General features: G+C 44.6%; 3 protein-coding genes across 6 annotated transcripts in view; 2 read left to right on the plus strand and 1 right to left on the minus strand.

Annotated features, from left to right (window-relative positions):
* Positions 1–3931: 3931 nt before the first annotated feature.
* LOC110517304 (bone morphogenetic protein 7) lies at positions 3932–56949 on the plus strand. Its single transcript, XM_036987918.2, has 7 exons — positions 3932–4691; positions 45701–45893; positions 51674–51822; positions 53554–53760; positions 54766–54842; positions 55349–55459; positions 55661–56949. Exons 1-7 carry the CDS (start codon positions 4292–4294, stop codon positions 55808–55810), a joined length of 1287 nt encoding a protein of 428 aa, XP_036843813.1. The 5' UTR covers positions 3932–4291; the 3' UTR covers positions 55811–56949.
* A 3753-nt stretch (positions 56950–60702) lies between these two features.
* On the plus strand, positions 60703–69499 carry LOC110532004 (interferon regulatory factor 4). 4 transcript variants are annotated; one of them, XM_021615575.3, is made up of 9 exons: positions 60775–60971; positions 61060–61233; positions 63841–64030; positions 64148–64233; positions 64740–64791; positions 64876–64974; positions 67578–67964; positions 68130–68248; positions 68562–69499. In XM_021615575.3, the coding sequence occupies exons 2-9, from the start codon at positions 61060–61062 to the stop codon at positions 68616–68618; spliced, it is 1164 nt and encodes a 387-aa protein (XP_021471250.2). In that variant the 5' UTR covers positions 60775–60971; the 3' UTR covers positions 68619–69499. The 4 variants fall into 4 exon arrangements, with proteins under 4 accessions (XP_021471249.2, XP_021471251.2, XP_021471250.2 ...); XM_090184238.1 differs by having other exon boundaries at positions 60779–60971; positions 64912–64974; XM_021615574.3 differs by having other exon boundaries at positions 60703–61233.
* A 1140-nt stretch (positions 69500–70639) lies between these two features.
* The window catches only part of LOC110532003 (uncharacterized), a 37357-nt gene continuing 35907 nt past the window's right edge, over positions 70640–72089 (minus strand). The window contains 3 exon segments of the mRNA XM_036987919.2: positions 70640–70832; positions 70834–71253; positions 71498–72089. The exon segment at positions 71498–72089 is cut by the window's right edge and continues 1163 nt beyond it. Coding sequence (XP_036843814.2) covers positions 70776–70832; positions 70834–71253; positions 71498–72089 — 1069 coding nt within the window. The 3' untranslated portion in view covers positions 70640–70775.

The following is a 72089-nucleotide window of genomic DNA, read 5'->3' on the forward strand; positions in this document are numbered from 1 at the left end:
TGGCTGTGTGCTTAGGGTCGTTGTCCTGTTGGAATGTGAACCTTCTCCCCAGTGGACCTTAGCACTCTGGAGCATGTTTTCATCAAGGATCTCTTTGCTCTGTTCATCTTTCCCTCGATCCTGGCTAGTCTCCCAGTCCCTGCCGCTGAAAAACATCCCTTCAGCATGATGCTGCCACCACCATGCTTCACCGTAGGGATGGTGCCAGGTTTCCTCCAGACGTGACGCTTGACATTCAGGCCAAAGAGTTCAATCTTGGTTTCATCAGACCAGAGAATCTTGTTTCTCATTGTCTGAGAGTCCTTTAGGTGCCTTTTGGAAAAACTCAAAGCGGGCTGTCTTGTGCCTTTTACTGAGAAGTGGCTTCCAAAAAGGCCTGATTGGTGGAGTGCTGCAGAGATGGTTGTCCTTCTGAAACGTTCTCCCATCTCCACAGAGGAATACTGGAGCTCTCTCAGTGACCATCGGGTTGTTGGTCACTTTACAGACCAAGGCCCTTCTCCCCCAATTGCTCACTTTGACCGGGTGGCCAGCTCTAGGTGTCACACCCTGACCTTAGAGAGCCGTTTTATTTCTCTATTTGGTTAGGTCAGGGTGTGATGTGGGGGGGGGGGGAATTCTATTTTTAGTTTTCTATGTTTCTTTATTTCTATGTTTTGACCGGGTATCAGGGACAGCTGTCCATCGTTGTCTCTGATTGGGAATCATACTTAGGTAGCCCTTCTTCCCTCCTTTCAGTGTGGGTAGTTAACTTTGTTTGTGGCACTTAGCCCTGTAAGCTTCACGGTCGTTTCTTTCGTTTGTTGTTTTGTTGGCGACATTTTAAAAATAAAGAAAATGTACGCTGACCACGCTGCACTTTGGTCCACTTCTTTTGACACCCGTGACACTAGGAAGAGTCTTGGTGGTTCCAAACTTCTTCCATTTAAGAATGATGGAGGCCACTGTGTTCTTGGGGACCTTCAATGCTGCAGAAATGTTTTGGTACCCTTCCCCAGATCTGTGCCTCGACACAATAATGTCTTGTTTTTGCTCTGACATGCACTGTCAACTGTGGGATCTTATATAGACAGGTGTGTTCCTGAATTTACCACAAGTGGACTCCAATCAAGTTGTAGGAACATCTCAAGGATGATCCATTGAAATAGGATGCACCTGAGATCAGTTTTGTGTCTCATAGCGAAGGGTCTGAATACTTATGCAGGTATTTCTGTCTTTATCTTTGTCATTATGGGGTGTTGTGTGTTGATTGATGAGGAAAAACATACATTGAATAAATTTTAGTACAAGGCTGTAACAATACAAAAAGTCAAGGGGTCTGAATACTTTCATAGCGCACCGTAAAGGGCTTGCAGGTACGGCACATTATAAATATACGTGTTTAATGTCTTAATGTACAGCTCAGTTGTTCAGAATGCTAATGATACTAGGCCGGCACGTCACTCTCAATTTACGCCACTGATTGGTCTACTCGCCCCGGGCCCCCTGTGTGTGTGTCTTCTCCCAATAATGAACTTCACACAGCTGCACTGACTGACTGCATGGTAGTATAGCGGGAGGAGGATGACTTTGAGGCCCTGAAGGATAGGAGTAGTTGTCTATGTTTATGTGTGGGTGTGTGGCGTGTGCGTGTGTTGTGTGTTGGTGTGTGTCTGTGTACACATGGTGTGTGTACATGTGTGTGACAATGTGTGGTTTTGTGTGTGTATTACTTATACATAATGCGTGTGTATGTGACAGTGAAAGGGCGGAGAGCTCAAACCCTTTTTGTTCTGCTTTAGTTCCCCTGGTCAAAGGCCCCTCAGTGCAGCTCACCCAGCCTGGCCTCAGTCTGTGCCCCCTGTTTACTGTGACTGTCACCAGAGCTATGGAGGCCCAAACAAAGGGGGGTCTGTTCCTATTATCCTGCCCCAGAGTGGCAGCCCCTCTCTGGGTACTGACTGAGGCCAGGGCTCAGGGGCTGGAGGGCTGAGGGGCTACGGACCGAGGGGGCCCCAGCTTGCAGTATAAAGTGAGAGATTATGGTTCTAACTGAAAACAAGTCCCTTTCATGTTCTCTGTCGGAAACCGCCGTAATGTAAACACCTGCGGCCATTAGCTGATTCTATCTGAGGGACCGGATAGCAGTGTTTATACGTTACAGGCTACTGCTGAAAGGCCATTCAATAGCAATAGAGTGACTTGCGGATACACACAAGGAATGAGTGCTGGCAGGCATGGAGCGAGCGCAGGGCAGGTTCTCAGACAAACCACATTGCATTGTCATTGGAAAAAGGGGAGTGGGGCTGTTATGAAATGGAGAACAAGCACATTTTAATGGGCAGGGAGGTGGGCTCGGCCTATAACTACCTCTAGCCATGCTCTCTCCCTTTTCTCCCTCTCTTTCCTACCGGCAATTACAGCGTTGACCGGGGGACTGTCGGCCCCGTTCTACCTCGCTGTGCCATTGAAGTCTAATTTGACTCTAATAAAATTACCTGGCAAGCTGTGGCCCTAAAACATCTCAACCTTACAGAGCCATTAAAATGAGTCTCTCTGTGAAGCTAAAAGTTTACCGTTCCACTGTGAGGAGGAGCCCTTTCAACATGAAGTGGTCATTAATGGTGGAAGGGCCATCTGAAAGCCCCTCTCCCAGTCAAGGCATGAGTGGAGTGCACGAGAGGGTCAGGAACGTTCCATTAAAGTGTGGTGTTTAAGAGGTGCTGTGGCCAGGGGGGCACATGGAAGGGGTGAAACAGCTGCCAAACATCTGCACCCCGTCCCCTTCAACCCTGTGTCTGAGCACCGCACAGCGCTGTCTGTCGTTACCTACTTCCTGCCTGCCTCTACACTGGCTAGGGCAACAGGGAGCAGGGGGCACTCATAGCTAAACACTCAGAAGGCATGGGCATGTGTGTGACTGGGCAGGCAGACTGTAGGATATACATGTATTTCCCCTGCACCACTTGTCTCATCCTACCTCACAGAGGTTGTCTGACTGAATGTTTTGATAGTGAAGCTGTAATGTTCTGGTCCTGGTAGAGTGCACCTACAATATGAGCACATTGTATGGCATGTTATGATCTCTCTCACAGAATCAGGCAACACAGAACACCTTTGCCAACATCGCCCACACAGTTTCTCTAGGAGCAAATAATTACCCCTCCATAAAACAGAGACAATAGTATCAGGTGCTTGTCATAGATAATTGGTGGTATTAACGGGATACCTCAGGATTTTGGCAATGAAACCATTCATCTATTTCCCCAGAGTCAGATGAACTTGTGGATAACATTTACACGTCTCTGCATCCAGTATGAAGGAAGATAGAGGTAGTTTTGCGAGCCAATGCTAACGAGTTACCATCCTCACATGCTAGCAGTTACCAAAGACTTCCAGTGATTGCGCTAACGCAAGTTAGCAAATGCGCAAACGCTAGTCAACTGCCTTCAAACTGCACGCAGAAACATAACAATGGTATCGACTAGTACTAGTTCATCTGACTCTGGGGGAGTAGAATAAGGGCTTCATTGTCAAAATCCTGAAATATCCTTTAAACCGTTCCCAGGGAACAAAAGAAAGAGAGCATGACACTGATGGAGGGTCTTTTTCAAAGCCATCAAGGTCTTTTGTCACACTGTGCTTCTGTTGTGAGGGTAAGTATGTCCCCATCCAATTATTTAACAAAATACAAACACCTTGAGAGATCCCTTGCACCTTCACCCACCTCTTGCAAGCCAATGAGCCCCCCTCTCTCGCTCGCTCGCATGCACACACACACACACACACACACACACACACACACACACACACACACACACACACACACACACACACACACACACACACACACACACACACACACAGAGAGAGAGAGGGGGAGATGGAGAGAGAGAGAAGGAACATTGTCTGGGCTAAAGCAATTAAAGCGCTCCCTCTCTCTGCTCCTCCCAGCGCATAAACCACCTCCTCAAAGTTTGCTCGCTGAGCTCGGCTCATCGCACTTGCTGCAACACGTCTTGTCAACCTCGCACTTTACGCGTGAACCAGGGAGACAGTGATAGTGAAAGGGGTCGGAGTAGCTGGATGTAAAGGGCACAGGATCGACATTTAAAATTGTGCAGATCCGTGAATTTAAGGCAAGCCAATAAAAGTGGACGTTGAAGTGAAATTGATGTTGCAATCGGGAACTCTTCCCTCAACATGAGGGGCCGTCAATGATACGGGTATTGAACAAACCTGTTGCGAAGTTCAATGTCCTTGTTCTAAGTCTTGGGTGAGAGCACTCAGCGCAATTACGCACGGCATCATTATGGTTTTATTTTTGGATAGACGTGTCCCTGCTTTGTTCCTACTTTGGGGCTACTGCGTTTTTGCGGACACGGTCTTTTCGAACTTTACCCTGGACAACGAGGTCCACTCCAGTTTCATCCACCGGCGGCTGAAGAGCCAGGAGCGCCGGGAGATGCAGCGGGAAATCCTCTCGATCCTCGGGCTACCGCACCGGCCACGGCCGCATCTCCACGGGAAGCACAACGCGGCACCGATGTTCATGCTGGACCTGTACAATGCCATGTCCACAGAGGGGAAAGAGGATGGGTACTCCTACCCATACAAACCCATCTTCACCACCCAGGGGCCGCCGATAGCCACTCTTCAGGACAACAACTTCCTAAACGACGCAGACATGGTTATGAGCTTTGTCAATTTAGGTATGTCACCCATCATCTGTGCTTTTTATGTTGTTCCCCTGCAGTATCAGATTTTCAGTCTTAATCTTAACCATCTGCAGTTTTGCACTTATTGGTGGATATCTCCTTTCAATATATATTGAAAACAGGTAAGCCATGCCTTGACAATTATAAGTAACAAGTTGCTTATATCTTATTAAACATTCATAACATGAGTGAAACTTGAGATACACTACACGATCAAAAGTAGATCCCGTGGAAGATCTCATTCCAAAATCATGGGCATTAATATGTAGTTGGTCCCCCCTTTGCTGCTATAACAGGAAGGCTTTCCTCTAGATGTTGGAACATTGCTGTGGGGACTTACTTCCTTTCAGCCACAAGAGCATTCGTGAGGTCGGGCACTGATGTTGGACAATTTGTCCTGGGTCACAGTCGGCGCTAAAATTCATCCCAAATGTGTTCAATGGGGTTGAGATCAGGGCTCTGTGCAGACCAGTCCAGTTCTTCCACACCAATCTCAACAAACCATTTCTGTATGGACCTCACTTTGTGCATGGGGGCATTGTCATGCTGAAACAGGAAAGGGCCTTCCCCAAACTGTTGCCACAAATTTGGAAGCACAGAATCGTCTTGCATATGCTATAGCGTTAAGATTTATCTTCACTGGGAACTAAGGGGCCGAGCCTGAACCATGAAAACAGACCCAGAACATTAATCCTCCTCCACCAAACTTCACAGTTGGCACTATGCATTGGGGCATGTAGTGTTCTTCTGACACTCGCCAAACCCATATTCGTCCTTCATACTGCCAGATGGTGAGGCGTGATTCATTACTCCAGAGAACGCATTTCCACTGCTCCAGAATTGAATGGCGTTGAGCTTTACACCACTCCAGCCGACTCTTGGCATTGCGCATGATTATCTTAGGATTGTGTGCGGCTGCTCGGCCATGGAAACCCATTTCATGAAGCTGCCGACTATCAGTTATTGTGCTGAAAGTTGCTTCCAGAGGCAGTTTGGAACTTGGTAGTGAGTGGTGATACCGAGGACAGACCATTTTTACAAACTGCGCGCTTCATTACTCTGTGAGCTTGTTTGCCCTACCAATTTGTGGCTGAGCCATTGTTGCTCCTAGACGTTTCCACTTCACAATAACAGCACTTACAGTTGACCGGGGCAGCTCTAACAGGGCAGAAATTTGACAAACTGATTTATTGGAATGGTGGCATCGTATGACGGTGCCATGTTGAATGTTACTGAGCTCTCCAGTAAGGCCTTCTAATGCCAATGTTTGTCTATAGAGATTGCATGGCTGTGTGCTCAATTTTATACACCTGTCAACAATGGGTGTGGCTAAAATAGTCAAATCCACTAATTTGAAGGGGTGTCCACATACTTTTGTATATATAGTGTATGTGCAAATCATTCAACTGTTGGTAGTATTGATTTACAGACCAAGTGACATTGTTTATGTTCCCAGGTCCATGTTTAGGTTATATCTAATTGCTTAACACGGGGTCTTAAGACTTATTACCCTACAGATTCTTGGTCTAAAAAGTAAAAAATGTAATGCATTTTCTATTTTTATTGAACCAACCATTCTGTTTCACTTGCACATTGGACTTCACGGGTCTTTGTCCTGCAGAAACACTTTATAGTGCTATGGCATACACGGCACGAGAAAAGCCATCAAATGTAGATACAAGTTGTAGAATAGGTAGTCCATCTTTACAGTGTGTTGCAATTGAGATAATGATCCAGTCTAGGAATCCATGAGCATCACATTCCAGTGTCTAGTCTCCATCTGGCTCAGTCAAACAGCTGTGTTAATGTTCAGGTGCTCAACCCTGCAGATGCTGTAACTTGCAGACACTTTGTCCACCGTTGTTATCCTGAGCATGAGCAAGTGTCAACCACAGGATCGGTGCAGAGTGAATCTCGTTCTCCTCGGTTTTGCATTTCCGACAAAATAACATCAAAATAACATTCCCAAGGGTCCATATACTGCAGTCTGCATTCTAACATCAGAGTTGGGCAAGCACAGTTGTTTTTCTAACACATGCTGTGAATGAAAGACCTTACAGACAATGGGTCTGATAGCCCATGTATTTCCCCTCTAAGCATTTGCTAAATGTTTTCTCCCTGCTGTTGGCTGTGGATTTAGTGTGTCCCAGGTTTCATAACCGCGTTCCTTATCTAATCAGTGAGTCTTAGTGAAATCCCCCTGAGACGCTGCTCTGTCTTCTGATTACCATTACTGTCAGCAGCAACAGCCAGCGAAGCTTCACTGCCTGCCCATCACCGTAACATTAGCAAAGCAACGCCAGGGGATTTACGGAAAGACAAACACACCATCCTAACTCAAGGTGGCCAACAAATGATGCAATCACAGCAACTACATGAATGACTAAGGGTCAAGATGAGTATTTGCGATTCGTTTGAAGGGGATCGGGACACTGCTGCAGGGGGATCTGGCTAGAGAACTTCTATAGTGTACAACGTCGGCAGTTACAGTGCCTTGCGAAAGTATTCGGCCCCCTTGAACTTTGCGACCTTTTGCCACATTTCAGGCTTCAAACATAAAGATAAAACTGTATTTTTTTGTGAAGAATCAACAACAAGTGGGACACAATCATGAAGTGGAACGACATTTATTGGATATTTCAAACTTTTTTAACAAATCAAAAACTGAAAAATTGGGCGTGCTAAATTATTCAGCCCCCTTAAGTTAATACTTTGTAGCGCCACCTTTTGCTGCGATTACAGCTGTAAGTCGATTGAGGTATGTCTCTATCAGTTTTGCACATCGAGAGACTGAATTTTTTTCCCATTCCTCCTTGCAAAACAGCTCGAGCTCAGTGAGGTTGGATGGAGAGCATTTGTGAACAGCAGTTTTCAGTTCTTTCCACAGATTCTCGAATGGATTCAGGTCTGGACTTTGACTTGGCCATTCTAACACCTGGATATGTTTATTTTTGAACCATTCCATTGTAGATTTTGCTTTATGTTTTGGATCATTGTCTTGTTGGAAGACAAATCTCCGTCCCAGTCTCAGGTCTTTTGCAGACTCCATCAGGTTTTCTTCCAGAATGGTCCTGTATTTGGCTCCATCCATCTTCCCATCAATTTTAACCATCTTCCCTGTCCCTGCTGAAGAAAAGCAGGCCCAAACCATGATGCTGCCACCACCATGTTTGACAGTGGGGATGGTGTGTTCAGGGTGATGAGCTGTGTTGCTTTTACGCCAAACATAACGTGTTGCATTGTTGCCAAAAAGTTCAATTTTGGTTTCATCTGACCAGAGCACCTTCTTCCACATGTTTGGTGTGTCTCCCAGGTGGCTTGTGGCAAACTTTAAATGACACTTTTTATGGATATCTTTAAGAAATGGCTTTCTTCTTGCCACTCTTCCATAAAGGCCAGATTTGTGCAATATACGACTGATTGTTGTCCTATGGACAGAGTCTCCCACCTCAGCTGTAGATCTCTGCAGTTCATCCAGAGTGATCATGGGCCTCTTGGCTGCATCTCTGATCAGTCTTCTCCTTGTATGAGCTGAAAGTTTAGAGGGACGGCCAGGTCTTGGTAGATTTGCAGTGGTCTGATACTCCTTCCATTTCAATATTATCGCTTGCACAGTGCTCCTTTGGATGTTTAAAGCTTGGGAAATCTTTTTGTATCCAAATCCGGCTTTAAACTTCTTCACAACAGTATCTCGGACCTGCCTGGTGTGTTCCTTGTTCTTCATGATGCTCTCTGCGCTTTTAACGGACCTCTGAGACTATCACAGTGCAGGTGCATTTATACGGAGACTTGATTACACACAGGTGGATTGTATTTATCATCATTAGTCATTTAGGTCAACATTGGATCATTCAGAGATCCTCACTGAACTTCTGGAGAGAGTTTGCTGCACTGAAAGTAAAGGGGCTGAATAATTTTGCACGCCCAATTTTTCAGTTTTTGATTTGTTAAAAAGTTTGAAATATCCAATAAATGTCGTTCCACTTCATGATTCTGTCCCACTTGTTGTTGATTCTTCACAAAAAAATACAGTTTTATATCTTTATGTTTGAAGCCTGAAATGTGACAAAGGGTCGCAAAGTTCAAGGGGGCCGAATACTTTCGCAAGGCACTGTATAGAAAACTTCAAAGTGCGTGAAGAATCCTGGAGGGGCGGAGGGATGATTGTCGGAGTGTTTTGGCAACGGAGAGGGAGGGGACAGTGTTTCCTCTGCCACACTATGCCATTACAGAGGGAGCTGCTGTATTGACACAATTTTGGACAGGCTGTGACACAGCTGGATGGGACCGCAAAGCCTCGCAAAGTCAAGGGCCTCTTTCTTTTCCTCGTCTGAAACGGCACCATGTCCCCGATCCCTATATAGTGCATTACTTTTAACCAGGTCCTGAATAGGGCTCTAGGACCCTGGCCAAATCTAGTGCATTATGATAGGGAATAGGGTGCCATTTCAGGCAGCCTAAGACCTCAGCAGGGCAAAGGAGAGAGCCTGTGAGAGGCAGAGAGGAGAGGAGAAACTGTTTCTGACTCTGATATGTACTGTATGGGGCCTTTGATTCTTTCTCAGTCTGTAATCCATAAGGCTGACATTAAATCAAAATCAAGGTGTTTCACATCAGCGAAAGAGCGAAATGATTTGCGGCGAATGAATGAATCATTTCATAACTGAACCCGTCTTATGTAATCAAGACCCTTTCTCGCTATGGGTTTCTATGCTTGTTCTCTGACTTGTGGCTTGTGAATGAAGCTCCGATAAAAATAATGTTTGCCTCCTTGTCCAGTCATTTCCACTCAGCTCCCAGTGACTATGAGGGGTTGAGGCCTGGTGATATGGTTACTGAGCAGCACAGTGGCCGTTTCTCTGCCCCACAGGGCAGGTTAGGTTCCCCTCATGCCACGTTGGGTTCCTCTTACCAAAATTCAAATGATCTGTGATGACCTTTTGCAAAGTATACTGTATCATTTGGATATGATGTCACTGTTGGTCCTGTTGGTGAATGGGCTTCTTTGTCAGGGCTCTTCTTCCTGAGCCAGGCTTGATCCAAGCCACCAGATCATAATGCAGATTAATACGCCTTTATATGAGCGAGAGAGAGAATACAAGAGAACAGATAGAGTTATAATCATAGACACTGGCGGCTTTTTATTTCACTCATTCGTTGTGGGTTTTTCCATTTTAACCCCTCATAAGTCAGGTTCCATAAATGGCATCATGTTGGAGACGCCTCTGTTAGATTGACTTCCAACTGCCTTGGAAGTGGCTTGGTAAGCTTTTTCATAAGTAAGCTAGGTGGCATTTTAGCTTTTAAATATTATGACAACAGGGATTGTATCTCATTTCAATGGTAGTCCCATCAAAGTGCCAGTGAGGGAGAGAGAATGAGAGCAAAAGGAAAGAGTGAAATTAGGGGGAGGCATTGAAGAGGTTTGGTGGTTCCGCATGACCCTGATTCTTGACAGACATTCACGTAAGGAGAGTCTGTAAATGAGCATAGAGGATGGGAATAGTGCGAGGTTTAGACTCATGACATTGCCCTGCTTAAATGCATTGCTACAGAGAGCTCTCCTTCAGTTGTAGTTGTTGCCTGTCAAAAGAGCTGGAACGGGCACAATCGGATTGTTTGAGCTTAAATAAAGCAAATGAAGTGATAATGGATTGGAACTGAGACTGAATCATTGATAAGTGCTGCTGAGTGCTTGAGTTGTGCACGGGGCAGCTGATTTGTGTTCGGAGTTATTGAATGGCTATAAAATACATTATATGATATGGTATGGTGATATTCAGTGTATATCTGAGCTGCTCTGGGGTCAGTTGATAGCTGATCATGTCAGTATACTGTATATTTAAGCTGTTCTCAGTCTTGCTTAAAGTGGATCTGTTGTCGGTGTGTATCTGAACTGCTCTGCGGCTGGTGGTTTCCAGTGCAGGCCCAGGGTGGGTGTGTTGCTTTGGGACAGACCCCAGGGCCAGGGACGTCTCTCCTCTCCTCTGTCTGAGTCACTTCAGTTAAAAGGCCAGCTGTGTAAATGGCTTACGGCATACATGCAGAATGTACACAGCTACACGCAACATGGGTCGCCCTAGCCCAGGGTGTGTGCTGCTGAACATGCAACGCTCGATGACACGCTGACACACTGACACGCTGACACGCTAACACACTTCTGTGTGAAATTGGATGGCTTTAATTCTGTAGCGTTAGCTTGGGGTACGAAACAATTAACATGGGCAAGATTCTGTCTCTCTCTCTCTCTCTCTCTCTCTCTCTCTCTCTCTCTCTATCTCACCCAATGTGTAGTCCTTTTAGCTGGAGTGATTTATGTTTTGCCCACCCTTCCTTACCACTCCACACCGACTCATGTCAACACTTTCTCAGTTTCTCACACGCATGCACATACATAACCACACACACCTCCCATTTGGGTAATATATTTGATATGATCCCGGCGGTCCCCAGTGCATTAGCCCTCATCCACAGTGAATTAAGGCATTTCCCCTTAAACAAACCATCCAAAGCTCTTGGCGGCTTGGCTAGGCTGAGTTGGCCTGGCGAAGTCAAACACTTAGAGACACACACACACACACACACACACACACACACACACACACACACACACACACACACACACACACGGATAACCCGCTCGGTCTCACGCACCACAGGGCAGCAGGATGACTTGCATGTCTACCATGTGCATCTCTCACATCATTAAACAGTGCCATCACCTGCATGGCCTGTTTTCCACAACTGGGTTTTACTGTCTTACAGTAATGTGTTATAAGGTGTGTTAGTCATGAATTCCTGCTCTGCTCCGTTGTCATGCAATCCTGCATGGATTACCCTAGCCTGAGGCGGTGAGGAAGTGTGTATGTGTGTGTGTGTGTGTGTGTGCGCGCGTGTGTGTGCGTGCGTGCGTGTGTGTGCGTGTGTGCGTGTGTGCGTGCGTGCGTGTGTGTGCGTGTGTGTGTGCATGCTGCCTTCCTGCGTCGAGCGTGGGTGCATGTGTGTTTGTTAGTGTATCAATGTGTGGATAAAGACGAATGAAACCGTGCTTGGCTTTATATCATTTCAGTAACTAGAGCCACACTGATCGGTCCCTGGGTGTCTAATAGTCCTGCTGGAAGTCAGCTGCTCTGCAGGGCTGTTGTAAAATAAAATAAAGCATTGAGTTTGGCTCCAACGTGAACACACTGAGATGTGAGAATATGCCAGCTTTAAATAAAAAAATGAAAAAAGGTGCACCGCTGCAGTCCAAATGTTCTGTTGCTGTTAATCAGAACCAGATGGAGTTGAAATAAAAAAAAGCAACAACAATCATTTGAGTCCTCTGGTTTCCTTGCTCTCCGCGGGCTCTAACGTCAGCCTGGGAACAATAGACCTGGGGCCAGTATGTACACAAATCATTCCAATTTTACTTGCAGTATAAGTATATAGGTACACATTTGAGTAGTGTTTACACTGTAGATGCATTCGAATGACATCCTTTCTTAACCCATAATAACACGTGAAATCTGAAGCATTTTTAAACATTTAGATACAATTCTGTTTTTGAAATAAAACTCCAGGGTTACATGCATAGAACACATATTAATGAGATAAAAACAACTTGTTTGTTGATTAGATTCATATTAGACCTGTGTGTGGGTGTGAGACTTGATGAGAGCAAACAATAGTTATCCAATCCGTTACCATAGTGACACCACAGGGCACCACCTTCCCCCTGCCACCCCCCCACACCCATACCACCCCCTGGGTGGTGGCACAGAGTTGGCAGCCCATTGTCTAGGTTTTATGGCGAGTCAGGTAATAAGTAGCCTCGCAAAGTGGCCTGTTCTCACAAGCTTCTGTGTATAGAAACCCGCGAGATCAGGCGGCTTTGCGAGGCTAGGTAATAGGTGGGCCTGGAGGAAAAAAACTGCCTCTAATTGGCCAATTTGTTTGGATTTATTAGAGGGTTTGGCATTGAGATAGCATTGTGTCACTCCACTGCTGTACACATACACAAACACACAATAAATGCATGCTCGGAAACGTTCGCTGTCACGCCACAGTCATGTTGGAGTCATGGGATTCCGATGTATTTTATATCTTAGCATCACATCACTGGTGTTGATGTACGTTACATTGTGCTTTAAGTAATATGGAACGTAGTATGTGAATATGGTAGGTAAATGTGGCAGTAGAGACAGCAGGTGGTAGGTGGGTGGAAACAAAATGAAAAATAAAAGGAAGAGAAATACCGATTTGGGGTCCATGGGGTGGGAGTGTTGGACAATTATGGGGTGCTGAAGTGATAATGTTGGATTAGGATGGATGTGGAATAGGATTGAAATGGCACGCAGGCACACACACTCTCTCACCCAGCCCCCCGCTCCTTCTCTCATTCCTGTGCTCAGTGGGCTGCCCCTGGGACTGAGATTAATACAGATGTTTCTCTCCATCTACTGGCCAAAGCAGCTGTGCACAGAAACTCTATCTCCTCAATGTCCAACAGACCCCGTCCCCACACCCCTGTATTCCCCCAGCTCTGTCGCTCTCACATCATCCCCATGCACCCAGTAGTGTAAAGTAATTAAGTAAAAATACATTAAAGTAATACTTCATTCTTTTTTTTTGGTATCTGTACTTTACTATTTATATTTGACAACTTTTACTTTTACTTCACTACATTCCTAAAGAAAATAATGTACTTTTTACTCCATACATTTTCCGTGACACTCAAAAGTACTCCTTACATTTTGAATGCTTAGCAGGACAGGACAAGGGTCCAATTCACACACTTATAAAGCAAACATCCCTGGTCATCCCGACTGCCTCTGATCTAGCAGATTCACTAAACACAAAAGCCTCATTTGTAAATTATGTTTAACTGTTGGACTGTGCCCCTGGTTATCCGTAAAAAAATAAGAAAAAGAAAGAAAATGGTGCCGTCTGGTTTGCTTAATATAAGGAATTTGAAAGGATTTATACTTTTACTTTTGATACTTAGGTATATTTAAAACCCAATACTTTTACTCAAGTAGTATTTTACTGGGTGACTTTGACTTTTACTTGAGTCATTTTCTATGGAGGTATCTTTACTCTTCAACCACTGCTTGCACCCCTGTATACCAAAACACACACAAGCATGCAAACGCACGCACACACTCAAACCAGAAGTATGGCAATAGCACCGTCCTCGATCGGCACGGCACCATAAAGGGTGATGCGGAAAGCCCAGTACATCAGTGGGGCCGAGCCCCCTGCCTCCAGGACCTCTATATATATCAGGCGTTGTAAAGTATAAAGTGCATTTGGAAAGTATTCAGGCCCCTGGACTTTTTACACATTTTGTTATGTTACAGCCTTATTCTAAAATGGATCAAATGAAATGTTTTCCTCATCAATCTACACACAATACACCATAATGACAAAGCGAAAACAGGTTTATAGACATTTTTGCAAATGTATTCCAAGTAAAAAAATGAAATACCTTAAGACCGTTTGCTATGAGACTCGAAATTGAGCTCAGGTGCATCCTGTTTCTAATGATCATCCTTGAGATTTTCTACAACTTGATTGGACTCCACCTGTGGTAAATTCAATTGATTGGACATGATTTGAATGTGAGGTCCCACAGTTGACGGTGCATGTCAGCTCAAAAACCAAGCCATGAGGTCGAAGGAATTGTCCATAGACCTCCGAGACAGGATTGTGTTGAGGCACAGATCTGGGGAAGGGTACCAAAACATTTCTGCAGCATTGAAGGTCCCGAAGAACTCAGTGGCCTCCATCATTCTTAAATGATGATTCTCTGGTCTGATGAAACCAAGATTGAACTCTTTGTCCCGAATGCCAAGTGTCACGTCTGGAGGAAACCTTGCACCATTCCTACGGTGAAGCATGGTGGTGGCAGCATCATGCTGTGGGGGTGTTTTTCAGTGGCAGGAACTGGGAGACTAGTCAGGATTAAGGGAAAGATGAACTGAGCAAAGTACAGAGAGATCCTTGATAAAAATCTATTTCGGAGCGCTCAAGACCTCAGACTGGGGCGAAGGTTCTCCTTCCAACAGGACTACGACCCTAAGCACACACCCAAGACAACGCAGGAGTGGCTTCAGGACAAGTCTCTGAATGTCCTTGAGTGGCCCAGCCAGAGCCTGGAGTTGAACCCGATCGAACGTCTCTAGAGAGACATGAAAATAGCTGTGCAGTGACGCTCCCAATCCAACCTGACAGAGCTCGAGAGGATCTGCAGAGAAGAGTTGGAGAAACTCCCCAAATACAGGTGTGCCAAGCTTGTAGTGTCATACCCCAAAAGACTCAAGGCTCTAATCGCAGCCAAAGGTGCTTCAACAAAGTACTGAGTAAAGGGTCTGAGTACTGTAAATTTGATATTTCAGTTTCCCCAAAAAAAAATTGTTGCAAAAATGTATAAAAACATGTTTTGCTTTGTCATTATGGGGTATTGTGTGTAGATTAATGAGGGACATTTAAAATTCAGAATCATTTTAGAGATAAGGCTGTAAAGTAGATATGGAAAAAGTCAAAGGGTCTGAATGCACTGTAGTATGCTCACTTACGGTTGTCTTCTTCTCATTTCTACTTCTCATGTGTTTTTGTCCTCCCTCATGTGTTTTTGTAGTAGTACATTGTTATCCGCGACGGCATTGTTGGGCTCCGAGCTCGCAAGAAAGGCATTTCACTCTACTTGTGACATAAAAAAACGTGAAACTTCAAACCTACCAGAATACACGGACCTCCTCCAAACTTCAGTCATAGCTTACTCCCAACAGTGTTCTCTACTGTTCTGTCTTCAACCCCCAACTCTGCCCCCTTACTCTAGGGGTTCAACCCTTCCCAACCGCCAGACAGAACATGTCAACACTTCCTCACTTTCTCACAAGCACGCACGTACATAAGCACAGGCACACACACACACATACACACACACACACACTTGTGTCAGAGTGCATATTTGAGGTCCTCTGTGGACAGGAAATAATTAACCGAGAGTGAAAAGAAAATAATAGTTGGTTCAGGTAGCTACTGTTGCCTTCAGGTGATTACAGTCATACCGTTGTTGCTGTCCTCTTTTCCACCCATCTGTTTTAATGCTTCATGCCGAGTAAAAGCACCTCAACATACCACAGGGAAGCAAAAATAATGCGTCCTCACAGTTTTCGCTAGGCTACCACACGACACATGGACTATTTTATCAAGGTCCGTACCCTTTCTATTCCTAGAGTCCTGGAATCCTATGTTCGTCTGTAGATCTCCAAACAGACTGACGTCTGGACGTGCACATCGTCTCCTCACCCTTGGACCGACCCAGGCACTTGCTGTGAGTGGTGACGAAACAGTCTGCGGGTGGGGACTCGACACTGTGGCGAGTTGTCAAAAGGCCCAGATGTACGGAGCAGCGGGGGTTCTTGCTAGGCTGAAATGACGAACGGCGCACACTCAGGGCCAGGAATGTTGCGGCCAACAACACAAGGCTTTCTAAATCATGTCTCCCTCTCTCTCTCTCTCTCTCTCTCTGAGACTGAACATGGGCCATTTTCAGTGTAGGAGTATGCTGCTGACATAATTTACCCCTGAGGTTGCTCATAAACACAGCAGAATGAGGTTAGAGAGGTAGAGAGAGGGGTTGGGGGGGGGGGGGGGGGGGGGTTAATGAGCAAGTAGAGTGATCTCTGAATTGGAGACAGACTTGGAGAAAATTGTAGGATAGTGATGATAGGCATGTATACAACCTTCACATCAGCTACTCTTGTATCTTGGTAACTGTGCCTTGCGGTGGATGCGTCACATGATCTGTCTCTTATACCTCCACAGCAGGCAAGCAGCTTGAGTTTCAGTGAATGGAAGTCTGAAGGAGCGCAGTGCCCTTGTCCTCCACGGAGGGCAGCATGGAGCAGCGTTTACCCCAGAGAGAGAGGCCAGATGTGGGACAGAGCAAAGCCAGGGACACAGTTACCAACCACACTGCTGGGAAAACAAATAAACACAAGACTCAGAACTCTGCTTTATGGCCCGTACTGGAGCACTGAGGGTGAGGAGAAGAGATTGAAAGGCGGAGTGGGGTGTGTGTGTGTGTGTGTGTGTGTGTGTGTGTGTCTGTGTGTGTGTGTGTGTGTGTGTGTGTGTGTGTGTGTGTGTGTGTGTGTGTGTGTGTGTGTGTGTGTGTGTGTGTGTGTGTGTGTGTGTGTGTGTGTGTGCGCATTAAGCACAGTATGAAAGCCAGGAGCCACCCATCCTGCCCTGTGACCAGATGCTGTGTGTGTGTGTTGGTTGTTCTAGCGGAAGATAGGCTGTAATGCCTAACAGATTCTCCAACTGGCACAAACAGCCAAATCGAATCTTGTAAAAGCAACAACTGTAAGCAAGAGTGTCGAAATATCAAGTCGATTTGGTGTGAAATACGAATTTGATGGGTCAGTTTTGTGTTTATTTGGGAAGGCAGTTGGACTTCTTCCCGTTCTCAACTATTTTATTTGGAAAGTGAAAGGTTATAATTAAACTAAATAAACAACAAGCTATTTAAATCAGGGTGCCAGTGTGCTCATCGTGTGTAATGAGGAGGCCGCTCTGGATTTGGGGTCAATTAGTCAAATAATTTACACTGACACTGGGAATTCTTGTGTTGTGTGTGTCTGTCTGTGTGTGTTTGTGTCTGTGTCTATGTGTGTCTGTGTTTGTACATTTATGTAAGTGTGTGTGTGTGTGTGTGTTTGTGTGTGTGTGTGTGTGTGTGTGTGTGTGTGTGTGTGTGTGTGTGTGTGTGTGTGTGTGTGTGTGTTTAGAATATCCTTAAGCTTATAATAAGAGTTGGCTTGGCTGGTTGAAGAGGGTGTGGTTGCTGCGGCCGTTGAATTAAAGAACGAGAAAAGAGAGGGGAAAACTTGAAATGGCTGTGGTGCTATGTCTCTCAGAGTGGTGACATCAAGAGGAAGTAGAGCTGGTTATTGTATACTCCTTTATCTAACGTCCTCAACATGTGTTGAGACAGACACCACAGAACCAGCACCACTGACATACAGCTTCCATTACAGCTTGTCTAGGCATACAACTCCAACATGTGGAATTCTGAAGTATTGTCACCTTATGGCAGACGTTGCTTCATTGAGCTAGACATCTCTTGCTGATGTTAATCATTTGCCTAGGAGAATGATTTGAGTACAGGTAGTTGGAGTGTTAGCTCTGTGTCTGACCAGCGAGAGACATTCCAGGGAGCCCTGTGCATGCAGGTGATACTGTAAATCCCAGAGGTTTCGAGGGGAAGTGCACCTTCATAACAGGCAGTGGAGCTTGAGGTGAAACCCAGCTCTCATGTTTATGGACAAAGAGGGACTCCTCCTCATCTCTCCTCTCTGTGTGTTACAATAAGAGGGAGATAGAGGTCATAACCAACGGCCCAGACACAGAGCTCTCTCAGGGCTAGAAGCTGCCCACAGGCGCAAACACACACACACACTCACATTAACAGCCGCAAACACGCACAGGTGTAAACACGCACGCTCACAGACAAAATCCTGTGGTTAATGGGTCTTAAGAGTGGCAAGGTTCTAGTGTGGAACTGTGTTGACTCTTCCCCAGGCAGCCAGCGCCGTCAGGCAGTATGAATACGTCACAGAGCAAGGATGTCATCAGTAGTCACCAGTGGGCAGGATATTTCCTAACGCGGTAATCAGTCTGCTGCGGGAAGTCACCCGTTACCCGGGAGATCAAACCTTTCCTCCTCTTTATAGGATAAACATGTTGAGTGATTTCCCCCTCTCCCTCTCTCCCCATCCATCCATCTCTCTCTCTCTCTCTCTCTCTCCCTCTCTCCCCATCCATCCATCCATCCATCCATCTCTCTCTCTCTCTCTCTCTCTCTCTCTCTCTCCCCTATCTATCTATCTATATATCTATCTATCTATCTATCTATCTATCTATCTATCTATCTATCTATCTATCTATCTATCTATCTATCTATCTATCTATCTATCTATCTATCTATCTCTGGAGGTTATGGAAAATGTGACACACATTGTTATTTCTACAGTGTCATAAAACATTGGTGGAGAACGATTTGAAGTGTCTCCATCAACATCCTCTGCAGGAGGAGAGAGATAGAGAGAAAGAGAGGGGGGGGGCTAAGGTAATTGCAATGCTCCAGTCAGTGATCTCCAGGTTAGAGTGTGTGTGATAAGGATCTTAGGGCTGACCCTACGAAGCATTTTAATCCCTTTATGAACCATGGGGGTGGGGGTGAGCTGCCCCCCGTTGGCTAGCGGAAGCGAGCGGTGCAGGACTGAGGGGTGTGAGGGTTCTGAACAGACACTTGAGCTAATGTGACCCGTCAGTTCTTTCTCCTGTTGCTCCGGAGATATAGGCTTCAGGGAAGTGTCTGGGGTCCACTGGCCCAGGGGGGGAAGGGGGAGGGTGAGAGGAGATTCCCAGTATAAGGGAGAAGCTTGAAGTGGCTCTCCTTTACTCTTCTATTTATGAGAGAAAGAGGAGGCAGAGGAGCTGGGAGAGTCACGGCATTCATATAGGATAGACACCGTTTTATTTTAGGCACTGTCTATGAGAGAGCATTGAAGCTGGGGTGCATGGTCACATTGGGCAGTACTCCAGAAATGGGTTCACTCTTTATTGAGAAGGTATCGACGGTAACCTTCGTCTCTCTGCCAGGTCTGCAGTACTGAATGTTTGTAGAAGGGACCTCCTCATTGCAACTCTGTTGCGGTGGGTTCAATCTGGAGGTCATGATCTCTACACCCACGTCATAACCACATCCGTCATCTTGTTAAAAGACATACTGTACATCTGTGTTGGAGTAGCAGAATTGTTTCATTCTAAATGAGAAGAACAGAAAAAAAAGAGAAAAGATTGAGGGGTCTAATGAGTGAAGCAGTAATGTGTTCGCGGTCCATTAAAGTAAATTAAAGTCATGCTACCGTGTGGTGTCGTGTGTCAGTCGATTAGTGTGCGCATGCACGTTTTGTGTGTACGTGCTCACGTGTGTATATCCAATTATGGATCAAAGACACCCATAATTTTTGCAGTGATATACATGGCAGCTGTTTTACACATCCAGTGTGTCCATGTGGGCTGTGTGGGGGTGTATCAAGGGTTTGTGTGTGTGTACTTGTGTGTTTTTGTGTGCATTGTAGTATAAGTGTATTTGTGTTCCTTCACAGTAGAGTACCGTAGCCCGGGACCACTACCGTTCAGCATGATGGGTTCATAGAGGAGACAAGTGACTCACACACACGTGCACACACATCGATAAACACACGCACGCACACACATACATGCATAGTGTGTGTATTTGTGTAACACAGGTGGGGCAAGCATTTCGATGACCAGTCACTTCCTCCCAGAGGAAGTCATAAATGTGCCCGCTTGGCTTTAACTGCTCCTCTGCCCTGCTTCTAATGACTGCCATACTGCAATGGCCCCAGAGAGAGAGAGAGAGAGAGACAGAGGGAGAGAGAGGGAGGGGCTGACAGAGAGGGAGAGAGAGACAGAGGGAGAGAGAGGGAGGGGCTGACAGAGAGGGAGAGAGAGAGACAGAGGGAGAGAGAGCGAGGGGCTGACAGAGAGGGAGAGAGAGAGAGACAGAGGGAGAGAGAGGGAGGGGCAGACAGAGAGGGAGAGAGAGAGACAGAGGGAGAGAGAGGGAGAGAGAGAGACAGAGGGAGAGAGAGGGAGGGGCTGACAGAGAGAGAGACCGACCAGAGAAAGAAACAGAGGGAGGGAGAGAGGGAGGGGCTGAGAGAGAATGTGAGAGACCAAAGGGGGGAAAAAAGGGAGAATAGAGACTAGAAAGAGAGAGAGAGGACACAGCTACATGCTGGGGGTGTTTTCCTTGTCTGGGAAGGAATGAAAGAAGGAAAGACCGCACAGTAGGAAAAGAGTGAAGTAGAGATGGAATTACTGAACAGACGAGAGAGAGACTCATCTGAAGCGAGAAAGGGGGGGGGGGAGAAAGGGTTACTGTGGGAGTGTTCACATGCAGCTGCACCCAGCTGTTCTAAGAAGTACAGATAAAGGGCTTTTACAGTGGAGGCCCGCCGGTTGCTCTCCAGGCCAAGGGAACAGGTCTGGCTTTCTCCCCAGAGGGAGTGCACCTGCGCTGGGCCGCGGGAGGAGAGAGAGGGCCCTGGGAGGAGAACTAAGCCCTGGAGCTGAGTAGGGCCTGGGCTGACTGACTAGGGTTTAGCGGGGCTTCCCCATGTCATCACTGCTTTGGCTCTCTTGATTCCTCGCTGTTATTTATGGTTAAAATGTACAGTTAAAATCGCATGGCAGGAGAAGGGAGGAAATCAGAGTCGTGCGTGTGAGTAAACACAGCTGAGCTCTCTAAGGCAGCCCTGGTGGCTTGGAATTCTGGTGGCCTCATTGAGTGTGCATACGTGCGAGGTCGTACAGACACACATTTGTTTTACTATCCTCGTGGGCACCAAAACATTTTATACCCATTCAAATCTATTTTTCCTAACCCTTAACCCCAAACATAATCCTGAACCCTAACCCTAACCTTAACCCTAACGCCAAACCCCTAAGCGTAAAATAGGCTCTCACACACACATTTTTTTTGTTGCACTGACTTTCTTGCACAGGCTCTATGCACACTCACTGGACTCCCGCCGCACACTCACTGGACTCCCTCCGCACACTCACACATACCACACACACACACACACACACACACACACACACACACACACACACACACACACACACACACACACACACACACACACACACACACAACACACACTAAATAGGTTATTCTACAGAGGTGAAATTAGGGGTTGGAAACAAATTCTGATTTGTATCCTATTTTTCCAATTCTTTCAGCACACGTCTTCCAACATACAGAGTGTCAGGTAGACAAACAATTTGTTCAAATGTATGCGAACACCCCTTAAAATGAGTGGATTTGGTAATGTCAACCATACCCGTTGCTGACAGGTGTATAAATTTGAGCACACAGACATGCAATCTCCGTAGACAAACATTGGCAGTAGAATAGCCTTACTCAAAGTGGCACTGTCGTAGGATGCCACTTTTCCAACAAGTCAGTTCGTCAAATGTATGCCCTGCCAGAGCTGCCCCAGTCAACTGTAAGTGACGTTTTTGTGAACATGCAAATGTCTAAGAGCAACAACGCCTCAGCTGAAGGGGTAGGTCACAAGCTCACAGAACGGGACTGAAGTGCGTAGCTCGTAAAAATCGTCTGTTGCAACACTCAATATCTCTGGAAGCAATGTCAGCACAATAACATGAAATAGGTTTCCATAGCCAAGCAGCCGCACACAAGCCTAAGATTGCACAATGCACAATGCCATGTGTCAGCTGGAGTGGTGTAAAGCTCGCCGCCATTGGACTCTGTAGCAGTGGAAATGCATTTTCTGGAGTGTTGAATCACATTTCATCATCTGGCAGTCCAACAGACAAATCTGGGTTTGGCAGATTCCAGGAGATTACTACCTGCCCGAATGCATAGTGCCAACTGTAAAGTTTGGTGGAGGAGGATTAATGGTCTGGGGCTGTTTTCATGGTTTGGGCTAGGCCCCTTAGTTCCAGTGAAGGGAAATCTTAACACTACAGCACATAATGACATTCTAGACGATTCTGTGCTTCCAACTTTGTGGCAACAGTTTGGGGAAGGGCCCGTTTCTTTTTCAGCATGGCAATGCCCTAAGCGCACAAACGAGGTCCATGCAGAAATGGTTTGTGGAGATTGTTGTGGAAGAACTTGACTAGCCTGCACAGAGCCTTGACCCCAAACCCCTCCACCCCACCTTTGGGATGAACTGGAACACCATCTGCAGGCCTAATCACCCAAAATCAGTGTCGGACATCACTAATGCTCTTGTGGCTGAATGGAAGCAATTCCCCGCAGCAATGTTCCAACATCTAGTGGAAAGTCTTACCAGAAGAGTAGAGGCTTTTATAGCAGCAAAGGGGGAACAACTCCCTTTTAATGCCCATGATTTTGGAATGAGATGTTTTACGAGCAGGTGTCCACATACTTTTGGTCATGTAGTATATATACTACTCACACAGTAGAGAGAATGTGAGAGACCAAAGGGGGGGGGGGGAGGGAGAATAGAGACTAGAAAGAGAGAGAGGACACATTTTGATCATTTTGAGTAACCTTCTATTACATATTAAGTTATATATATTTTTGCATACCAAATTTCACAAAATAATGAAAACATGATTTTGAACCTGATTTTCAAAACACTTAAATGTATAGAAATATTTGTACTGTTCTCAGTAAAATTTTCAATGTTGATATTATTAATCTTAAAGTTGTTGATTGATTGAATTACTTATGCATCCAATTAATTATGTTGTTAGATGTTTAAATGACCACTTTACCTATCATTATTTTTGGCAAAATAACAGGTCAAGTGTCATTCATAGAGATAAATGGAGGACTCTAGATTTATTTAACTTATTTTATTATAGACGTTGCCATTTAGGGCTTCCACCGTTTTAAAAGTAGTCAACTAGGTGGGGATTCCTATGGGTTGGGAGTGAGCAGCCAATGATCAGAGAGCATTGTCTTACTCAAATTGGGTTGCCTATGGTTTGTAAACCAAAGACTAAGGTAATATTCAAGAGCTAAGAGCAAGATTTATACCAAGACATTGGTCCCAAGATTCAGACCCGGACCCAGTCCCATTTGGCAAATCTTACCATAACTCTATCCTCCTGATTCCTGCTTACAAACGAAAACTCTAACAGGAAGTACCAGTGACACGCTAAATACGGAAGTGGTCCGATGAAGCGGATGCTAAGCTACAGGACTGTTTCGCTAGCACAGAATGGAATATGTTCCAGGAGTCATCTGATGGCATTGAGGAGTTTAACACATCAATCACCGGCTTTATTAATAAGAGCATCGACGACATCTTCCATACAGTGATTGTACGCACAGTACATACCCCAACCAAAAGCCATGGATTACAGGCGACATCCTCACTGGGCTAAATGCTAAAGCTGCCGCCTTCAAGGTGCTTAAAAAAAATACTGCTACGCCATCCAATGAACCATCAAACAGGTAAAGCATCATTACAGGACCAAGATCGAATCCTAATACACCGGCTCTGATGCTCGTCAGATGTGGCATGGCTTGGTATCATGGAATACAAAGGGAAACCCAGCTGCCCAGTGATGCGAGCCTACCAGATGAGCTAAATGTCTTCAATGCTCGCTTTGAGGCAAGCAACGCTGAAGCATGCATGAGAGCACCAGCTGTTCTGGATGACTGTGTGATCACGCTCTCCGCAGCCGATGTAAGACCTTTAAACAGGTTAACATTGACAAGGCCGCAGGGCCGGATGGACTACCAGGATGCGTACTCAGAGCATGTGCTGACCAGCTGGCAAGTGTCTTCACTAACATTTTCAACCTCTCCCTGACCCACTCTGTAATACGTACATATTTCAAGCAGACCACTGTAGTCCCTGTGCCTAAGAACACCATGGTAACAGGTCTAAATGACTATCGCCTTGTGGCACTCACATCTGTAGCCATGAAATTCTTAAAAAGGGTGGTCCTGGCTCCCAGACACTCTGGACCCACTCCAATTTGCATACCTCCCCAACACACCCACAGGTAGTATGTCTGATCACCAATGACGATAAGACAGCATAGAGGGAGGAGATCAGAGACCTGGAAGTGTGGTGCAAGGACAACAACCTCTCCCTCAACGTCAGCAAGACAAAGGAGCGGATCGTGGACTACAGGAAATGGAGGGCAGATCATGCCCCCATTCACATTGACGAGGCTGTAGGGGAGTGGGTTGAGAGCTTCAAGTTCCTCAGTGTCCACATCACTAAGGACCTATCATTGTCCAAACACACCGACACAGTTGTGTAGAGGGCTCCTCAGAAGGCTGAAAAGGTTTGTCATGGGCCCTCAGATCCTCACAAAGTTTGACAGCTGCACTATTGAGAACATCCTGACTGACTGTATCACTTGGTATAGCAACTGTTTGGCATCTGACTGCAAGGCGCTACAGAGGGTAGAGTGGGATCAAAAGGGTCCTGAACAGCTTCTTTCCCCAATGCAATTAGATTGCTGAAGAGTTAATCAAATGTCTACCCGGACTATTTACATTGACCCATTTTTTTCTTGCACTGACTTTCTTGCACAGGCTCTATGCACACTCACTGGACTCCCTCCGCACACTTACTGGACTCCCTCCACACACACACACACACACACACACACACACACACACACACACACAATTCTGTTATTGTCTATCCTGATCAGGTAATTTTTAACTCTGTTGTATTCGGCACATGTGACAAATACATTGTATTTAATTTATTTGAGACCATGAGAAGTTAAAGGCCCAGTGCAGTCAAAACAAGATTTCCTTGTGTTTTATATATACAGTACTTCCACACCATGAGGTTGGAAAAATACTGTGAAATTATGGAAATTAATATAATGCTGTTTTAGTGTAAGAGCTATTTGAATAGATTGCCTGAAATTTCAGCCTGTTTTGGTGGGATGGAGTTTTGGCCTGCCCGGTAAATAAGTCAATCGAACAATAAGAAAGAGAGTTCCAAACTTTTCTGCCAATAACAGCTAGTTTTCAATTTTCCTCTCATCACTGAGACCACTCTCAGACAGTCCTAGTAAAATTCTTGCTTGAGAAATTGCTCTTTGCTAAGAATATATTTTTGTTTCTTTTTGTGAATTTTAATTGAAAATCACAGTAAGGTACTTAATTGTTACCCATAAATAATTTGATATTGAGATTTAAAAAAACGGCTGCATTGGACCATTACAGACCAAATGTATGTGGTTTTGAGTGATCTCAAGACCAAGACCACAAGATCCAGACTCCATGGGCCCGTAGTTCAATTGTAAGATACTCGAGAGTAAACTCGAATACAGTACAGTAGAGCACAGCACAGCAGTGTACAAAACAATAAAGTACAGAACATTAGATTGCAATAGACTAGAGTACAGTAATGTATAGGAGAGTACAGTACAGTAGAGTAAAGTAGAGTAGGGTACTAATTTGTTTTATGTTTATTAGGATCCCCATTAGCTTTTGCAGAAGCGGCAGCTACTCTTCCTGGGGTCCACAAAAAAACACAACATGACAAGTAACAAAACACTTACAGACAAGGAAAGTCACACAAAAAAAAATGTAATACATACAATACAGCTAAAACATTGTGTGTTAGAGTGTCTGTGTGTGTGTGTTTGTGTGTGTCCCCTAATTGTCCCCGCCGTTCCATGAGTTGTTTTTCAATCAGTAATTTAGCTGTTTGCTTGAGTAATTGGAGATGGAAGGGAGTTACATGCGATCATGGCTCTGTATAAAACACTGTGTTGGCCTGAATTCGTATTGGTCTTGGGGACTGTGAAGAGACCCCTGGTGGCATGTCTTGTGCATAGTGGGACTATGACTTTAAGAGGGTGTGAAGAGGGCATCTATGCCTAATTACCTCAACTAACCTTTACCCCCACCACACATTAACTCGGCACCGGTACCCCCTGTATATATAGCCTCGGTGTTGTTATGTAATTTTCTTGCGTTACTTTTTGATTTGATTTGATTTTTATATTACTTTAGTTTATTTAGTGAATATTTTATTTTATCTCTATTTCTTGAACTGCATTGTTGGTTAAGGGCTTGTAAGTAAGCATTTCACGGTAAGCACACCTGTTGTATTCGGCGCATTTGACAACATTTTATTTTATTTGTGGGGTATGCATGAGTATCTGAGCTGAATGTTATTTGATTATACAGACAATCTGGAGTTTGTGTCACAGTAATATTTCTCAGAAAAACTAAAAGAGAATCAGTTCATCTCTCGTCAACCCTTAACCAGGAAAGACCTGCACACATGTTGTTGATGTTAGTTCTGTATGTGCAGTTTAGGGCAAGGCGTGCTGATCTGTTATGAGCCAGCTGCAGCTTTGCTAGGTCTGTCTTTGCTACACTTGACCATATTACCGGACATCAAGACAAGACCAGAGCCTGAACAACTAGTACAGTTGATGTTTGTGTAAAAAATGCAGAACATCTTTTTATAACAGACATACCCCTCCCCATCTTCACAAAAACATTGTCGATATGACCTGACCATGATAATTGACCATCCAATGTTATACCTAGGAATTTAGGTTCCTCAACTTGTTCAATGGTCACACCCTTTATGTACAACTCGAATTGAGGTTTAGGTCTTAGAGAATGTTTTGAACCAAATACAATGCTTTTAGTTGTAGATGTATTGAAGACCCGTTTATTATTAATCTCCCATTCTGATACTGACTGTAACTCCTTATTTATTTATTTTAGTGAGCTCACTGGCTTTTGGTGCTGACATGTTTAGTGAATATTTGATTTTATCTCTATTTCTTGAACTGCATTGTTGGTTAAGGGCTTGTATGTAAGCATTTCACGCAATGAAATTGCAATGAAATCCACATACATAAACAGTCTAGCTGTATGTAACAGTGGCAAACAATTTGTAAAATAGAGAAGCATAACGGCACAAGGCAATTGCCCTGAGGGACACCACAATTTACATATCTGATGTTAAAAAAGCTTCCATGGAAGAATGCTCTCTGGGTTCTAATTGTATGAATAACTATCCAACCATGTGATGGCAAGTGATGTAAAGCCATAGGAAGTGAGTTTTTTCAATATCAATGTATGATCAATAACACCAAAGGCTGCACTGAAATGTGACAATACAACTCCAACTATCATCTTAATAATTGTGACCCACCACCTTATTTCGGTTTTATGTAGCAACATTTGACATGGTGTTTTTTACATTGGATAAAAGTAGAGATTCATATTATATACTGCAGTTTAGGAACAATGGGAAAGTAATTCTGCTTGAAAGCTGCTAAACTTGTAACCCCACTTTTGAGAAAATAGCCCTAGAATGTTTTGGGACATCTACTGGAGTGCTCTTCTTTATCTACACCCATTCAGCATCATTCACACCCTCTTAGTCTTTGCCCCACCCATCTCTTTAAGGATTCTCATGTGAGGCCTTGTGCTAAACAGAGTGAGCTAAACAATGAACCATAATCCCTACTGATTATCATAGCTAACCATCATGCATTAATCTGCAGGTAGCTAAAGCTAACCAACTAGGTTCTTAGCTAGCTAGCTAACAGTATGCTTCAAATTGCAATGAAAATGACTGTGAAATACATAGAAACGTATAATATCTGAAAATGTAGCTAGACTCCTACCCGTATGCATTGATGAATGCTTCTCCCTCTCTGTCATGGATGCCATGGTTGCCCTGAGTTTGAAGATGTCATCCAGAGACAGGTGTTTTATACAACAGCCTTCTGTGTTCTCTTTTTGAGTCCCTCCACATTTACAATCATTCTCTGCTTCCACAGGGTATTCTATGGATTTCAAAACTCTGTCAACTTCTTCTGTGACAACAACACTTTTGATTGCCGTTTCTTCTACATCACTGTCATCAGAAGACTCTACAATGTCTGGTTTAATTATGATTATTTTTTAACCTAAATCAGGGATTTCCTCATCGTCTGATTCGTGTGCATGATCGTCCTCCAGAAAGTAGTCCATCACAACTTTGTCTCACTGATCTTTGCCGAAAGCGCCTGTTAAATTCAGGGCAGCAATGTGGAGAACAGAAGCCATAATTTTGTAGTTATTTTTTCTATAAAAAAAGTCACGGTAGCATGGATGATCTACACATACTGAGCAGCTCATGTTAGTCCAGCCCATCCATTATCTCAGCCAATCATGGCTAGCAGGATGGTTCCCGTCGTTTTCCGTGGCTAAACCAACTAGGCTTGTAATTTAACAATTGTATTCATATTTACAGATTGCATATATGTTTGTTATTAAGGCACATGTTCCATAAGGTATTTCTGAGAGAAGAAAAATGAAAACAAATAATAAGAATTACGTTCAAATGCCTCTTGTAACGATGTACGCTGAGAGTCGGGAAGCAAGTTCAGGGAGTGAATACATTTAATAAATAAAAGAACAAAACAAGAAACACAAACAGTGCACCGACATGAAAAAGCTACAATGACGACTGGGGAAGAAACCAAAGGGGGTGACATATGAAGGGCAGGTAATCAAGGAGGTGATGGAGACCAGGTGAGTGTCTCAGGTGCGCGTAACGATGGTGACAGGTGTGCGCCTAGCTTCTTGAAATGGGTGACTTATAATTTTTAAAAATTAACCAATGATCAGTGCAGTACAAGTTGAGTGCCCTTCACTATATGCATGCTGAAAGTAACTGTTTCATTTGTTCTCTGAAAAATAGCATTGCATGTGGTCAAACACAATCCTCTCCATCAGTTTAAAAATAACAGGCAGAAAACTGATTGGGCGGCTGTTAGAGCCAGCAAAGTGTGCTTTACTATTTTTAGGCAGTGGAATTACTATAGCTTCCTTCCACACCTGTGGACACACACATTCCTTTAGGCTTTGGTAAAAATATATAGCAAGTTTCCCATCGATGTTGTCTATACCTGGTAGCTTATCATTGTTGATGGAAAACAATTTTTACACCTCTCCCACACTAACTTGACCAAATTCAAAACAGAAATCATTCTCTTTCATTGTTAGATATTTTATACAACAATATGATGGTTCACTGTGATAGAGAAGCACTGTCCTCTCTATGACTCCCCCCTTTGGCTTTGGATGCCATGGTAGCAAATCAGGCTAACATTGGTACTCCACGCAGTTCCAGACAGGGCAGGTCACAGGGCAGATTTAAACAGTAACAAACAGCACAGCCACAAGCTCGGGACAATCCGCTGTCCCAGCCACAAGTGCTAACCGCGTCTTAGGTAAGTTAGGATCACCACTTTATTGTAAGAATGTGAAATGTCAGAATAATAGTAGAGAGAGTGTTTTATTTAATATTTTATTTCTTTCATCACATTGCTAGTGGTTCAGAAGTTTACATACACTCAATTAGTATTTGGTAGCATTGCCTTTAAATTGTTTAACTTGGGTCAAACGTTTTGGGTAGCCTTCCACAAGCTTCCCACAATTAGTTGAATTTTGGACCATTTCTCCAGGCGGAGCTGGTGTAACTGAGTTAGGATTGTAGGCCTCCTTGCTCGCACATGCTTTTTCAGTTCCGCCCACACATTTTCTATGGGATTGAGGTTCAGGGCTTTGTGATTGGCCACTCCAATACCTTGACTATGTTGTATTTAAGCCATTTTGCCACAACTTTGGAAGTATACTTGGTGTCATTGTCCATTTGAAAGACGCATTTGCGACCAGGCTTTAACTTCCTGACTGATGTCTTGAGATGTTGCTTCAACATATCCACGTCATTTTCCGTCCTCATCATGCCATCTATTTTGTGAAGTGCACCAGTCCCTCCTGTAGCAAAGCACCCCGCACAACATGATCCTGACACCCCCGTGCTTCACAGTTTGAGATGGTGTTCTTCGGCTTGCAAGCATCCCCCTTCAACTATATCATCCCGACCAACTTGCCCTTCAAATACACATCTGCTGTCTTCAACCAGGATCTCAGCAATCACTGCCTCATTGCCAGCATCCATAATGGGTCCGCGGTCAAACGACCACCCCTCATCACTGTCAAACGCTCCCTAAAACATTTCAGTAAGCAGGCCTTTCTAATCGACCTGGCCTTGGTTTCCTGGAAGAAAATGATCATTAATTACAAATAATTTATAGACTGCAAGAAATCCAAACAGATGTATTTGACTAACTAACCTCATCCCGTCAGTAGAGGATGTCTGGTTGTTCTTTAAAAGTGCTTTCCTCGCCATCTTAAATAAGCATGCCCCTTTTAAAAAATGTAGAACTAAGAACAGATATAGCCCCTTGTTCACTCCTGACTTGACTGCCCTTGACCAGCACAGCAACATCCTGTGGCGTACTGCATTAGCATTGAATAGCCCCCTCGATATGCACTGAGACTAGGAAACACTATCACCACCGATAAATCCTTGTTAATCGAGAATTTCGTTAAGCATTTCTCTACGGCTGGCCATGCTTTCCACCTGCTTTCCATGCCTCTTAAGGATCCGCCCCTTTTTTAAATTTTCACCTGAAATGACATACCCAAATCTAACTGCCTGTAGTTCAGGCCCTGAAGCAAGGATATGCATATTTTTGGTAGAATTTGAAAGGAAACACACTGAAGTTTGTGGAAATGTGAAAGGAATGTATGAGAATAACACACAATAGATCTGGTAAAAGATAATGCAAAGAAAAAGCCAACCGTTCTTTTGTATTTTTTTTGTACCATCATCTTTGAAATGCAAGACAAAGGCCATAATGTATCATTCCAGCCCAGGTGCAATATAAATGTTAGTGTATGCACAACCTTTTAGACTGATCCAATGAGCCATTGTATTTCTGTTCAAAATGTTATATCAAGACTGCCCAAATATGCCTAATTTGTTTATTAATAACTTTTTATGTTCAAAATTGTGCACTCTCCTCAAACAATACACTCAAACACTGTAATAGCTACTGCAAATTGGACAGTGCAGTTATATTAACAATAATTTAAGCTTTCTGACAATATCAGATATGTCTATGTCCTGGGAAATTTTCTTTTTACTTACAATCTCATGCTAATCGCATTAGCCTACGTTAGCTCAACCGTCCCGTGGAAGGGACACTGATCCCGAAGAAGCTTAGACAGATGTTTAAAAATGAACAAAAGTCCTGATTATATCGGTATCTTTCAATGTAATAATAAAACAACTCAAGATGTTCTATTGAAACAATAGTGTTAAAAATATTAAGAAAATTAGTAATTGCTTTATTTTAATTGTATTAAATGCCCTTATCCAGAGCGACTTGCAGGAGCAATTAGGGTTACGTAACCAAGAGCACATCAACAGATCTTTCACGTAGTCGGCTCAGGGATTTGAATCGGTGACCTTTCGGTTGCTGTTCCAATGTTCTTAACCACTAGTTTACCTGGTGTTTTCAAACACAAGGCAGGGTTTGGGACAGCCACCACTCCATAGAAATAGGTACATAAACTATGACTTTGTACTATATTAATTTAGCAATGTTTGGCATTGCCTTGGATTAAATAAGATCATATTATGATGTAAATAAATGTCATAAGTGTGGAGACTTAACAAATCTTTTAAGTAGAGTTTTGGGGGTGAGGCTGTTTTTTTGCACCACTTCTATAGAATCACCCATATAGCCTACACACTAATGATACGGGGGTCAGCTGTTCATTCACCCGCACTGGCACGCAATTGCTAATAACCCATGCGCAAGCGCCCGACTATAGGTGATCAAGTGAAAATCTGAGGCCCGCACCAGACCCTAACCCGTAAATATAGAACATGCGCGGCGGTACAGTCAAACATGCAAGAACAGTTTTATGACACGGGGCGCAGGATTTTTTTATACACATGTTTCTGCTTATATTTTTCGACATTTTTGTCGGCTATTTGTTAGTCAACTTGTCTATAAGATACATGCAGTCTCTCTTCTGCCGCAAACCCTTGCTCACCAGGAAATACAGTGGCAAGAAAAGTATGGGAACCCTTTGGAATGACCTGGATCTCTGCATGCATTTTGCATACCATTTGATCTGATCTTCATCTAAGTCACAACAATGGACAAACTTAAACTAATAACACACAAATGATTGTGTTTTTCTTGTCTATATTGAATATGTCATTTAAACATTCACAGTGTAGATTGGAAAAAGTATGTGAACCCCTAGGCTAATGACTTCTCCAAAAGCTAATTGGAGTCAGGAGTCAACTAACCTGGAGTCGAATCAATGAGACGAGATGGGAGATTTTGGTTAAAGCTGCCATGCCCCATCATTTTTTTTTTGAGTTTGCTATTCACAAGAAGCAATTGCCTGAGAAGAACCATGCCTCGAACCAAAGAGATCTCAGAAGACCTAAGATTAAGAATTGTTGCCTTGCACAAAGCTGGAAAGGGTTACAAAAGTATTTCTAAAAGTCAGTCCACGGTAAGACATTGTCTATAAATGGAGACATTTCAGCACTGTTGCTACTCTCCCAAGGAGTGGCCATCCTGCAAAGATGACTGCAAGAGTACAGGGCAGAATGCTCAATGAGGTTAAGAAGATTCCTAGTGTCAGCTAAAGACTTACAGAAATCTCTGTAAGATAATAACATCTCTGTTGACGAGTCTACAAACGTAACAATAAACAAGAATGGTGTTCATGGGAGGACACCGCGGAAGAAGCCATTGCTGTTCCAAAAAAAATATTTCTGCACGTCTGAAGTTTGTAAAAGAGCACCTGGATGTTCCACAGTGCTACTGGCAAACTATTCTGTGGACAGATGAAAGTTGTGTTGTTCGGAAGGAACTCACAAAGCTATGTATGGAGAAAAAAGGCACAGCACAGCAACATCAAAACCTTATACCAATTGTAAACTATGGTGGAGGGAGCATTATGGTTTGGGGGCTGCTTTGCTGCCTCAGGGCCGGGACAGCTTGCTATCATCAATGGAAAAAGGAATTCCCAAGTTCATCAAGACGTTTTGCAGGAGAATGTAAGGCTATCAATTGAAGCTCAACAGAAGTTAGGCAATGCAACAGCACAACAACCCAAAAGACAGAAGTAAATCAGCAACAGAATGATTTGAACAGAAGTACACCTTCTGGAGTGGCCCAGTCAGTCCTGACCTCAACCCGATTGAGATGCTGTGGCATGACCTCAAGAGAGCGGTTCACACCAGACATCCCAAGAACATTGTGGAACTGAAACAGTTTCGTAACAAGGAATGGTCCAAATTCCTCCTGACCATTGTGCAGGTCTGATCCGCAACTACGGAAAACGTTTGGTTGAGGTTATTGCTGCCAAAGGAGGGTCAACCTGTTATTAAATCCAAGGGTTCACTTACTTCTTCCAACCTGCACTGTGAATGTTTACACGGTGTGTTCAATTAAGACATGAACAATTATAATTGTTTGTGTGTTATTAGTATTAAGCAGACTGTGTTTGTCTATTGTTGTGACTTAGATGAAGATCAGATAAAATTTAATTACCAATTTATGCAGAAATCCAGGTAATTCTAAATGGTTCAAATACTTTTTCTTCCCACTGTATGTCATACATCGATAGAATGAATGCTTAAATTTAGTTGACATCTGTAGTTTTCTATTTCATCTCTGCTTCTCTTGCAAAGCAAAGACATTTTAGGGACCAGGGAGAAAATGCTATAAAAAATATACAAAAACAGGAAAGATCAGCTTGAAAGGTTAAGGGAATTTAATAAACGCATCTGGTTCGAAACAGCCTATGTAGCATCAACGTGTGTCAGGAATATTAATTTCAGAGTCAAAATTGACTACAAAGTGTAATTAAGATAGTTTTGGTCATAATGTCAGTCTCGTCCAAAACGGAGTTTAGTAAGTGACTACATCATGACTTACTTGAGGGTTTGGTTTGAGATCAAGAGATCAACACATGATTAATTGATGCTTCTATCTAATAGACCAGGGGTCCCCAACTACATTCAGCCTTCGGACGATGTTTCGGGGGGCCAGAACATAGTTCTAAATCATTTGTACACTGCAAATTGACCGTAAGGTTACCAAACAGATATAGTATTTGACAAAAAGATAATAATTTCAAACCTTGATTACATTGGGATTACGATTACATATGCATCTCTATTTATGTGTGGGAATACTTGGGAACCCTAACCCTAACCCTAACTGTAACGGTTCTCTTGTTGTGAAGTGGAGGCGGACCAAAACGCAGCGTGGTGGTTGTTCATTGTATTTTAATGAAGACACTATACATGAACAAACTAACGAAAACAAGAAACGTGAGAACTCAAAACAGCCCGATCTGGTGCAAACACAAAGACAGGAACAATCACCCACAAACACACAGTGAAACCCAGGCTACCTAAGTATGATTCTCAATCAGAGACAACTAATGACACCTGCCTCTGATTGAGAACCATACTAGGCCGAAAACATAGAACTGCCCCACAACATAGAAAAACAAACAGACTGCCCACCCAACTCACGCCCTGACCATACTAAATAAATACAACACAAAGGAAATAGAGGTCAGAACGTGACAGTACCCCCCCCCCCCAAAGGTGCGGACTCCGGCCGCAAAACCTTGACCTATAGGGGAGGGTCTGGGTGGGCGTCTGTCCGCGGTGGCGGCTCTGGCGCGGGACGCGGACCCCACTTCGCCATTGTCTTAGTCCGCCTTATTGTCCGCCTCCGTGGCTTACTCACCATGCCCACCCCTCTCAATGACCCCACTGGACAGAGGGGCTGCTTGGGACAGAGGGGCAGCTTCTCGGGACAGAGGGACAGCTGCTCGGGACAGAGGGACAGCTGCTCGGGACAGAGGGACAGCTGCTCGGGACAGAGGGACAGCTGCTCGGGACAGAGGGACAGCTGCTCGGGACAGAGGGACAGCTGCTCGGGACAGAGGGACAGCTGCTCGGGACAGAGGGGCAGCTGCTCCGGGCGGAGGGGCGGCACTGGCGGCCCCTGGCTGACTGGCGGCCCCTGGCTGACTGGCGGCACTGGCGGCCCCTGGTTGACTGGCGGCGCTGGGCTGACTGGTGGCACTGGCGGCCCCTGGTTGACTGGCGGCACTGGCGGCCCCTGGCTGACTGGCGGCACTGGCGGCCCCTGGCTGACGGGCGGCACTGGCGGCCCCTGGCTGACGGGCGGCACTGGCGGCCCCTGGCTGACGGGCGGCACTGGCGGCCCCTGGCTGACGGGCGGCACCTGGCTGACGGGCGGCACTGGCGGCCCCTGGCTGACGGGCGGCACTGGCGGCCCCTGGCTGACGGGCGGCACTGGCGGCTCCTGGCAGACGGGCGGCACTGGCGGCTCCTGGCAGACGGGCGGCACTGGCGGCGCTGGGCAGACGGGCGGCACTGGCGGCGCTGGGCAGACGGGCGGCACTGGCGGCGCTGGGCGGCACTGGCGGCGCTGGGCAGACGGGCGGCACTGGCGGCGCTGGGCAGACGGGCGGCACTGGCGGCGCTGGGCAGACGGGCGGCACTGGCGGCGCTGGGCAGACGGGCGGCACTGGCGGCGCTGGGCAGACGGGCGGCACTGGCGGCGCTGGGCAGACGGGCGGCACTGGCGGCGCTGGGCAGACGGGCGGCACTGGCGGCGCTGGGCAGACGGGCACTGGCGGCGCTGGGCAGACGGGCGGCGCTGGCGGCGCTGGGCAGACGGGCGGCGCTGGCGGCGCTGGGCAGACGGGAAGCTCCGGCAACGCTGGGCTGAGTAGCTCTCCTAGCGCCGAACAGGCGGGAGACTCCAGCAGCGCTGGAGAGGAGGAAGGCTCTGGTAGCGCCGGAGAGGCGGGAGACTCCGGCAGCGCTGGAGAGGAGAGAGCCCCTGCAAGGATGGGCCGGAGAGACAGCCTGGTACGGGGAGCTGCCACCGGAGGGCTGGTGCGTGGAGGTGGTGACGGATAGACCGGGCCGTGCAGGCGCACTGGAGCTCTTGAGCACCGAGCCTGCCCAACCTTACCCGGTTGAATGGTCCCGGTCGCCCTGCCAGTGCGGCGAGGTGGAATAGCCCGCACTGGGCTATGCAGGCGAACCGGGGACACCGTGCGCAAGGCTGGTGCCATGTAAGCCGGCCCAAGGAGACGCACTGGAGACCAGATGCGTAGAGCCGGCTTCATGGCACTTGGCTCGATGCCCACTCTAGCCCGGCCGATAAGCGGAGCTGGAATGTACCGCACCGGGCTGTGCACCCGCACTGGGGACACCGTGCGCTCCACAGCATAACACGGTGCCTGCCCGGTCTCTCCAGCCCCCCGGTAACCACAGGAAGTTGGCTCAGGTCTCCTACCTGGCGTAGCCATACTCCCTGTTAGCCCCCCCCCAAGAAATTTTTGGGGCTGACTCCCGGGCTTCCATCCACGACGCCGCGCTGCCTCCTCATACCAGCGCCTCTCCGCTTTCGCCGCCTCCAGTTCTTCTTTGGGACGGCGATATTCTCCTGGCTGAGCCCAGGGTCCTCTTCCGTCTAATTCCTCCTCCCATGTCCATACCTCCTCGCGCTGCTCTTGCTGCTGCTTTTTCCGTTGCCCATTACCACACCGCTTGGTCCTGTTGTGGTGGGTGATTCTGTAACGGTTCTCTTGTTGTGAAGTGGAGGCGGACCAAAACGCAGCGTGGTGGTTGTTCATTGTATTTTAATGAAGACACTATACATGAACAAACTAACGAAAACAAGAAACGTGAGAACTCAAAACAGCCCGATCTGGTGCAAACACAAAGACAGGAACAATCACCCACAAACACACAGTGAAACCCAGGCTACCTAAGTATGATTCTCAATCAGAGACAACTAATGACACCTGCCTCTGATTGAGAACCATACTAGGCCGAAAACATAGAACTGCCCCACAACATAGAAAAACAAACATAGACTGCCCACCCAACTCACGCCCTGACCATACTAAATAAATACAACACAAAGGAAATAGAGGTCAGAACGTGACACTAACCCTAAAAAGAATCCTGTTGAGCTGATTTTCTGGTGATTTTACAGTATTTCCTTACAGTATTTTCCTTAAAAAAAATAGTATTATTTTGTTATTATTGTTTTTGTCATAAAACTTGAGTGCCAAATAAACCCATTACGCTGTAGCGAAGGCCATAGCGTAGCGGATGTCATCCACTGTCTGCAGGGATGAGATGGAAACACCAATGCTGCTGCTCAGTCCACTGTGACTCTGATGTGCTTTGGCTTAGGCCATACAAAAATCTATATTTTCTATTGCCACACACCAGATAGGTGCAGTGAAATGTGTTGTTTTACAGGGTCCGCCATAGTAGTACAGCGCCCCTGGAGGAAATTAGTGTTAAGTGCCTTGCTCAAGGACACATCGACAGATTTTTCAACTTGTCGGCTTGATGAGCTGAAGTGGTGGGCTTTATAACTCCTTTCATAGTGAGCTGGGGAAATTTAGTCGGCGGGGGAGAGAATAGAGGAGAAGAGATGAGAATAGAGGAAAAGAGAAGAGAGGAGAAGAGGGGAGGGGAGGGGAGGGGAGGGGAGGGGAGAAAAGAGAAGAGGGGAGAGGAGCAGGTGTTGGCAGCACTGAGAGCGTTCCTGATGTCTCTCCTGTCAGGCTCCAGTCAGTTACAGTAGTATAATGTATGTATTGTGGACACACTCAGTTTAACCTTTTAAGGATGACTCAGGACGGTGGCATTATGAAAGCCCCCATTCACATGGCAGGCCTATAGCACAGGTGTGGAATGGATGGGGTGGCTGTACTGGTGGGGCGGTACGAGGGGAAGTGGATTATACCACTTTGAAGTTCTACATATTATGGATGAACGTCAATTTTTGACGCATTCATTCCGAGTGGTTAAGGTTAGGGCTATGGTTTGGGGAAAGCTTAAAACAAAAATAATTCAAGAAAAACTGGTTTGTATTTGTTTCATGAGCATTGATGATATCCCAAAATGTTTTGTACGTAAAGCCATCAAGTTTGCAAGATATTTATCTTTCAAAACACAGAAATACAAACCAAAAGATTGTTTTTGGGTGTAATTGTCCTTTAAAGACAACTTGCTATTTCAAGTATTTTCTTGCTAGAGCATTGTGTGCCGTGGTGTAGCGGTCATAGCAGCGCACTGTGTTCTGAGCAGTGTGCTTTGACGCCGAGCATCACGAGTTTGCGCCAGTGCTGGGCAATAGTTGTTCTTTTTTATAGGTGAGTGCCGAGGAAGGCATATAGGAATTCTCGGGACCTTTTCAAAACAAAGTCTATTTCTAGTGAACAGCCTGGATTATACACACACACACACCCACACACACACACACACACACACATTATACACTATGGGTGCCTATGGAAGAGCCAGGACAATAGGATCCTAGAAGCCAGCAGGCCCAGTAATGAGAGAGAGAGAGAGAGAGAGAGAGAGAGAGAGAGAGAGAGAGAGAGAGAGAGAGAGAGAGAGAGAGAGAGAGAGAGAGAGAGAGAGAGAGCTGTCCCACATTCAACAGTAATTAGATCCATGTCTTTACCCTGCACTCACTGCCCAGTCAGACAGTGCTGCCTTTGTACAACACACACACACACACACACACACACACACACACACACACACACACACACACACACACACACACACACACACACCGTTTCTGTCTCTGTGTTATGTGTTCGATATCAATAACAGGGACAAAGTGATCAAGAGGTACAGTAGTGAGGGTAGCTAGAGTGAGGGTAGATAGGGAGAATTGCCATAACAGTAAAAAGAAGAATCAGAGATAAAGAGATTAAAAGAGTAGGAGACAGGAGAGACTGAATAGAATCCAAACTCTCATCAATGGACAATGTGTTCTCCTCAGCGGATCAGCTTTGCTCACTCACATCCATAGCAGCTGGTGCAGCACAAGGACAATGGCATCTGACATCTCAGTGTATGAAACTGGTGTGTGTGTTTCGGTCTATGCGTGTGTATTCACTTTGTGTGTGTGTGTGTGTGTGTGTGTGTGTGTGTGTATGTGTGTGTGTGTGTGTGTATGTGTGTGTGTGTGTGTGTGTGTGTGTGTGTGTGTGTGTGGACTGGATGCCTTGGCAGAGATGTGTCCTTGGCAGTACAGCCAAAGCTGCTCAGAGTTCAGAGGTGGTCTGTCTGATAAAGAGTTGTTGAGTGGGGAGCAGGGTGATGGGGTGCTAGAGAGGGTTGGTTGGTGGGCTTAGGTCATCAGGCCCTGTCCTGAACACAACTGAAAAGAGGAGGGGAGGAGAGGGATGGGAGGGAGGGGAAGAGTAAATTAGATCATAGTGGAGTTCTCTGTGATCCAACTGAGAAACATGTGACTTCCTATCGACTCAGAGACACACAGGAATGGAAAACACATGCACTGGTCGTGTAGCAGACACATTTTCCAAAGTGACTTTGACAACATTGACAGAGACACATAATATTCAGAACATGTAGTCCCCATGCAAAAGATATAACCAAAATGTTGCTAGCTCCGTGTGGGGGTGGGAGAAGAGGGGGAGGCAAAGCCTGGAGATGATGACAAACAAGGCAGTGACCACTGGGACATGCTGCTGGGACATGAGAGGTCAGGGTCAGGGGTATAGCTTCTGGGGATCTGGGGGGGGGGGGGTGAAGAGGAGTGGAGATGGGGAGATCCTCGTACTTATACCTTGAGTGTGTGTGTCTGCGCATACAGTTGGAATTCAACAAAACCGTTTGGTATCCACACCTTGTTATTGGATTTTCAACATTGCACAACAAATTATATTTTTGTAAACTTAAGTTTACAATTTTAATTGAGAAAATAAAGACAAATGACATGGACAAAATGATTGGCACCCATTGGTTGCACTGCCTTTTGCCAAGATTACTAGCCTATTCAACCTCTCTTTTGTATCGTCTGAGATCCCCAAAGATTGGAAAGCTGCCGCGGTCATCCCTCTTTTCAAAGGGGGAGACACTCTAGACCCAAACTGTTACAGACCTATATCTATCCTGCCCTGCCTTTCTAAAATCTTGTTAATAAACAGATTTCGAATCCCACCAAACCTTCTCCGCTATGCAATCTGGTTTCCGAGCTGGTTATGGGTGCACCTCAAGGTCCTAAACGATATCATAACCGCCATCGATTAAAAACAGTAATGTGCAGCCGTCTTTATCGACCTGGCCAAGGCTTTCGATTCTGTCAAGCACCGCATACTTGTCGGCAGACTCAATAGCCTTGGCTTCAAAAATGACCTCCTCGCCTGGTTCACCAACTACTTCTCAGATTGAGTTCTTTGTTTCAAATCGGAGGGCCTGTTGTCCGGACCTCTGGCAGTCTCCATGGGGGTGGCACAGGGCTCAATTCTCGGGCCGACTCTTTTCTCTGTATATATCAATGATGTCGCTCTTGCTGCTGGTGATTCTCTGATCTACCTCTACGCAGACGACACCATTCTGTATACATCTGGTCCTTCTTTGGACACTGTGCTAACAAACCTCCAAATGAGTTTCAACGCCACATAACACTCATTCCATGGCCTCCAACTGCTTTTAAATGCTAGTAAAACTAAGTGCATGCTCTTCAACCGATTGCTGCCCGCACCCTCCCGCCTGACTAGCATCACTACTCTGGACGGTTCTGACCTAGAATATGTGGACAACTAAAATACCTGGGTGTCTGGTAGACTGTAAACTCTCCTTCCAGACTCACATTAAGCAGCTCCAATCCAAAATTAAATCTAGAATTGGCTTCCTATTTCGCAACAAATCCTCCTTCACTCATGCCGCCAAACACACCCTTGCAAAACTGACTATCCTACCAATCCTTGACTTCGGCGATGTCATTTACAAAATGGCCCCCAACACTCTACTCAGCAAACTGGATGTAGTCTATCACAGTGCCATCCGTTTTATCACCAAAGCCCCATACACTACCCACCACTGCGACCTGTATGCTCTTATTGGCTGGGCCTCACTGCATATCCGTCGCCAAACCCACTGGCTCCAGGTCATCTATAAGTCATCTACAGTGGGGCAAAAAAGTATTTAGTCAGCCACCAATTGTGCAAGTTCTCCCACTTAAAAATATGAGAGAGGCCTGTCATTTTCATCATAGGTACACTTCAACTATGACAGACAAAATGAGAAAAAAAATCCAGAAAATCACACTGTAGGATTTTTTATGAATTTATTTGCAAATTATGGTGGAAAATAAGTATTTGGTCAATAACAAAAGTTAATCTCAATACTTTGTTATGTACCCCTTGTTGGCAATGACAGAGGTCAAACGTTTTCTGTAAGTCTTCACAAGGTTTTGACACACTGTTGCTGGTATTTTGGCCCATTCTTCAATGCAGATCTCCTCTAGAGCAGTAATGTTTTGGGGCTGTTGCTGGGCAACACGGACTTTCAACTCCCTCCAAAGATTGTCTATGGGGTTGAGATCTGGAGACTGGCTAGCCACTCCAGGACCTTGAAATGCTTCTTACAAAGCCATTCCTTCGTTGCCCGGGCGGTGTGTTTGGGATCATTGTCATGCTGAAAGACCCAGCCACATTTCATCTTCAATGCCCTTGCTGATGGAAGGAGGTTATCACTCAAAATATCACGATACATGGCCCCATTCATTCTTTCCTTTACACGGATCAGTTGTCCTTGTCCCTTTGCAGAAAAACAGCCCCAAAGCATGATGTTTCCACCCCCATGCTTCACAGTAGGTATGGTGTACTTTGGATGCAACTCAGCATTCTTTATTCTCCAAACACGACGAGTTGAGTTTTTACCAAAAAGTTATATTTTGGTTTCATCTGACCATATGGCATTCTCCCAATCTTCTTCTGGATCATCCAAATGCTCTCTAGCAAACTTCAGATGGGCCTGGACATGTACTGGCTTAAGCAGGGGGACACGTCTGGCACTGCAGGATTTGAGTCCCTGGCGGCGTAGTCTGTTACTGATGGTAGGCTTTGTTACTTTGGTCCCAGCTCTCTGCAGGTTATTCACTAGGTTCCCCCGTTTGGTTTTGGGATTTTTGCTCACCGTTCTTGTGATCATTTTGACCCCACGGGGTGAGATCTTGCGTGGAGCCCCAGATCGAGGGAGAATATCAGTGGTCTTGTATGTCTTCCATTTCCTAATAATTGCTCCCACAGTTGATTTCTTCAAACCAAGCTGCTTACCTATTGCAGATTCAGTCTTCCCAGCCTGGTGCAGGTCTACAATTTTGTTTCTGGTGTCCTTTGACAGCTCTTTGGTCTTGGCCATAGTGGAGTTTGGAGTGTGACTGTTTGAGGTTGTGGACAGGTGTCTTTTATATTGATAACAAGTTCAAGCAGGTGCCATTAATACAGGTAACGAGTGGAGGACAGAGGGGCCTCTTAAAGAAGAAGTTACATGTCTGTGAGAGCCAGAAATCTTGCTTGTTTGTAGGTGACCAAATACTTATTTTCCACCATAATTTGCAAATAAATTCATAAAAAATCCTACAGTGTGATTTCCTGGATTTTTTTCTTCTCATTTTGTCTGTCATAGGTGAAGTGTACCTATGATGAACATTACAGGCCTCTCTCATCTTTTTAAGTGGGAGAACTTGCACAATTGGTGGCTGACTAAATACTTTTTTGCCCCACTGTTTAAGTCTTTGCAAGGTAAAGCCCCACCTTATCTCAGCTCACTGGTCACCATAGCAACACCCAGCCGTGTCATGCTCTCCAGTAGGTATATTTCACTGGCCATCCCCAAAGCCAACACTTTCTTTGGCCGCCTTTCCTTCCATTTCTCTGCTGCCAATCACTGGAACAAATTGCAAAAATCTCTGAAGCTGGAGTCTTATATCTCCCTCTCTAACTAACCTCTCAGCTTACCGATCACTGTACCTGTACACAGCCAATCCAATCTGTAAATTGCACACCCAACTACCTCATCCCCATATTATCCCCATACCCTCTTCCTCTTTTGCACCCCAGTATCTCTACTTGCACATCATCATCTGCACATCTATCACTCCAGTATTTATGCTAAGTTGTAATTATTTTTCACCTCTAGGGCCTATTCATTGCCTACCTCCCTACTCTTCTACATTTGCACACACTGTACATAGATTTTTCTATTTTTCTTTTCCTTTGTGTCATTGACTGTACGTTTGTTTATGTGTAACTCTGTGTTGTTGTTTTTATCGCACTGCTTTGCTTTTTCTTGGCCAGGTCGCAGTTGTAAATAAGAACTTGTTCTCAACTAGCCTACCTGGTTAAATAAAGGTGAACTTAAAAAACATTTAAAATGAATAGATAACTGCAAACAAATGCGGCGGGGTTGCTTTGCGGCCTCTGGTACTGGGAGCCTTGAATGTGCACAAGGCATCATGAAATCTTCAGATTATCAGGTGTTTTGTAGTCCAATGTTTAACCCAGTGTCTAAAAACTGGGTCTCTATTGAAGGTTGTGGGTCTTCTCAGCAGGACAACGACCCCAAACACACATCCAAAATCACCAAGGAATGGTTAAGAAGAGATGCTGGACTGTTCTTGAGTGGCCAGCGAAGAGTCCAGATCTGAAACGCCCAAAACCTATGGCGAGCTCTGAAAACAGAAGTTGGTGGAGGGCATCCTTTAAATATTGAGGAATTAGAGCAGTTTGCTTCTGAAAAGTGGGCCAAATTGTCAGTAGAAAGCTGCAGCAAGCTACAATAAGCGTTTGTCTGCAGTTATCTTGGCCAAAGGTGGTGTAACCAAGTACTAGCTGCCAATACATTTGTCCATGCCATTTGTCTTTATTTTCTAATTGAACATTGTTAACTTAAGTTTACAAAAATGTATTTGGTTGTGCAACGTTTTAATCCAATAAAAAGATGTGGTTACCTAACTTTTTTATTTTTACATTTCAACTCATTTGAGAAGAAATAGGGAATTATTTAAGAAAAAGTGCAAGGGTGCCAATATATTTGGCCACAACTGTATGTGTGCATATGTGGTGTGAGTGTGTACTCCACCTCATGAGATCCAGATGAGAGGAGGAGAGGAGGAGAGATGTGTCTCTGGGGTTCGGAGAGGAAGAGAGAGAAAAGGGTATTGTAAAGCTGTCATCACCTGTCAGCACCACATGCTGTAGCACCAGAACCACATGCATCTCTCAATCATAGGGCTGTAGCACCAGCACCACATGCATCTCCCAATCATAGGGCTGTACCACCAGCACCACATGCATCTCTCAATCATAGGGCTGTAGCACCAGCACCACATGCATCTCTCAATCATAAGGCTGTAGCACCAGAACCACATGCATCTCTCAATCATAGGGCTGTAGCACCAGCACCACATGCATCTCTCAATCATAGGGCTGTACCACCAGCACCACATGCATCTCTCAATCATAGGGCTGTAGCACCAGCACCACATGCATCTCTCAATCATAAGGCTGTAGCATCAGCACCACATGCATCTCTCAATCATAGGGCTGTAGCACCAGAACCACATGCATCTCTCAATCATAGGGCTGTACCACCAGCACCACATGCATCTCTCAATCATAGGGCTGTAGCACCAGCACCACATGCATCTCTCAATCATAGGGCTGTACCACCAGCACCACATGCATCTCTCAATCATAGGGCTGTAGCACCAGCACCACATGCATCTCTCAATCATAAGGCTGTAGCATCAGCACCACATGCATCTCTCAATCATAGGGCTGTAGCACCAGAACCACATGCATCTCTCAATCATAGGGCTGTAGCACCAGCACCACATGCATCTCTCAATCATAGGGCTGTAGCACCAGTGCCACATGTAGCTCTCAATCATAAGGCTGTAGCACCAGCACCACATGCATCTCTCAATCATAAGGCTGTAGCACCAGCACCACATGCATCTCTCAATCATAGGGCTGTAGCACCAGCACCACATGCATCTCTCAATCATAAGGCTGTAGCACCAGCACCACATGAATCTCTCAATCATAAGGCTGTAGCACCAGCACCACATGCATCTCTCAATCATAAGGCTGTAGCACCAGAACCACATGCATCTCTCAATCATAAGGCTGTAGCATCAGCACCACATGCATCTCTCAATCATAAGGCTGTAGCACCAGCACCACATGCATCTCTCAATCATAAGGCTGTAGCATCAGCACCACATGCATCTCTCAATCATAAGGCTGTAGCACCAGAACCACATGCATCTCTCAATCATAAAGCTGTATCACCAGCACCACATGAATCTCTCAATCATAAGGCTGTAGCACCAGCACCACATGTAGCTCTCTAGCAGTGTAGTCCATGTGCTACATGAAGGAGACATCCATTCAGAGAACCACATGGAGAACATGGATGGATGTGTCTGTCTCACTACATCATCCAAGGTTGCATAAGGGTGAATATGTCAGGACTCAAGACTGTGATAGACAGTCTGTCCATCTGTCTGTCTGCCTGCCTGCCTGTCTGTTCTACCTTCTGTCAGACTCATTATAGTGTGTGTGCATTTGTGTTTGTGGTGTTCTGTTTGTCTCATCCTGTTTGTGTGTTTGCGTGTTCCAGTGGAACACGATACAGAGCTCCTACCCGTCCGACGGCACCACCGAGAGTTCCGTTTCGACCTATCACGTATTCCTGAGGGGGAAGCGGTCACCACTGCAGAGTTCCGCATCTATAAGGACTTCATCCACGAACGCTTTGACAATGAAACCTTCCGCATCAGTGTCTACCAGGTGCTGGAGGAAAACATTGACAGGTGAGGGTGTGTGTGTGTGTGTGTGTGTGGGGTGGGGGGGGGGGGGGGGGGGGGGGGGGGTGGAGACCAGAAGTCCTCACAAGTATAGTAAAATAAGGAAAATTCAGTCCCCACAAGGAAAAATACTATTTTAGGCTTAGAGTTTAGGTTTAGGGTTAGGGGAGAGGTTTAGTTTTAGGTTTAGGGATAGGGGATTGGGGTTAAGGTTATGGGTTTGGGAAAATATCATTTATATTGTCTGATCCAGAGCTCTATGACACACTATGCCCTCTGTCAGTAGAATAACCCTGGTCTGGGAGGAATTAATGGATACATGAAGAATAAAGGATATAATATCAGAAAGGAAATGAGGAGAAAAAGAGAACCACATCCCACATTAAAACAGTGGTAGTGAGTTGGACACTGAAATGATTTTCTCTTGTGTGTGTTTCTTTCTATCTCTTTCTATGCCTCTCTTGCTCTCTCTCACTCTCTCCGCCTCTCGCTCTGCCTCTCTCTCTCTCTCTCTCTCTCAATTCAATTCAATTTATTGGCATGGGAAACATATGTTAACATTGCCAAAGGAAGTGAAGTAGATAATAAAAAAAAAGTGAAATAAACAATAAAAATGACAGTAAACATTACACTCACAGAAGTTCCAAAATGAATGAAAACATTTCAAATGTCATATTATGTCTATATACAGTGTTGTGACGAAGTGCAAATACTGAAAGTATAAAATGGAAAATAAATAAACATAAATATGGGTTGTATTTACAATGGTGTTTGTTCTTCACAGGTTGCCCTTTCCTTGTGGCAACAGGTCACACATCTTGCTGCTGTGATGGCACACTGTGGTATTTCACCCAATAGATATGGGAGTTTATCAAAATTGGGTTTGTTTTCAAATTCTTTGTGGATCTGTGTAATCTGAGGGAAATATGTGTCTCTAATATGGTCATACATTTCGCTGGAGGTTAGGAAGTGCAGCTCAGTTTCCACCTCATTTTGTTGGCAGTGTGCACATAGCCTGTCTTCTCTTGAGAGCCAGGTCTGCCTACGGCGGCCTTTCTCAATAGCAAGGCTATGCTCATTGAGTCTGTACATAGTCAAAGCTTTCCTTAAGTTTGGGTCAGTCACAGTGGTCAGGTATTCTGCCACTGTGTACTCTCTGTTTAGGGCCAAATAGCATTCTAGTTTGCTCAGGTGTTTTGTTAATTCTTTCCAATATGTCAAGTAATTATATTTTTGTTTTCTCATGATTTGGTTTGGTCTAATTGTGTTGCTGTCCCGGGGCTCTGTGGTGTCTGTTTGTGTTTGTGAACAGAGCCCCAGGACCAGCTTGCTTAGGGGACTCTTCTCCAGATTCATCTCTCTGTAGGTGATGGCTTTGTTATGGAAGTTTCGGGAATTGCTTCCTTTTAGGTGGTTGTGGAATTTAATGTCTATTTTCCTGACTTTGATAATTAGTGGGTATCGGCCTAATTCTGCTCTGCATGCATTATTTGGTGTTTGACATTGTACACAGAGGATATTTTTTGCAGAATTCTGCATGCAGAGTCTCAATTTGGTGTGTGTCACATTTTATGAATTCTTGGTTGGTCAGTGGACCCCAGACAACCATAAAGGGCAATGGGTTCTATAACTGATTCAAGTATTTTTTAGACAGATCCTAATTGATACATCAAATTGTATGTTCCTTTGATGGCATATAAGGCCTTTCATGCCTTGTCTCAGCTTGTTCACAGCTTTGTGGAAGTTACCTGTGGTGCTGATGCTTAGGCCGAGGTATGAATAGTTTTTTGTGTGCTCTAGTGCTGTGGTTCCCAAACTTTTTATAGTCCCGTTCCACTTCAAACATTCAGCTGCATACCCCCTTTAGCACCAGGGTCAGCGCACTCTCAAATGTTGCTTTTTGGCATCAATGTAATCCTGCCACACACACACACACACACACTATACGATGCATTTATTAAACATAAGAATGAGTGTGAGTTTTTGTCACAACCCGGCTCGTGGGAAGTGACAGAGAGCACTTATTGGACCAGGGCACAAATAATAATATAATAATAATCTATTATTTTGCTCTTTATTTAACCATCTTACATATGAAACCTTATTTGTTCATCAAAAATTATGAATAACTCACCACAGGTTGGGAAGGGTGTGCTTGTAAGGATGCACATAACTCTGCAATGTTGGGTTGTATTGGAGAGAGTCTCAGTCTTAAATCATTTTCCACACGCAGTCTGTGCCTGAATTTAGTTTTCATGCTAGTGAGGGCCGAGAATCTACTCTCACATATGTACGTGGTTGGAAATGGTATCCGTGTCTTAACAGCGCGATTTAAAAGGCAGGATACTCTGAGCGCAGCCCTATCCAGAAATCTGGCAGTGACTTCTGATTAAATTAAATCTTCACAGAACCGCTTGTTGCAATTTGATGAGGCTCTCTTGTTCAGATATTGGTAAGTGGACTAGAGGCAGGGCATCAAAGGGATAACGGATCTAGTTGCTTGTGTCGTGAGTTTCGGGAAAGTACCTGCATAATTGCGCACCCAACTCACTCAGGTGCTTTGCTATATCACATTTGACATTGTCCGTAAACTAGAGTTAATTTGCACACAAAATATCATACAATGATGGAACGACCTGTGTGTTGTCCTTGTTAATGCAGACAGAGAAGAGATCCAAAAACCTCTTAAGGATCGGATCCTTTTTTTCAAATTTAGCCTGAAATCTAACTACCTGTAGCTCAGGAACTGAAAAAAGTATATGTATATTCTTGATACCATTTGAAAGGAAACACTTTGAAGTTTGTGGAAATGTGAAATTAATGTAGGAGAATATAACACATTAGATCTGTTAAAAGATAATACAGATAATAATATCTATTTTTTTGTTGTTCCATTATCTTTGAAATGTAAGAGAAAGGCCATTATCTATCTTAGGACTCTAGTTGCAATTTAGATTTTGGCCACTAGATGGCAGCAGTTCATGTGCAAAGTGTTAGACTGATCCAATGAACCATTGCATTTATGTTCAAAATGTTGTATCAAGTCTGACAAAATGTGCCTATCTGGTTAACAAAGTTAACAATTTTCACTCTAGTGTCCAAAACATCTTTCAAGCTGTCAGGCATTCCCTTGGCAGCAAAAGCTTCGCAGTGTACCCAAGTGGCATCGGGAGTAACTCCTTGCATGCGCGTTACCACTCATCTCTGTCTCCCTGTCATGGCTTTTGCGCCATCAGTACAGATACCAACACATCTTGACCACCAAAGTCCATTTGATGTGCCACAAAGCTGTTAAAAAATACCCTCTCCTGTTGTCCTGGTTTCCAATGGTTTTCAGAAGAGGATATCTTCCTTAATTGACCCCCTATAAACATAATGGACATATACCAGGAGCTGTGCCAGTCCTGCCATGTCTGTTGACTCATCCAGCTGTAATGCATAGAAATCACTCGCTTGTATGCTCAGCAGTAATTGTTTCAAAACATCTCCTGCCATGATGCGCTGTGAAACAGGGTTGTTTGATGAAGGCATTTGTCATGCCAACGGCCGTTCTCCATCTCTGGCGCTCGAGGGTGCCAGGCTGTTCTTAATTACGCACACCTGTTACCATCATTACGCACAGCAGTGCTCATTGGACACGCCTGGACTCCTTCATGTTGTTGATTGCCCGTCTATAATTGTCTGCTCCCAAAAGGTTGTTCCCTGTGTCAGCATTGATGGTGTTATTTCGTCCCCTGTCCAGACGCTGTTTCTGTCCTGCTTAATTTCTGTTGTTTAATAAATGTTCTCTCTGTACCTGCTTCTTGCCTCCAGCGTCGATCCTTACAGCATTGTATGTATAGTTTTTTGTCCTTTTCCCCTAGCATTGTCGCAGCCATATCCATGGCAGCAGGTATAATTAAGTCCTCCACAATGGTATGGGGCTTGCCTGTCCTAGCCACTCGGTAGCGCACCATGTAAGATGATTTTAGCCTGTTCTTATTCATGGTATTTGTTGCTTTTATACATGTTTTACTACTCAAAAGTTATCTTAATTCTCGCTCCAAAAACTCCAGCGGCTTATTTTTCAAATGGTCATGTTTTGTTTCTAAATATCTGCGCAAGAGTGAAGGTTTCATTGAGTTGTGAGATAGTACTTTTGCACATATAACACACTGTGGCTGAGGAAAGACACTACTCTCATTATAAGTGAACCTCAAATCAATGTAGATCTCATCATATTTCCGCTTCATCAATGGTCCAACGTCCCTTTCGGTGCTTTCCCGAGTAAGGGGGCAGTAGCTCTTCGACTGCATCAGATTCACAACTGTCAGTGTCCATGCTAGCTGGGCTAACAACAAATGTAGAATTACTGATGCTTGGATGTGCTCGTGGAAGCTGAACAACTTGTGTCGTTGACTGGTGCTGGTAGTAGCTGGTATGTGTCTCCATACTTTTTTACCATATCTATATTTTCGAGCAAACGGAATGAGAAGTAGCTACGTTTGGCTACATACGTTAGTGAAATTCGTTAGTGAAATTCCCGCGAGAGAGTAATGGTTAATGTGATTGGATGTTAATTATTTGACTAGGCTACCTGTATTTGACATTGTGTTGTTATTTCGATTGAACACTAGATAGTTTCATTCAATTTTTGGCAGTGAAAAGAGGCTACTCAGGCGAGAAAAACATCACCCAAATGTATAGCCCTGTTGGAAAATCGAAATGCACTGTTTTAAAATGTGTACCACATTTTTATTTGGTGCACCCCCGACGGCATTGCGTACCCCAGTTTGGGAATAGCTGCTCTCGCCAATTCGTTGATATATATGTTGAAGAGAGTGTGGCTTAAGCTGCATCCCTGTCTCACCCCACAGCCCTGTGGAAAGAAAGATGTGTGTTTTTAGCCAATTTTAACCACACACTTGTTGTTTGAGTTCATGGATTTGATAATGTTGTATGTTTTTCCCCCAACACAACTTTCCATCAATTTGTATAACAGACCATCATGCCAATTTGAGATGAAAGCTTTTTTGAAAGCTACAAAGCATGAGAAGACTTTTCCTTTGTTTTGGTTTGTTTGTTTGTCAATTAGGGTGTGCAGGCTGAATACGTGGTCTGTCGTACTGTAATTGGGTAAAAAGCCAATTTGGCATTTGCTCAGTACATCGTTTTCACTGAGGAAATGTACGAGTCTCTCTCTCTCTCTCTCTCTCTCTCTCTCTCTCTCTCTCTCTCTCTCTGTTTCTCTCTGTTTCTCTCTCTCTCTTTCTTTTACTCTCTCGCTGTCCCTTGTTCTCGGTTTCTTTCTCTGCCTCTCTCTCCCTCTCTCTGCCTCTCTCTCTTTCTCTCTCTCTCCCTCGTTCTCTCTCTCTCTCCCTCGTTCTCTGTTTCTTTCTCTCCCTCTCCCTCTCTCTGGCTCTCCCCCTTAATTCCAGTGTGTGATGGACAGTGTGTTCAGTATGCAGTCGTTTATAAAGCCATTATTGTCAATTAAGGAAATTAAGTGTTCCCCTGGGCCTCACCATCTGGACCCCTCCCTCCCTTTCTTTCTCCCTCTCTTTCTCTATCGCCCTGATCACTCTTCTCCTCAGTTCCATGCTTCACTCGCTCAACCTCACACAATCAAACGTCCTTTCTAAGTATGCAGGCTTGTGTGTGAGTGTGTGTCTTTGTCTGTGTGTTTGTCTGTGTGATTTGTCACACATGTGTATGTGTGACAAATAAAATGTGATTTGATTTGATTTGATTTGTCTGTGTGATTGTCTGTGTGTTTTTACTCATGCGTGTGTGTGTTTCTCCTCCAGGGAGTCAGACCTGTTTCTGTTGGACTCGAGGGTCATCTGGGCGGCTGAGGACGGCTGGCTGGTGTTTGACTTGACAGTGACCAGTAACCAATGGGTCTTGAACCCTGGACACAACCTGGGCCTGCAGCTGGCTCTGGAGAGCACTGACGGTGAGTAGAGTGTCTTAGAAGCAGGTCCAGCACCCAGAGGGAGCTCTCTAAATCACAACAACTGTATGAGGGTTCAAACCCAATAGGCACATTGGCCCATATCAATATAGCGTCCGAGTACTGATCTAGGATCAGGTCCCCCAAAAAGATGTTGCATGAAGCTTACTACATTATTCAATGTTTTTTTATTTCTTATTTTCACTGCGTCGGGGATAGAGTTCCCAAAACGTCTGTGTACGCTATCCCTGAGGCAGTGCAAATCATTCAAAACAGTGAATAATGAAGTAAGCTTTATGCAACATATTTTTGCGTGTGAACCCATTACACCTCTTTGTTTGTCTGGATTCATTTAAGACACGAGACCGCATGAACAGTATGACCTCAGTGCATACCAATGTCACATGCTCTGCCAGCACACAGCACAGAGACAGAACACATTGATAGAGAATACAGGCCTTCATTATTTAACATCATTCACTATACCCTCATCATCATTATGACCCATTCAGAAGAGATTAAAACAAACAACATGCAGCGTGGATATATTTCTACCATGGATATATCAGGATGGCAGGATGTCTCTCATCGTCAAACAATAACAACAACAGCAGCATCATCAGTGTTTCTGAGGAGACTGTTATCTCAGTGGTGATAGCAGGATGTTAGGTTGAAAAAAACAGACATAGTCTCATATGTTAGGGGCTGTTTGTGTATGTGTGTATGTCTTTGTGTGTGTGCGTGTGTTGGGAGGGAGTATGGGCAGGCGTGTGCTGGCAGGCGCGTGGGATGTCCTGTTGCCGTGGGCTGCTGGCAACCTGAGTTTACCTCGGCACCATCATCACAGGCACATTCCTCTGAGTGAACATCACACACACACACACACACACACACACACACACACACACACACACACACACACACACACACACACACACACACACACACACACACACACACACACACACACACACACACACACACACACACACACACACACACACAGCCTAGACACAGTCAGATCCATTGGGAGAGAGTGTTCCTCTTTGATGTGTGGTACTACTTTGGTTCTTGATGTTTCCAAGGTCTAAACTGGGAGTGAACGAGAGAACAAGAGAGAGAGAGAGAGAGAGAGAGCGAGAGAGAGAGAGGGAGAGAGAGAGAGAGAGAGGGAGAGAGAAAGAAAGAAAGAAAGAAAGAAAGAAAGAAAGAAAGAAAGAAAGAAAGAAAGAAAGAAAGAAAGAAAGAAAGAAAGAAAGAAAGAAAGAAAGAAAGGAATTTAGGGAGGAAAACCTCATATTTGGGAAAACATCAATTTCAGGATTACACAGACTAAAGAAATGGTTCTCATTAGAGACTGAGTGGACCACACACACTTTAGATACACAGTCACACACACACATAGTCAGTCACACACACACATAGTCACACACACATAGTCACACACACACACACACACACATAGTCACACACACACAGTCACACACACACAGTCACACACACTTTAGATACACAGTCACACACACATAGTCACACACACATAGTCACACACATAGTCACACATAGTCACACATAGTCACACACACACACACACACACACACACACACACACACACACAGAAACACCTTTACACACATGTAATACGTACGATTAAAAACTACTTGAAACTTAAAACACACACACACACACAGGCAATGTCTCTGACCCTTTGTCCACTGTGTCTCTCCCTGCAGGTGTGAGTGTGAACCCGCGGTTGGCAGGGCTGGTCGGCCGCAGTGGTCCTCAGAATAAACAGCCCTTCATGGTGGCCTTCTTCAAAGCCACCGAGGTGCACCTGCGCAGCATCCGCTCAGCAACAGGGGGCACCAAACAACGCAACCCCAACCGCTCCAAAGGGGCCAACAAGGGCCAGGAGGCACTCCGAGTGGCCAACATTGCAGGTAGGGACTGTGGGATGAGGGGTAAGCGAAGCTCAGGGAATGCAGTGAAATGCCATTGTGATATGTTGGTGTATGCTGGGGTAGTGATGGCTGGCTCCGGGTGAAATGGAAGACAGATGGAGGCCAGAGCTATTGCTGTCTAACACAGCCTCCTTACCAGAATTCTCCACATATCTCCAATGGCCAGCAAACATGAACACACGTACGCACACACACACACACGAACACACACACATACACACACAACTCATACACACATGCGCGCGCGCACGCACGCACAACTCACACACATTTTCCCCCTCCAAACCACTCTGAGAATGCCTTTTTTTCTGAATCTCCCGTAACAGAGTGTACATAGTTCATAGGGACCTTACGGTGTGAGGTGTGAGAGCGCTGTGTTTATGCAGAGCTCTGAAACATTACACCATAATGCCTGGGCTTCAAATAGCTGGCGTGTTTATTTACACGAGCCTTACGGAGTGGACAGACAGGGCCAAGAACCCGACATGAAGCGAAGGCAGGACCCACGTTTGTGGCAGAGTACATCTGCACTGTGTGTGAGGGGGGTGGGGGCTGGACCAGCCTAGCACACATGGGCCAAATGGGCCTGTTTGGAAGTTTGAATGGTCTTTTTTTTTAAGAGTTGATGAGAACCAGTCGTTCATGATCATTCCCAATCCGAACAAATGACTGGGACAGAACCCATGAGGGTACGGGTTACCAGAGGGAGGGAGGGGTGGAGGGAGGGAGGGAGAGAATGGAAAAGAGAGGGGAAAGAACAGATTGGTGAAAGAGAACGGATTGGTGAAAGAGATGTTTGCAGGCTCTTTGTCCCCTCTCCCATGTGTTCTATGCCGTGGAAGGATACAGAAGGCACAAGGGTCAAGGTCCCTAAACTGTGAAGGTTTAGGCCTATAAAACATAGACTGATTCCATGTACAGTAAGATTCTATGTTTCCGTGCAATAATATTGACAATGTTTACCCCCCCCCCCCCCCTCCCCAGAGAACAGCAGTGCTGATCAGAAGCAGGCGTGTAAGAAACACGAGCTCTACGTCAGCTTCAGAGATCTGGGGTGGCAGGTACCGAGTGCACCCCACACATTCTTCTATTTTCTCCCCCTTCGCTTCCTCTCCTTTTCTTTCATCCTCCCTCCCTCCCTCGCTATCTCTCCTTTTTTTCTCACTCTCCTGCCTTTATCTCTTTCTCACTACTCTTTTCCCCCCTGTCCACCCTAACGTCTTTTCTTAGCAGAGACCTAAATCCAAAGTGATTTACAGGGCTCAATGTTGTCCGTGATATTCACTTCAACAGCTGGGTAAACAGTAGGATATGCTAAGGAGAGGTGCAGACTTCTTGCAGTATTGGCTCCAGAGTAAAATATGCACAGTTAGTTCAGAGTTTAGAACCAGGAAGCTTGTTGTTACTACTACCATGACTACCGTGGAATGTATCGCATGCTGATTACACATTCACATGGAGGATAACGGTGTGCCTCTCTTTATCTGCCATCTCTCTCTCTTTTTCTCTCTTGACCCCCCCCCCCCCCCTCTCTCTCTCTCTCTCTCTCTCTCTCTCTCTCTCTCAGGACTGGATCATAGCTCCAGAGGGCTATGCAGCATACTACTGTGAGGGAGAGTGTGCCTTCCCTCTCAACTCCTATATGAACGCCACCAACCATGCCATCGTGCAGACACTAGTGAGTAACTAAGAATAATCGTTACTTTCTATTACAATTTGTGTCATTCGTGCAGTCAATGTGCTAGAGAGCATCGACACAAAGACAAATGCATTAACATGCTATCATATTTGCTATCATAGTTATTTTCACTTGATGTTGTCTCCCTTACTCCAACTCCCACCTTTCTTTTCCCTGTCCTTGTCCCCCCTCCCTGTGCAGGTCCACCTAATAAACCCAGACACCATTCCTAAGCCCTGCTGTGCCCCAACCCAGCTCCATGCCATCTCGGTGCTCTACTTTGACGACAGCTCCAATGTCATCCTCAAGAAGTACCGCAATATGGTGGTCAGAGCCTGTGGCTGCCATTAGACTACAGCCAACCTCTCAACACACACAAACACACACACTCACGCACACATCTAAATATCCCTCAACGCAGGTCACTTTCATCGAGACTCTAGACTTTCTTCCCCAGATTCACCTGAATGGACACATGAATGGACTGCATTTCCCAGAGTGCCTTGCTGAGCTCCTGGCCGGGAGCTACATGAGGACCGGGCAGACAATCATGCTTATTGAGTTCAACATGGAACACACACACACACATACTTCCTGTGCTTTCTACTGTGTATGAGACATTTTAAACAGTGATTGTATAGTAATACACAGTCAACAATCTTTTGTTCATTTAAATGTTTTTTTATTGTATTTCACTCTGTTTTTCTAGATATTTTTGATCAATTACGTATTTGTATGTTTTTTATGACTGAAATGCTATAGGAAGTGTGGATGCTCTATGGACTCTTCATGGACCATACTGTGTAAATAGTTTTTTAAACAAAGAGAATTGTATTTATTTCCTGGTCTTGGGCATGTTAAGGGTTTTTCTCCTGTCTCTCTCGCTCTCTCTCTCTCTCTCTCTCTCTCTCTCTCGCTCTTTCTCTCTCTTCCTCCTCTGTTTCTCACCATGCTAGCTCAGAGATTTGTTTTTCCTGCACAGTAACAGTGCTGAATCTATCATCAGTATGGACCTATCACTACAGCCTTGTCATGGGGAATAACTCAGCCTGTTCCTCTCCTTATTCCAAACATTGTCTTAAAGACATAAAAGTTATTTTCAGAATGAAAATACATTCATATACTGTAGCTCTTTTTATAAACTAGACTTTGACTTTAATGTTTTTTTTTACAATAAAAAGCAATAATACAGAGTGTTTCAGAAAAACAAAAGGAAGAGAAAGATTGGGGAATGAAAGAGAGAGAGAGAGATTGTGTCTAGGTTGTGTGTGTGTGTGTACGTGTGTACCATTACCTTGAGCACCACGAGTCTGTTGTGTGCCAGGTGGTTTTAGGATGGCCTGTCGTTTTATCCTCTGCTGTAAAGGCTGATGTCTATCTCTTCCTTATTTAAGAGGACTATTTATTGAGAGCCGAGGCTGGTACTCTCTGCCAACGCAACAGTCTTTGTTTTACTGCAAAACTGGTTTAATAAAATCGGAGAAGCATCACTGACTGTCTGATAGTTGATTTCTACCCCCCCTCTCCTACCCCTCCCTCCCTCCCTCCCTCCCTCCCTCCCTCCCTCTATTTCCTCAGCTCTCGATTTTTCATCTCTTCTCTTTTCTTTCCCCTCTTTGCTTTCTCCTCTTTCTCGTCTTTCCTATCCCCTCTCACTCGTCGTCCCTTTCCTCTCTTCTCTCTCTTCTCTTTCCTCACTCCCCTTCCCCATTGCCTCTTTTTTCTCCCCTCTGTCTTCTCCAGCATCCTGTTTATTACATGGCCTGGCTTGGATTAGTGCTCCTCGCCATTCGCAGACTTCTTAATGCAGCTAAACTTAGCCTGTGTGTATGTGTGTGCGTGTTTCATGCCAAGAGTCTGGAGAACAGGGCAATGTTTCAGCCTCCTCTAGGTCAAACCTTTTACACATAGCAATCTGTAACAACCTAGAGACACGTTGGGACCAATTCCATTTAAATGAAGTTACTGACTTGGAATGGAACCAGCCCCAGTGTATGCCAGAGCCCAGGTGTCAGGGGTCAATAGAGTGATAATATGGCTATCAATCCTCTGCACCCAGAAGCTTTACTCCCCTACACCCACCTTCTGCATCCCCCAGCACTGCCCCCATGCTGCCTGCCCCCAAACTTGACCCCAAACACTACCTGGCTTTAGCCCTCATCAACCCTCCATCCTCAAGACCTGACCTCCAGCAGCACTGCCAAGCACCAACCCCCCGTAGAAATGAATGAGTGATCTCTATGGCCCACTCATCCATCACCACCTCTGTCTCTGACTTCCTCCTGGTGTCACATTGTTTTATATCCCTTACAGGCTCCACTGTTACTTCATCAGACTGATGAAGAAAAGGAACAGTTCTGTTTATTTGCTCCCCCCCCCCCCCCAGAGTATGACACTTGATGACCCCATACATATACACACTCACAATTATGCCGCAGACACATACACACACACACACTTGCTCCTCTACTCTGAGCTGCTCTAAGCTGGACATAGGGAAAGGGAGACCTGCCCCATGGTGGTGAAGATCGTGTGTGTGTGTGTGTGTGTGTGTATCTGTGTGTGTGTTTGTGTGTGATATGAGCTCAACGGTCCTTGTTCTTGTACTTTCGGTAGGCCAGACATTCACAATGACATTGGCCTGTCCAAATACCCCTACTTGCGATCTAAAGGCATTTTGGGTATACAAAAATATACAATTTTACAGTATGTGACATTTAGAAAATGTAGTATGCTTTAAATGCCAGGATGTCGTACTCTTTTCGACTTTTCAACTAATAGAATTTGCTGCACATTTCTGAGGGAGAGAATCGCCTTTCCAGACTCGTTTGATAACAGTTGATGATCAGGGAAAGCACTGTACCAAAATGAAAAAATGGTGGGAATCAACGCAACTGCGCATTAGATTAAGCATTCTCAGTATGGACGAGCCTAGTATGTAAAATGTGTTGCTTTCTGCACTCATCTGTACTTAAGAGTACGTTATAAAGAGTATGTAGTACGATTAGTACACAGTATGCAATTTAAGTAAATAGTAGGCAAGCCAGATCACAGACAAGGCCAACTGACTCTTTTTCGTCCAGTTGGTCTGAATGAAAGTATTGCGTCTTCTTTTTCATTGCTGGTATTAAAAGGAGCATGAGGCGGAGAGACTTCAGATAACAATCCTCTTAATTCACACTTCCACTTTCACATGAAATTTGTGTTATCAGCTTTCAGTGTGTGGGCAAGTTAGATCTTAGCCAATCAGAAGCCATTATACTGTGTGTGTTTACCTTTAAAAGTGGTTTCCTATTTCTTTTTTAAACAAAATGCTAAATATACTGTAGAAACACAACGATTCACACAAAGGTGAGATAGAGTCTAAGTCTAAGGAATGTGAATACGGAGACAGCCAAGGACAGAAGAGTAAAGGGCCATTTTAATGTTGTTGGAATGCACTCCATATCTATTTGTCAACAAGAATGAATTCACTGTAGATCAAATCAAATATACTGTATATTCTGCGTGCTAATTTGTTGTGATTTTGTCTGGTTGTATATTTCTTTGCATCAGTGGCTAAATGAATCTTCATTGTTACCACTGTGGTTTAGAACAGGAAACTAAACCTATAGCAGACAGAGAAACACGTGTAGACACCCGTACACACACACACACCCACCCCTCTTAACATTTTAAAGGAAGTGTGTATTTCCCGGCTGTGAAGGTGAAACAACATGACTTCTCAACATGACAGATGTGGTGATCAGGGGGTTATTCCAGCAATAATGCACGATTAGCTACTGTTGTATCAATACATTTTACCTTTATTTAACTAGGCAAGTCAGTTAAGAACAAATTCTTATTTTCAATGAAGGCCTAGGAACAGTGGGTTATTTGCCTTGTTCGGGGGTAGAAGAACAGATTTGTACCTTTTCAGGCACTAAGTATATGGCCATTATACCACGGCTAAGGGCTGTTCTTATGCACGACGCAACTTGGAGTGCCTGGATACAGCCCTTAGCCGTGATTTACCACGGCTGTCAGACAATCAGCATTCATTGCTCGAACCACCTAGTTTATAATGCACATTCATTTCAGGGAATCCAATCCAATCTGAGGGGCTTCTGTCAAACTCTCTCCACTCCTCTCATCTCTGTACCTCTCCACACAGACTGGGCAGGGATAGAGAGGCATAATTTCTCACAGGACAGCCTTTAACCACAAAAAAATTTATTTCAATGTTTTCAGTTACTTTCAACCAAGCTGTGGGTCGTTCACTCCAGTGAATATCGGATAAATATTTAATACATTGATATGCAGTCTTTTGATGCCTCCTCTCTCTTTTCATGTCATTTTACTATGTCTTTTGAATGGGCTACAATCATACTCATGATGTATGTATTGTGTATTGTGTATTGTGACCCGGACAACCCTTTTGTGAGAATATTATTTAGCTATGCATCCTGAAGGAGGGTGACTGTGGTGCATGCTCCGTCCACCGCATGACGGAGGGAAAGGGGAACGCCGAGGCTACTCAGTCACGGGGAAAAGAAACTGCTCTGATCGTTATGCCTAACTAATAACTAAGAATGCATCACTTCAGATCAGTAGCGGAGCGTGGGTAAAATCACCAAGGATTCCAAGCCAGTATTAAAAAAAGCCATATACTGCAACCTACAGTATGTTGTGATGACTGCGTCGTTTGCTCTATAACTCATTCGTTCATACGCCGCTGTGATATACGATAAGGCCGCGACAACAAAAAGACAATTGATGGGTTATAGAGAAAACAACACAAATATCACATCGTACTGTACCGTAGGTTGTAATATGGCTTTTTTTTACTGGTTTGGCTTCCTCAGTGATTCTATCCACACACCGCTACTGGCACACATCACCACTGCTGCTTCCAGACTCTTACTACACTGCACAATTTGTACACTTGCCCCCAGCCCCCTTCCCCAATTGTGCAATCCTGTAATACTTATGCTAAAATATTTATTCTATTCTACTGGGCCATTTACTATATGTTCGATTTCATCACGGTTGTTGCATCGTCAAGAAGGAACCTTGTGTATCCTGTACATACGACTAATAACACTTGAAACATTTTATGAGATCAGTTGTTTCAGACATAGGCTATCACCGTGTGCAATAACGGAACGTACTGCATAATGTTCTACAAGACATCTCCGAGTCAAATCATTTGTTTTGTTGATTTAAAAAAAACTTCACACCTCGCTTTATTTTCACTGTAACGTCACACCTCCCTGCACTCTGAGAGCTACCTGAGCCTATCTAGTCAGAAACCGAAAGTATTCTAACTTTAGCCCACTTACTTTCATTTTCGTCTTGAAAGGCGTCAAACCACTCCAACAATGCGTGGTGATTACCTTCATGGGCACATTTAGCTATGATTTAACTAAAATAAATAGTTGAAAAGATTGATATAGCCTTATTGAAACAAATACATTTTGTTTTTGCCTGTTAGTCTACAGTAGGTACATGTACAAAGACGGATCATGTGATTGTGAGTAGGCCTACTTGTGGTCTGTACATGGCCAATAATAACTTTTGAATATTTTTTTTAAAGTATTCATTTAAAACATATTTTCAAGATGGAGAAGGCAGGCACGAACATGCATCTGAGAGAGTGGCTGATAGCGCAGATAGACAGTGGAAAGTACGCAGGACTCACCTGGGAGAACCAGAACAAAACTATGTTCAGGATCCCATGGAAACACGCGGCAAAACAGGACTATAATCTGAATGAAGATGCAGCCCTTTTCAAGGTTAGAATGTTTATTGTTTCTAGCCTTTTTTGTATTTGTATTTATTAGGGATCCCCATTAGCTGCTGCCTCGGCAGCTACTCTTCCTGGGGTCTTGTGAGTTATGCATGGGTTCCCTAGTAGTTTTAAACAGACAGCTCGGTACATTCAGGTTGTCAACACTTCTTACAAAACAAGTAGTGATGAAGTCAATCTCTCTTCCACTTTGAGCCTTGAGAGATTGACGTGCACATCATTAATGTTAGCCCTCCGTGTACTTTTAAGGGCCAGCCGTGCTGCCCTGTTCTGAGCCAAGTGCCATACTTCGAAGTCCCTCTTTATGGCACCAGACCACACTACTGAACTACTGCACCTAATTTAAGCCTACTTTCTAGTAGGCTTAAATTGTCTACTGTCTAGGTGCGACAAAACTATGGCCTGCCTTGTTGATAGTGGTGTTAGGAAGGCAGAGCAGCAATTTATTATGGACAGACTTCTGCCCATCTTAGCTATTGTTGTATCAATACATTGTACCTTTATTTAACTAGGCAAGTCAGTTAAGAACAAATTCTTATTTTCAATGAAGGCCTAGGAACAGTGGCTTATTTGCCTTGTTCAGGGGTAGAATAACAGATTTTTTACCTTTTCAGCTCAGGGATTTGATCTTGTTACCTTCTGGTTACTAGTCCAACACTCTAAACACTTGGCTATCTGCTGCCACAAATTCATGGTTACTCCAAGCAGTTTAGTCACCTCAACTTGCACAATTTCCACATTATTCATTACGAGATGTAGTTGAGGTTTAGGGTTTAGTGAAGGATTTATCCCAAATACAATGCTTTTAGTTTTACAAATAGTTAGGAATAACATATTCCTTGCCACCAATTCCTAAACTCAAAGCCAGTGGCATGTAATTAGTAAAGATTGAAAAAGTAAGGGGCCTAAACAGTTACCCTGGGTAATTCCTGATTGTACCTGAATTATGTTGGAGAGGTTTCCATTAAAGAATACCCTTTATGTTCTGTTAGACAAGTAATTCTTTACCCACTATATCGCAGGGTGTGTAAAGCCATAACACCTAAGTTTTTCTAGCAGGAGACTATGATCAATTATGTCAAAAGCTCCACTGAAGTCTAACAAACCAGCCCCCACAATCTTTTTATATTTCATTTATTTCAGCCAATAATCAGTCATTTATGTAAGTGCTGTGCTTGTTGAATGTCCTTTCCTGTAAGCCTGCTGAAAGTCTGTTATCAGACTTTGTTTACTGTAAAATAGCATTGTATCTGGCCAAACACATTTTTCACGAGGAAGTTTACTAAGGGTTGGTAACAGGCTGAGTGGTTGGCTATTTGAGCCAGTAAAGGGGGCTTTACTATTCTTGGGTAGCGGAATGACTTTTGCTTCCCTCCAGGCCTAGAGGCACGCACTTTCTAGTAGGCTTAAATTGAAGATATGGTAAATAGGAGTGGCAATATTGTCCGCTATTATCCTCACTAATTTTCCATCTAGATTGATAGTTGGTGGCTTGTCATTGTTGATAGACAAAAATTATTTTTCCACGTTCACTTTACGGAATTCAAAAGTGCAATGCTTGTCTTTCATAATTTTGGCAGACACACTTGTGTAGTGTCAGGATTTGTAGTGTCAGCATTTGTTTTGGTGGCATATCTAAGTTTGCTTATCTTGATTACAGTTATTTTTTTGCATGTTTGTCTAGGTACATGTGCAAAGAGGGATGAAAAACATAACTCTATCCTTTATTTTACATAATATTTGTACAACATCATCAAATAGAGACCCCCCAGAAGATCCATGCAAAATAAAACCTGTGCTGTGAGGTGGCAAAATGTTGTCCAAGTCAATGCAGATTGATCAATGTTATTGATTTCGTTTGTTTGTTGCTGGAACGGAATGTTCATATTCTGTATATTTCTATTTGACGGTGATGTTTTGGTGGTCTCACCTACCGTAGCTATCTTACAGTAAGATTAATGAATGCACTTGCATAAGTCACTCTGGATAAGAGCATCTGCTAAATGATTAAAATGTCAAATGTAAATGTTATACATCATGTAGATCTCATAGTACTGTATTGAATTATTTTCATAATACATTTTTTTAAATATTGATGTCACAATGTATAATTTGTTAAACATGACTGTGTAAAACCTAGCAGTACTACTTATTTCTCTGTGTGTGTGAGGCAGATGTATAGGATTTTGCAAATGCTGAAATGAAACCATCAAGTGATTTTAAAGGGAAAGGGGATACCTGGTCAACTGAATGCATTCAACTGAAATTAGTCCTCCGCATTTCACCCAACCCCTCTCAACCAAATACGTCTGTCATTGCCATAGTGAGAGGAAAAAAAATTAAACAATAAAAGCTGATTTACCAACAATTCTGAAAATGGTTATATAGTATTTTGGAATGAAACTCACTCAATCCTCAGTGTAAGCCACCAACTTATTCCTTATGTCTTATTTGGCACTCATATGCACTCAAATGGTTATTCATATTGTGTGTGTGTGTGTGTGTGTGTGTGTGTGTGTGTGTGTGTGTGTGTGTGTGTGTGTGTGTGTGTGTGTGCGTGCATACCTTTATGTGTTGTGTTTCCAACTACCAGGCGTGGGCAGTGTATAAGGGGAAGTATCGAGAGGGGAGGGACAAGGCAGACCCCACTTCCTGGAAGACTCGTATCCGCTGTGCCCTCAACAAGAGCACAGACTTCCAGGAGGTCCCAGAGCGCAGCCAGCTGGACGTCTCCGAGCCCTACAAGGCCTACCGTATCCAGACAGCAACACGCAGATGCTCAGGTACCAGTAGCCTCCATTTTCAGTCTTCTCATGAAGCACGAGTCTAGAGAGCTCAGAGCCCCGTATGGGTTTACAGTGTGAGTAATTACTCTCTAACCCTCCTTCTCTCTCTCTCAGAATCTCCTGAAACTGAAAGTCAGGCGATAATCCAGACCAGGAGCTCCAGTGCTCACCTGAGGAACACCATCACACACCATCCACAGGTAACACAACGGTTTGGTTTTCAATGCTGTATGACAGGTGCGTAGTTGCTGCCATCTAGAGGACACCTATTGCAATAACTTTAGATTACGTTGGGGATGAATTTTGCACACTTGCACTGAATGTTCCTTAACAAGTCAGATGATTTATGGCCGTGCTGCTGCTCCAGTTTCAACTGTTCTGCCTTATTATTATTGGACCATGCTGGTCATTTATGAACATTTGAACATCTTGGCCATGTTCTGTTATAATCTCCACCCGGCACAGCCAGAAGAGGACTGGCCACCCCACATAGCCTGGTTCCTCTCTAGGTTTCTTCCTAGGTTTTGGCCTTTCTAGGGAGTTTTTCCTAGCCACCGTGCTTCTACACCTGCATTGCTTGCTGTTTGGGATTTTAGGCTGGGTTTCTGTACAGCACTTTGAGATATCAGCTGATGTACGAAGGGCTATATAAATACATTTGATTTGATTTGATGATGATTTGCTGTGAATATGTGTTTTCCCTCAGTTTGGCTGCCATAGGGAATCAGAGGAAAGGGATGGAAGAGTCAACCCCAGTGGTCAGTATCAGCCTCCATGTATGTGTGACTGGTAGCTGAATGTTGAATTAGATATGATATGTGTTTGTGTTCTTTCCCGTCAAGGGAGTTTGGACCATGTACACTACTGTTCCAACACAGGGACTCCCCAGATGGACAGCTCTGCTACCTTCTCCATATTCAGCCCCACACCACAGATCTCTGGTGAGACAATACACTGCAGAGTTATTCAAATTTGAGTGGGTTAATGCTTGATTGATTGATTGATTTATTTATTGATTGATTGAAGGCCCTATGCAATCAAAAATGTGATTTTCCTGTGTTATATACAGTACCAGTCAAAAGTTTGAACACATGTACTCATTCAAGGGTTTTCCTTTATTTTTGCTATTTTCTACATTATAGAAAAATAGTGAAGACATCAAAACTATGAAATAACACATGGAATCATGTAGTAACCAAAGAAAGTGTTAAACAAATATTTCATATTTTAGATTCTTCAAAGTAGCCACCCTTAGGCTTGATGACAGCTTTGCACACTCTTGCTTTTCCAACAGTCTTGAAGAAGTTTCCACATGTGCTTAGCACTTGTTGGCTGCTTTTCCTTCACTCTGTGGTCCAACTCATCCCAAATCATCTCAATTGGGTTGAGGTCGAGTGATTGTGGAGGCCAGGTCATCGGGGCGGCAGTGGTTAGAGCGTTAGACTAGTATCCGGAAGGTTGCAAGATCAAATCCCTGAGCTGACAAGGTAAAAATCTGTCATTCTGCTCCTGAACAAGGCAATTAATCGACTGTTCCTAGGCCGTCATTGAAAGTAAAAATTTGTTCTTAACTGACTTTGTCTAGTCAAATAAAGGAAAAATAAAAAAATAAAAAATCTGATGCAGCTCTCCTTGGTCAAATAGCCCTTACACAGCCTGGAGGTGTGTTGGGTCATTGTCCTGTTTAAAAGCAATTGTCCCACTAAGCGCAAACCAGATGGGATGGCGTATTGCTGCAGAATGCCATCGAACCTCCTCCTCCATGCTTCACGGTGGGAACCACACATGCAGAGGTCATCCGTTCACCTACTCTGTGTCTCATAGAGACAGGGTGGTTGGATCCAAAAATCTCAAATTTGGACTCATCAGACCAAAGGACAGATTTATACTGGTCTAATGTCCATTGCTTGTGTTTCTTGGCCCAAGCAAGTCTCATCTTATTTTTATCCTTCAGTCGTTGTTTCTTTGCAGGAATTCGACCACAAAGGCCTGATTCACACAGTCACCTCTGAACAGTTGATGTTGAAATGTGTCTGTTACTTTAACTCTGTGAAGCATTTATTTGGGGTGGAATTTCTGAGGCTGAGGTAACTCTGGGTCTTCCTTTCCTGTGGCGGTCCTCAGGATAGCCAGTTTCATCATAGCGCTTGATGGTGTTTGCAACTGCACTTGAAGAAACTTTCAAAGTTATTGAAATGTTCCGGAGTGACTGACCTTCATTATAACGTTTCAGGTAAGACCCTAGTGCAGACTATGTTGAAGTAACAATGTTAATTACAGCAACAGGGGCACGACAGGTCAAGGCAGGCAGCGGTCAATTATCCAGAGTAGTGGGGCAAAGGTACAGTACGGCAGGCTCAGGGTCAGGTCAGGCAGAGGTCGGTAATCCAGAGTATGGGCAACGATACAGGACGGCAGGCAGGCTCAGGGGCAGGCAGAGTGGTCAGGCAGGTGGGCTCAGAGTCAGGACGGCTAAGGGTCAAAACCAGGAGGGGGAGAAAAAGAGAGACTTGGAGCTGAGAAAAATGTTGGCTGACTTGACAAACAAGACGAACTGGCAACAGACAAACAGAGAACACAGGTATAAATACACAGGGGATAATGGGGAAGATGGGCGACACCTGGAGGGGGGTGGAGACGTTCGCCAGGACAGGTGAAACAGATCAGGGCGTGACATTCATGTCTTAAAGTAATGATGGACTGTTGTTTCTCTATGCTTTTTTGAGCTGTTCTTGCCATAATGTGGACTTTGTCTTTTACCAAATAGGGCTATCTTCTGTATACCACCCCTACCTTGTCACAACACAACTGATTGGCTCAATCACATTAAGAGGGAAAGAAATTCCACAAATCAACTTTTAACATGGCACACCTGTTAAATGAAATGCATTAATGAAGCTGGTTGAGAGAATACCAAGAGTGTCCAAAGCTGTCATCAAGGCAAAGGGTGGCTACTTTGAAGAATCTCAAATCTAAAATATGTTTTAGTTTGTTTAACACTTTTTTTTAGTTACTACATGATTCCATATGTGTTATGTCATAGTTTTGATGTCTTCACTATTATTCTACAATGTAGAAAATAGTCAAAATACATAATGAGTAGGTGTGTCCAACTTTTGACTGGCACTGTATATTTTTCCACACTCTGAGGTTGGAATAATACTGTGAAATTGTGAAAATGATGAAAATGTGTGTAAGAAGTTTGTAAATGTTTGAAAAGAGCCTGAGATTTCTGTCTGTTTTGTTGGGATGGAGTTTTGGCCTGTCTGGTGACATCACCCGGCGATAAATGAGTCAATAGACCAATGAGAAAGAGAATTCCAAACCTCACAGATAGTTTTGGCAAATGTCTTGCTTGAGAATGACTCTTTCCTAAGAATCCATTTTTGTAAATTTTTTACCATTTCAATTGAAATTGATCACGGTAAGGTGCTTAATTGTTACCTATGAATTATTTGATATTGAGATAAAAAGGACTGAATTTGGACCTTTAATTAGCATGTGTGTGTTTGCATTGCTTGTGTCTGTGTTTGCATGTGTCCAGACTTCCGTGTGCGGGTGTGTCTGTTCTACCAGGACCAGCTAGTAGTGGATGTGACCACCAGCACCCCAGATGGCTGTTTCATTCTACATGGTCAGGTGCCCCTGGGGAACGAGAGGATCTATGGCCCCTGCACAGCCCAACAGGTCCCCTTCCCCCCTCCAGGGGTCATCCACCTGCCCCCCGGTATCGCTGAGGCCATGGGCCGCCTGCTGCCCCACTTGGAGAGGGGTGTCCTGGTGTGGGTGGCTCCAGATGGGGTGTTTATCAAGAGGTTCTGCCAGGGCAGGGTGTATTGGAGTGGCCCTCTGGCCCAGCACACAGACAGGCCCAACAAGCTGAACAGAGAGAGGACCTGCAAGCTGCTGAATGCATCTATATTTCTGAAGGGTAGGGGCTTCACTAATACAACTTCTGTGTAGCAAACAGATGTGATATGGTGAGACAGCGAACCTGGCTCCCGGTCAATCCCTCTCTTATTCTCTCTCCATCCTTCTCCTTCTGTCTTTCCATCCCCTTCTCTCTCTCCACCCCTCCCGTTCCCTCTCCCCACAGAGCTTCAGGACTTTCTCAAGGGGGCGGGACCCAAACCTCGCTATGAGATTGACCTCTGCTTTGGGGAGGAGTTTCCCGACGCCAGCCCCCTGAAAACCAGGAAGCTGATCATTGCACAGGTGGCTAATGTAATGGGGTCAGGGGTCACTGTGGATTAGGGATTTCCTGTGCTACAGCAACTGACCATTTGCCTAGTTTAGTGGGCCCATATTTACAGTATGTTGATTTTGTAATTATGTTTTTGCCTGTACAATGTTATTATATTGTTATATAGTATTAATATGAAAAAAGTTTTTCATTCTATCAATCCAGGTCTTTCCCTCCCATTTGAGCAGTAAACTGTATGTATTCTGCAGTAGCTACCAGCAGAGGTCCTTGTAGTCATAGTCAGTGACAATGTCTTCCTGTCTGTGTGTGTGTGTTGGTGTGCAGGTAGTGCCCCTGTTCGCTGTCAACCTATTGCAGAGGTGCCAGAGGTTGGGACCATAAGAGAGACCACGCCTTCACACACACATCACCATGGGGGAGGAGGAAAAGGGTCAGTCACAACCCTCTCCCAGCACTGATGAGACCAGGACCCATCTCTAAGTAAACACTTAGGAACATTCCCCCCTGGTACCCTCCTGTCCTAGGCTAGCCAGCCATGATGAGGGGTGAGTCGAGTGTCGAGACACCCCCAAAAAAGATCTGAATTTGACTGCCTGTGTAAACACACTCATAGTTTTCTTAACCTACAGAAGTTGAAATATTGGTTTTATTTTTGGGTTTGACAATATAATCTACAGATAATGTAATCATTTTGCCAGTATACAGTATGTTTGATATCTTTCCTTAATATTTTCCTCATTTACGTTGTGTGAGTAGAGTATGTTTGTACAGTATCTTATATAATATGAAAAACGGCAGCAATTCATTCCTCCATTTACCTCATAATCAACTTGTGATTGAATTGTATGTGCAGCTAGAGTCTAGTAACTATATCAATGGTTTATATCCATTGTGTGATGTATGGAACTGTGACAGACTTATAGACCTGCCTATAGATCAGGTTAATCATTACAAATCTTTAAACCACTAAAAAATGATTGAAATAAGAAACGTTTTATCTTGTGCCATGAATTAAAAATAGTAGTATAAGTGCACACTGCTTGAATGCTCCCATAGTTTAATGGCAACGTTTCAGTCAGGAAAGATGCCATTATTATTAAATGTCATAGTATGGGAGTGTTGGACATCATTTTTTTCCTATGACATATGTCCCCTACAACTAACATAGTACATTGGCTGTGTGTACAACACTTTTGATCATGCATGTATGGGGTATGAAGTCACCGTCATTCAGTATAAATTCATAAAGCTTTTTTTAATTTTTACAATTTCTAGCGAACATCATATAACAGACTCACAATTTCAAAAATATACAATTTTTATAGCTATAACATTTACAAAGAAAAAAAAAAAACAGGTCAGGTTTTTTTTTGTTTTTGAAAAACAAACAAACTAAAAAAAGTTGAAAAAAACTAAAGTGAAAGAGTGTGCTGAATCAGAAAAGATACCCGTATCTGAGTTTTAAAATACTTTCAATCGTTTTTTTCCCTGCGCTCAAACATATACAGTACATGGAGAAAAGAAAGGGGAACAGAAGGGGTACAGAGTACAGTACAGAGGGGTCAAGTGTGTGTTCACAAAGCATCCTGTTCCAACCTGTTATTAGCACCATTACTCTCCTGCCGTTCCATCTTTTTTTAATTAATTTTTTTATGGAAAAACACTCTCGGGGTCAAGGCGAAGTGACACAGACCCACCTGTGTGGGAGAGGATTGTCTGTTACGCAATTTTCATTAGTGTTTTTCCTTCCGCTGAGATAATGTTAAGAACATATTGGAGGGCAATACCTTGGCGAACAAGAGATTAACATGACCCCCCCCCCCCCCCCCCCCCCCCCGTAACGAGAATAGTAAAAAGGCGAAGAGTAGCTGATACATTCATTTACCTTGCCTGCCCAGACCCACTGACCGATGGACTGACTGACTGACTGACAGTCAAACTTCGTATCAGAAGAAGCGAGAAAATCTAAAACTGAGAACGCATTACGAAAGTGACAATCAGAGAGGTTGCATTAAATCGGTTTAGCATATTTATAGAACATCTGTAATGTAATATATAGTCATATATTTATATATATATATATATATATATATATATATATATATATATATATATATATATATATATATATATCTCTGCAATAGATATCTTCAATAGAGCTTGCTTCCATAACCCTGATGGAAAACCGATACCCTGCAGAAAACACTGTCAGTAAGTAGACGTGTGGGACCACCATAACAAAAACAGTGTCTCACTCAACGTCTGTCACTGTGGAGCTCTCTGGGAGTCCTCAGACAGCTACCCCTGTCAGAGGTGTGCTAAGCGGAGAGAGGGGAAAGAGGGATGAAGAAAGAGGGCTATAGGCTCATACTTTGGGCAGCAGTGTGGACACAAGTAAAGTTGCATTTCTTTGTCCTTCCCTGCAACCCTGCCTTGTGGTCTCTCTACAGTGTGGCCATGTGTGTGCTCTAGAGACAAGGAGGGTGTGTTTGTGCTTGCATGTGTGTGTTTCTGTGTGTGTGTGCGCGTGTGTAAGCTCTACTGCCGCTTCCTATGCTTGGAGCCGTGAGGTAAATTGGTGGTCTTGTCAGTACCCGGTAGCTTCGGTAGTTCCAGTAGGGGGTAGGAGGTCGGGGGCGGACCATCGCCTCTTGCGTGAGCGTGGCTGCTCCTGGGTGGGAGGGTCTGCAGGGGGCAGAGGAAGAGGAGGAGGGGCGAGAGCAGGGGAGGGATGAGAAAGAGGAGGAGGAGGGGGAGGCGGGGGCATGTCTTCCCTGTGTGAGCTGGCGCCGGCCCTGGCCCGAGTGTGTGTGCGATGGCCCCGCGGGGCTGTGCGTGTGTGTGAGTGTGTGTGTGTGCGAGGTGTGTGTGAAGGGGTGAGGGCAAGGCAGATGTCTCCCTCGCTGAGTTGACGGCAGGATAGGCCGTAGAGCTGGGAGGTTCTCTGGGGACAGCAGGAAGACCAGCCGCGGTCCCGAACGAAGAACGGGTACTCCACCAGAACTGTTAGTAACTCCTACACAGACAGAACAACAACAACATATTCACAACAGTGCTGGGGATATACATCTTTTTATACTAAGGAGATGAAATTTAAATTAGGATTTGAAAAATAAGCAAATCTGTCGTATGTTTGAGTGATTGGAGAGGATTGCAAACGTTTGCTTATGTAGTGAATGACCAGTGCCTTTATTAAAATATATTGTCTAGAAGTGACTCAGATAGAGAATAGAAATCTAGAAGATAGATGAGCCCCTGACCTGAGTGTTGCGGTCTGTGAGGAGGACCTGCAGGTGGTTGAAGCCGTGTGTGTCGCTGGGGGCGATGAGCAGAATGGTGCAGGTGCTCAGGTGGAACTCCGGGGAGGTGTTGGCACTCCTTAGGAAGTCCTCCGTCCTCAGTTCCTCCACACGCTTTAGACGGCCCCCCACTAGCTCAATCAGAGATCCCTTGGCAAAATGAGGTAGGAGTGCTGGGGGGTTGTGGTGGTGGTGGGGGGCAGGGGGTGAGGTGGCCGTGAGGGGAAGGAGGGGGGAGGCGTGGGGACGTGAGTACTGCCGCCCAGGGGAAAGGTCTCCGCTGTCTTTGTCTCTGTCCCGTTCACTGTCTCTCTCCTGGTTGTCTCTGTCTTGTTCACGTTTTCTCTCTCTGTCTAGTTCTCGTCGTCTGTCTCGTTCTCTGTCTCGCTCTCGTTCCCTCTCTCTGTCGCTCTCTGTGACGTGGCTGTTGGGCTGCTCCTGAGGCGAGTGCTGTGAGTTCCTCATGGTGTGCAGGCCGTACTGAGGGCTGCCTGAGGGGCTGTACAGGGGGAAGGGCTGAGCCTGGGGGTTGAGGTGGTTGGACTGTAGGGTA

This window comes from Oncorhynchus mykiss, chromosome 9 (genome assembly GCF_057628025.1).
Source record: "Oncorhynchus mykiss isolate SJ-2025 chromosome 9, ASM5762802v1, whole genome shotgun sequence".
Taxonomy (NCBI): domain Eukaryota; kingdom Metazoa; phylum Chordata; class Actinopteri; order Salmoniformes; family Salmonidae; genus Oncorhynchus; species Oncorhynchus mykiss.

What these genes read in the sequence shown, in the direction of transcription:
- LOC110517304 (XM_036987918.2), top strand. Translation starts at nt 4,292, where the DNA reads ATGGTTTTATTTTTGGATAGACGTGTCCCTGCTTTGTTCCTACTTTGG. An exon ending in TCAGAGATCTGGGGTGGCAG is followed by an intron (nt 54,843 to 55,348) that starts GTACCGAGTGCA and finishes TCTCTCTCTCAG; the next exon opens with GACTGGATCATAGCTCCAGA. An exon ending in ATGCCATCGTGCAGACACTA is followed by an intron (nt 55,460 to 55,660) that starts GTGAGTAACTAA and finishes CTCCCTGTGCAG; the next exon opens with GTCCACCTAATAAACCCAGA.
- LOC110532004 (XM_021615574.3), top strand. Translation starts at nt 61,060, where the DNA reads ATGGAGAAGGCAGGCACGAACATGCATCTGAGAGAGTGGCTGATAGCG. An exon ending in AGCAACACGCAGATGCTCAG is followed by an intron (nt 64,031 to 64,147) that starts GTACCAGTAGCC and finishes TCTCTCTCTCAG; the next exon opens with AATCTCCTGAAACTGAAAGT. An exon ending in TGGAAGAGTCAACCCCAGTG is followed by an intron (nt 64,792 to 64,875) that starts GTCAGTATCAGC and finishes TTTCCCGTCAAG; the next exon opens with GGAGTTTGGACCATGTACAC.